Below are 71,129 nucleotides of genomic sequence, written 5' to 3' on the forward strand. Positions count from 1 at the left end.
GGAAGTCTGTTTAATGCGAAAACAAGGTGATATCTAATTAGCACACAGGTAAGGAATTAAGAAAATCTTTATTTTAGGGTGAAGATGTTTCTCACAAAATCGTTGCCCCAATGCATCATTGAAATTCAAGCTGGAAAGATGATTTTAATATATCACTTGTACATTTTGTATTGCTCTTCTGGTGACAATGTAGTTTGTTTTTGTCAATTACCATTTTAATAATAGGGTAAAGAAAATGAAGTGGATTTTTGAAAGAAAACAATACTGTCAATATACTATTAAAACAAATTAAAATGGTAAAAGTTATTGTACTTTAAGTAAAAATAAAAGAGCCAAAATATCAATCCCAGTTTTGGATTACTTTAATTAACAAAAAAAAAATGCATATAGCAGAGGATAGTTTCAATCTGCCTACCTCTGGGTTATGGGCCCAGCATGCTTCCATTGCAGTACTCTGCTGCACATGTAAGTGCAAGAGATCCTGAAGCACTCACTCATCATGGGAAAGTACCAATGTGTTTCTTCGTTGGTTGATGGAAGAAACATCTTACAAAAACTCTCCAGATTATTGACTTTTTAAAGTTTTTCTAGGAAACGTTTTAGATGAATGCTTATTAGCCCTTGTCGGTATATGCTTTTGCAATGTGTCTCTGTGGCGCAATTAGTTAGTGTGTACGGCTATTAACCAAAAGGTTGGTGGTTCAATCCCACCCAGGTACGTAATTGACCTTGTTATCAGATTTTGGTGATCTTTAAGTAGACAAGTCAAAATTTCAAACCCCCTGTTATGGTGTAGGGTACCTGGCCTTCTCTGATGTAATCAGAGTTAGATTTGATTCAGTGATTTTATAAAAACAGCTAGGAAGCACAATTTAGCAGTGGGTTGCAGAGAAAAAGAAATATGCTGGCAGAAAAATCCAATTGAGTGATTAAACAGCTCTTCATTTTCTGGCTTTATTTTTATGCTAACAAATTTGTTCTCTGAAAAGTGTCCACAAAGCAAAGTCTCTGATTAACACCTTTGTAGGGATGGTTTTTCACCTATTACTAAATTAAACTTGCTTCATTGGAAAGGCAGCAAGATGCATCCTCATTTCAATGTCTACTGAAATAATACAGGTTGACACCAGGAAACATTAACGCCACTGCATCCTTGCTGCTTTCTCATGTGGAAGTCTGTTTAATGTGAAAACAAGGTGATATCTAATTAGCACACAGGTAAGGATTTAAGAAAATCTTTATTTAAGGGTGAAGATGTTTCTCACAAAATCGTTGCCCCAATGCATCATTGAAATTCAAGCTGGAAAGATGATTTTAATATATCACTTGTACATTTTGTATTGCTCTTCTGGTGACAATGTAGTTTGTTTTTGTCAATTACCATTTTAATAATAGGGTAAAGAAAATGAAGTGGATTTTTGAAAGAAAACAATACTGTCAATATACTATTAAAACAAATTAAAATGGTAAAAGTTATTGTACTTTAAGTAAAAATAAAAGAGCCAAAATATCAATCCCAGTTTTGGATTACTTTAATTAACAAAAAAAAATGCATATAGCAGAGGATAGTTTCAATCTGCCTACCTTTGGGTTATGGGTCCAGCATGCTTCCATTGCAGTACTCTGCTGCACATGTAAGTGCAAGAGATCCTGAAGCACTCACTCATCATGGGAAAGTACCAATGTGTTTATTCGTTGGTTGATGGAAGAAACATCTTACAAAAACTCTCCAGATTATTGATTTTTTAATGTTTTTCTAGGAAATGTTCTAGATGTATGCTTATTAGCCTTTGTCAGTATGTACTTTTTGCAAAGTGTCTCTGTGGCGCAATCGGTTAGTGTGTTCGGCTATTAACCAAAAGGTTGGTGGTTCAATCCCACCCAGGGACGTAATTGACCTTGTGATCAGATTTTGGTGATATTTAAGTAGACAAGTCAAAATTTCAAACCCCCTCTTATTGTGTAGGGTACCTGGCCTTCTCTGATGTAATCAGAGTTAGATTTGATTCAGTGATTTTATAAAAAACAGCTAGGAAGCACAATTTAGTAGTGGGTTGCAGAGAAAAAAAATATGCTGGCAGAAAAATCCAATTGACTGATTAAACAGCTCTTCATTTTCTGGATTTATTTTTATGCTAACAAATTTGTTCTCTGAAAAGTGTCCACAAAGCCAAGTCTCTGATTAACACCTTTGTAAGGATGGTTTTTCACCTATTACTAAATTAAACTTGCATCATTGGAAAGGCAGCAAGATGCATCCTCATTTCAATGTCTACTGAAATAATACAAGTTGACACCAGGAAACATTAACGCCACTGCATCCTTGCTGCTTTCTCATGTGGAAGTCTGTTTAATGTGAAAACAAGGTGATATCTAATTAGCACACAGGTAAGGAATTAAGAAAATCTTTATTTAAGGGTGAAGATGTTTCTCACAAAATTGTTGACCCAATGCATCATTGAAATTCAAGCTGGAAAGATGAATTTAATATATCATTTGTACATTTTGTATTGCTCTTCTGGTGACAATGTAGTTTGTTTTTGTCAATTACCATTTTAATAATAGGGTAAAGAAAATGAAGTGGATTTTTGAAAGAAAACAATACTGTCAATATACTATTAAAACAAATTAAAATGGTAAAAGTTATTGTACTTTAAGTAAAAATAAAAGAGACAAAATATCAATCCCAGTTTTGGATTACTTTAATTAACAAACTAAAAAATGCATATAGCAGAGGATAGTTTCAATCTGCCTACCTCTGGGTTATGGGCCCAGCATGCTTCCATTGCTGTACTCTGCTGCACATGTAAGTGCAAGAGATCCTGAAGCACTCACTCATCATGGGAAAGTACCAATGTGTTTCTTCGTTGGTTGATAGAAGAAACATCTTACAAAAACTCTCCAGATTATTGACTTTATTAATTTTTTCTAGGAAACGTTTTAGATGAATGCTTATTAGCCTTTGTCAGTATGTACTTTTGCAAAGTGTCTCTGTGGCGCAATCAGTTAGTATGTACGGCTATTAACCAAAAGGTTGGTGGTTCAATCCCACCCAGGGACCTAATTGACCTTGTTATCAGATTTTGGTGATCTTTAAGTAGACAAGTCAAAATTTCAAACCCCCTGTTATGGTGTAGGGTACCTGGCCTTCTCTGATGTAATCAGAGTTAGATTTGATTCAGTGATTTTATAAAAACAGCTAGGAAGCACAATTTAGCAGTGGGTTGCAGAGAAAAAAAATATGCTGGCAGAAAAATCCAATTGAGTGATTAAACAGCTCTTTATTTTCTGGCTTTATTTTTATGCTAACAAATTTGTTCTCTGAAAGGTGTCCACAAAGCCAAGTCTCTGATTAACACCTTTGTAAGGATGTTTTTTCACCTATTACTAAATTAAACTTGCTTCATTGGAAAGGCAGCAAGATGCATCCTCATTTCAATGTCTACTGAAATAATACAAGTTGACACCAGGAAACATTAACGCCACTGCATCCTTGCTGCTTTCTCATGTGGAAGTCTGTTTAATGCGAAAACAAGGTGATATCTAATTAGCACACAGGTAAGGAATTAAGAAAATCTTTATTTTAGGGTGAAGATGTTTCTCACAAAATCGTTGCCCCAATGCATCATTGAAATTCAAGCTGGAAAGATGATTTTAATATATCACTTGTACATTTTGTATTGCTCTTCTGGTGACAATGTAGTTTGTTTTTGTCAATTACCATTTTAATAATAGGGTAAAGAAAATGAAGTGGATTTTTGAAAGAAAACAATACTGTCAATATACTATTAAAACAAATTAAAATGGTAAAAGTTATTGTACTTTAAGTAAAAATAAAAGAGCCAAAATATCAATCCCAGTTTTGGATTACTTTAATTAACAAAAAAAAAATGCATATAGCAGAGGATAGTTTCAATCTGCCTACCTCTGGGTTATGGGCCCAGCATGCTTCCATTGCAGTACTCTGCTGCACATGTAAGTGCAAGAGATCCTGAAGCACTCACTCATCATGGGAAAGTACCAATGTGTTTCTTCGTTGGTTGATGGAAGAAACATCTTACAAAAACTCTCCAGATTATTGACTTTTTAAAGTTTTTCTAGGAAACGTTTTAGATGAATGCTTATTAGCCCTTGTCGGTATATACTTTTGCAATGTGTCTCTGTGGCGCAATTAGTTAGTGTGTACGGCTATTAACCAAAAGGTTGGTGGTTCAATCCCACCCAGGTACGTAATTGACTTTGTTATCAGATTTTGGTGATCTTTAAGTAGACAAGTCAAAATTTCAAACCCCCTGTTATGGTGTAGGGTACCTGGCCTTCTCTGATGTAATCAGAGTTAGATTTGATTCAGTGATTTTATAAAAACAGCTAGGAAGCACAATTTAGCAGTGGGTTGCAGAGAAAAAGAAATATGCTGGCAGAAAAATCCAATTGAGTGATTAAACAGCTCTTCATTTTCTGGCTTTATTTTTATGCTAACAAATTTGTTCTCTGAAAAGTGTCCACAAAGCAAAGTCTCTGATTAACACCTTTGTAGGGATGGTTTTTCACCTATTACTAAATTAAACTTGCTTCATTGGAAAGGCAGCAAGATGCATCCTCATTTCAATGTCTACTGAAATAATACAGGTTGACACCAGGAAACATTAACGCCACTGCATCCTTGCTGCTTTCTCATGTGGAAGTCTGTTTAATGTGAAAACAAGGTGATATCTAATTAGCACACAGGTAAGGATTTAAGAAAATCTTTATTTAAGGGTGAAGATGTTTCTCACAAAATCGTTGCCCCAATGCATCATTGAAATTCAAGCTGGAAAGATGATTTTAATATATCACTTGTACATTTTGTATTGCTCTTCTGGTGACAATGTAGTTTGTTTTTGTCAATTACCATTTTAATAATAGGGTAAAGAAAATGAAGTGGATTTTTGAAAGAAAACAATACTGTCAATATACTATTAAAACAAATTAAAATGGTAAAAGTTATTGTACTTTAAGTAAAAATAAAAGAGCCAAAATATCAATCCCAGTTTTGGATTACTTTAATTAACAAAAAAAAAATGCATATAGCAGAGGATAGTTTCAATCTGCCTACCTTTGGGTTATGGGTCCAGCATGCTTCCATTGCAGTACTCTGCTGCACATGTAAGTGCAAGAGATCCTGAAGCACTCACTCATCATGGGAAAGTACCAATGTGTTTATTCGTTGGTTGATGGAAGAAACATCTTACAAAAACTCTCCAGATTATTGATTTTTTAATGTTTTTCTTGGAAATGTTCTAGATGTATGCTTATTAGCCTTTGTCAGTATGTACTTTTTGCAAAGTGTCTCTGTGGCGCAATCGGTTAGTGTGTTCGGCTATTAACCAAAAGGTTGGTGGTTCAATCCCACCCAGGGACGTAATTGACCTTGTGATCAGATTTTGGTGATATTTAAGTAGACAAGTCAAAATTTCAAACCCCCTCTTATTGTGTAGGGTACCTGGCATTCTCTGATGTAATCAGAGTTAGATTTGATTCAGTGATTTTATAAAAAACAGCTAGGAAGCACAATTTAGCAGTGGGTTGCAGAGAAAAAAAATATGCTGGCAGAAAAATCCAATGGAGTGATTAAACAGCTCTTCATTTTCTGGCTTTATTTTTATGCTAACAAATTTGTTCTCTGAAAAGTGTCCACAAAGCCAAGTCTCTGATTAACACCTTTGTAAGGATGGTTTTTCACCTATTACTAAATTAAACTTGCTTCATTGGAAAGGCAGCAAGATGCATCCTCATTTCAATGTCTACTGAAATAATACAAGTTGACACCAGGAAACATTAACGCCACTGCATCCTTGCTGCTTTCTCATGTGGAAGTCTGTTTAATATGAAAACAAGGTGATATCTAATTAGCACACAGGTAAGGAATTAAGAAAATCTTTATTTAAGGGTGAAGATGTTTCTCACAAAATCGTTGCCCCAATGCATCATTGAAATTCAAGCTGGAAATATGATTTTAATATATCACTTGTACATTTTGTATTGCTCTTCTGGTGACAATGTAGCTTGTTTTTGTCAATTACCATTTTAATAATAGGGTAAAGAAAATGAAGTGGATTTTTGAAAGAAAACAATACTGTCAATATACTATTAAAACAAATTAAAATGGTAAAAGTTATTGTACTTTAAGTAAAAATAAAAGAGCCAAAATATCAATCCCAGTTTTGGATTACTTTAATTAACAAAAAAAAAATGCATATAGCAGAGGATAGTTTCAATCTGCCTACCTCTGGGTTATGGGCCCAGCATGCTTCCATTGCAGTACTCTGCTGCACATGTAAGTGCAAGAGATCCTGAAGCACTCACTCATCATGGGAAAGTACCAATGTGTTTCTTCGTTGGTTGATGGAAGAAACATCTTACAAAAACTCTCCAGATTATTGACTTTTTAAAGTTTTTCTAGGAAACGTTTTAGATGAATGCTTATTAGCCCTTGTCGGTATATACTTTTGCAATGTGTCTCTGTGGCGCAATTAGTTAGTGTGTACGGCTATTAACCAAAAGGTTGGTGGTTCAATCCCACCCAGGTACGTAATTGACTTTGTTATCAGATTTTGGTGATCTTTAAGTAGACAAGTCAAAATTTCAAACCCCCTGTTATGGTGTAGGGTACCTGGCCTTCTCTGATGTAATCAGAGTTAGATTTGATTCAGTGATTTTATAAAAACAGCTAGGAAGCACAATTTAGCAGTGGGTTGCAGAGAAAAAGAAATATGCTGGCAGAAAAATCCAATTGAGTGATTAAACAGCTCTTCATTTTCTGGCTTTATTTTTATGCTAACAAATTTGTTCTCTGAAAAGTGTCCACAAAGCAAAGTCTCTGATTAACACCTTTGTAGGGATGGTTTTTCACCTATTACTAAATTAAACTTGCTTCATTGGAAAGGCAGCAAGATGCATCCTCATTTCAATGTCTACTGAAATAATACAGGTTGACACCAGGAAACATTAACGCCACTGCATCCTTGCTGCTTTCTCATGTGGAAGTCTGTTTAATGTGAAAACAAGGTGATATCTAATTAGCACACAGGTAAGGATTTAAGAAAATCTTTATTTAAGGGTGAAGATGTTTCTCACAAAATCGTTGCCCCAATGCATCATTGAAATTCAAGCTGGAAAGATGATTTTAATATATCACTTGTACATTTTGTATTGCTCTTCTGGTGACAATGTAGTTTGTTTTTGTCAATTACCATTTTAATAATAGGGTAAAGAAAATGAAGTGGATTTTTGAAAGAAAACAATACTGTCAATATACTATTAAAACAAATTAAAATGGTAAAAGTTATTGTACTTTAAGTAAAAATAAAAGAGCCAAAATATCAATCCCAGTTTTGGATTACTTTAATTAACAAAAAAAAAATGCATATAGCAGAGGATAGTTTCAATCTGCCTACCTTTGGGTTATGGGTCCAGCATGCTTCCATTGCAGTACTCTGCTGCACATGTAAGTGCAAGAGATCCTGAAGCACTCACTCATCATGGGAAAGTACCAATGTGTTTATTCGTTGGTTGATGGAAGAAACATCTTACAAAAACTCTCCAGATTATTGATTTTTTAATGTTTTTCTTGGAAATGTTCTAGATGTATGCTTATTAGCCTTTGTCAGTATGTACTTTTTGCAAAGTGTCTCTGTGGCGCAATCGGTTAGTGTGTTCGGCTATTAACCAAAAGGTTGGTGGTTCAATCCCACCCAGGGACGTAATTGACCTTGTGATCAGATTTTGGTGATATTTAAGTAGACAAGTCAAAATTTCAAACCCCCTCTTATTGTGTAGGGTACCTGGCATTCTCTGATGTAATCAAAGTTAGATTTGATTCAGTGATTTTATAAAAAACAGCTAGGAAGCACAATTTAGTAGTGGGTTGCAGAGAAAAAAAATATGCTGGCAGAAAAATCCAATTGAGTGATTAAACAGCTCTTCATTTTCTGGATTTATTTTTATGCTAACAAATTTGTTCTCTGAAAAGTGTCCACAAAGCCAAGTCTCTGATTAACACCTTTGTAAGGATGGTTTTTCACCTATTACTAAATTAAACTTGCACCATTGGAAAGGCAGCAAGATGCATCCTCATTTCAATGTCTACTGAAATAATACAAGTTGACACCAGGAAACATTAACGCCACTGCATCCTTGCTGCTTTCTCATGTGGAAGTCTGTTTAATGTGAAAACAAGGTGATATCTAATTAGCACACAGGTAAGGAATTAAGAAAATCTTTATTTAAGGGTGAAGATGTTTCTCACAAAATTGTTGACCCAATGCATCATTGAAATTCAAGCTGGAAAGATGAATTTAATATATCATTTGTACATTTTGTATTGCTCTTCTGGTGACAATGTAGTTTGTTTTTGTCAATTACCATTTTAATAATAGGGTAAAGAAAATGAAGTGGATTTTTGAAAGAAAACAATACTGTCAATATACTATTAAAACAAATTAAAATGGTAAAAGTTATTGTACTTTAAGTAAAAATAAAAGAGACAAAATATCAATCCCAGTTTTGGATTACTTTAATTAACAAACAAAAAAATGCATATAGCAGAGGATAGTTTCAATCTGCCTACCTCTGGGTTATGGGCCCAGCATGCTTCCATTGCTGTACTCTGCTGCACATGTAAGTGCAAGAGATCCTGAAGCACTCACTCATCATGGGAAAGTACCAATGTGTTTCTTCGTTGGTTGATAGAAGAAACATCTTACAAAAACTCTCCAGATTATTGACTTTATTAATTTTTTCTAGGAAACGTTTTAGATGAATGCTTATTAGCCTTTGTCAGTATGTACTTTTGCAAAGTGTCTCTGTGGCGCAATCAGTTAGTATGTACGGCTATTAACCAAAAGGTTGGTGGTTCAATCCCACCCAGGGACCTAATTGACCTTGTTATCAGATTTTGGTGATCTTTAAGTAGACAAGTCAAAATTTCAAACCCCCTGTTATGGTGTAGGGTACCTGGCCTTCTCTGATGTAATCAGAGTTAGATTTGATTCAGTGATTTTATAAAAACAGCTAGGAAGCACAATTTAGCAGTGGGTTGCAGAGAAAAAAAATATGCTGGCAGAAAAATCCAATTGAGTGATTAAACAGCTCTTTATTTTCTGGCTTTATTTTTATGCTAACAAATTTGTTCTCTGAAAGGTGTCCACAAAGCCAAGTCTCTGATTAACACCTTTGTAAGGATGGTTTTTCACCTATTACTAAATTAAACTTGCTTCATTGGAAAGGCAGCAAGATGCATCCTCATTTCAATGTCTACTGAAATAATACAAGTTGACACCAGGAAACATTAACGCCACTGCATCCTTGCTGCTTTCTCATGTGGAAGTCTGTTTAATGCGAAAACAAGGTGATATCTAATTAGCACACAGGTAAGGAATTAAGAAAATCTTTATTTTAGGGTGAAGATGTTTCTCACAAAATCGTTGCCCCAATGCATCATTGAAATTCAAGCTGGAAAGATGATTTTAATATATCACTTGTACATTTTGTATTGCTCTTCTGGTGACAATGTAGTTTGTTTTTGTCAATTACCATTTTAATAATAGGGTAAAGAAAATGAAGTGGATTTTTGAAAGAAAACAATACTGTCAATATACTATTAAAACAAATTAAAATGGTAAAAGTTATTGTACTTTAAGTAAAAATAAAAGAGCCAAAATATCAATCCCAGTTTTGGATTACTTTAATTAACAAAAAAAAAAATGCATATAGCAGAGGATAGTTTCAATCTGCCTACCTCTGGGTTATGGGCCCAGCATGCTTCCATTGCAGTACTCTGCTGCACATGTAAGTGCAAGAGATCCTGAAGCACTCACTCATCATGGGAAAGTACCAATGTGTTTCTTCGTTGGTTGATGGAAGAAACATCTTACAAAAACTCTCCAGATTATTGACTTTTTAAAGTTTTTCTAGGAAACGTTTTAGATGAATGCTTTTTAGCCCTTGTCGGTATATACTTTTGCAATGTGTCTCTGTGGCGCAATTAGTTAGTGTGTACGGCTATTAACCAAAAGGTTGGTGGTTCAATCCCACCCAGGTACGTAATTGACCTTGTTATCAGATTTTGGTGATCTTTAAGTAGACAAGTCAAAATTTCAAACCCCCTGTTATGGTGTAGGGTACCTGGCCTTCTCTGATGTAATCAGAGTTAGATTTGATTCAGTGATTTTATAAAAACAGCTAGGAAGCACAATTTAGCAGTGGGTTGCAGAGAAAAAGAAATATGCTGGCAGAAAAATCCAATTGAGTGATTAAACAGCTCTTCATTTTCTGGCTTTATTTTTATGCTAACAAATTTGTTCTCTGAAAAGTGTCCACAAAGCAAAGTCTCTGATTAACACCTTTGTAGGGATGGTTTTTCACCTATTACTAAATTAAACTTGCTTCATTGGAAAGGCAGCAAGATGCATCCTCATTTCAATGTCTACTGAAATAATACAGGTTGACACCAGGAAACATTAACGCCACTGCATCCTTGCTGCTTTCTCATGTGGAAGTCTGTTTAATGTGAAAACAAGGTGATATCTAATTAGCACACAGGTAAGGATTTAAGAAAATCTTTATTTAAGGGTGAAGATGTTTCTCACAAAATCGTTGCCCCAATGCATCATTGAAATTCAAGCTGGAAAGATGATTTTAATATATCACTTGTACATTTTGTATTGCTCTTCTGGTGACAATGTAGTTTGTTTTTGTCAATTACCATTTTAATAATAGGGTAAAGAAAATGAAGTGGATTTTTGAAAGAAAACAATACTGTCAATATACTATTAAAACAAATTAAAATGGTAAAAGTTATTGTACTTTAAGTAAAAATAAAAGAGCCAAAATATCAATCCCAGTTTTGGATTACTTTAATTAACAAAAAAAAATGCATATAGCAGAGGATAGTTTCAATCTGCCTACCTTTGGGTTATGGGTCCAGCATGCTTCCATTGCAGTACTCTGCTGCACATGTAAGTGCAAGAGATCCTGAAGCACTCACTCATCATGGGAAAGTACCAATGTGTTTATTCGTTGGTTGATGGAAGAAACATCTTACAAAAACTCTCCAGATTATTGATTTTTTAATGTTTTTCTAGGAAATGTTCTAGATGTATGCTTATTAGCCTTTGTCAGCATGTACTTTTTGCAAAGTGTCTCTGTGGCGCAATCGGTTAGTGTGTTCGGCTATTACCCAAAAGGTTGGTGGTTCAATCCCACCCAGGGACGTAATTGACCTTGTGATCAGATTTTGGTGATATTTAAGTAGACTAGTCAAAATTTCAAACCCCCTCTTATTGTGTAGGGTACCTGGCCTTCTCTGATGTAATCAGAGTTAGATTTGATTCAGTGATTTTATAAAAAACAGCTAGGAAGCACAATTTAGTAGTGGGTTGCAGAGAAAAAAAATATGCTGGCAGAAAAATCCAATTGAGTGATTAAACAGCTCTTCATTTTCTGGATTTATTTTTATGCTAACAAATTTGTTCTCTGAAAAGTGTCCACAAAGCCAAGTCTCTGATTAACACCTTTGTAAGGATGGTTTTTCACCTATTACTAAATTAAACTTGCACCATTGGAAAGGCAGCAAGATGCATCCTCATTTCAATGTCTACTGAAATAATACAAGTTGACACCAGGAAACATTAACGCCACTGCATCCTTGCTGCTTTCTCATGTGGAAGTCTGTTTAATGTGAAAACAAGGTGATATCTAATTAGCACACAGGTAAGGAATTAAGAAAATCTTTATTTAAGGGTGAAGATGTTTCTCACAAAATTGTTGACCCAATGCATCATTGAAATTCAAGCTGGAAAGATGAATTTAATATATCATTTGTACATTTTGTATTGCTCTTCTGGTGACAATGTAGTTTGTTTTTGTCAATTACCATTTTAATAATAGGGTAAAGAAAATGAAGTGGATTTTTGAAAGAAAACAATACTGTCAATATACTATTAAAACAAATTAAAATGGTAAAAGTTATTGTACTTTAAGTAAAAATAAAAGAGACAAAATATCAATCCCAGTTTTGGATTACTTTAATTAACAAACAAAAAAATGCATATAGCAGAGGATAGTTTCAATCTGCCTACCTCTGGGTTATGGGCCCAGCATGCTTCCATTGCTGTACTCTGCTGCACATGTAAGTGCAAGAGATCCTGAAGCACTCACTCATCATGGGAAAGTACCAATGTGTTTCTTCGTTGGTTGATAGAAGAAACATCTTACAAAAACTCTCCAGATTATTGACTTTATTAATTTTTTCTAGGAAACGTTTTAGATGAATGCTTATTAGCCTTTGTCAGTATGTACTTTTGCAAAGTGTCTCTGTGGCGCAATCAGTTAGTATGTACGGCTATTAACCAAAAGGTTGGTGGTTCAATCCCACCCAGGGACCTAATTGACCTTGTTATCAGATTTTGGTGATCTTTAAGTAGACAAGTCAAAATTTCAAACCCCCTGTTATGGTGTAGGGTACCTGGCCTTCTCTGATGTAATCAGAGTTAGATTTGATTCAGTGATTTTATAAAAACAGCTAGGAAGCACAATTTAGCAGTGGGTTGCAGAGAAAAAAAATATGCTGGCAGAAAAATCCAATTGAGTGATTAAACAGAAAAACTTTAAAAAGTCAATAATCTGGAGAGTTTTTGTAAGATGTTTCTTCCATCAACCAACGAAGAAACACATTGGTACTTTCCCATGATGAGTGAGTGCTTCAGGATCTCTTGAACTTACATGTGCAGCAGAGTACTGCAATGGAAGCATGCTGGGCTCATAACCGAGAGGTAGGCAGATTGAAACTATCCTCTGCTATATGCATTTTTTTTTTGTTAATTAAAGTAATCCAAAACTGGGATTGATATTTTGTCTCTTTTATTTTTACTTAAAGTACAATAACTTTTACCATTTTAATTTGTTTTAATAGTATATTGACAGTATTGTTTTCTTTCAAAAATCCACTTCATTTTCTTTACCCTATTATTAAAATGGTAATTGACAAAAACAAACTACATTGTCACCAGAAGAGCAATACAAAATGTACAAGTGATATATTAAAATCATCTTTCCAGCTTGAATTTCAATGATGCATTGGGGCAACGATTTTGTGAGAAACATCTTCACCCTTAAATAAAGATTTTCTTAATTCCTTACCTGTGTGCTAATTAGATATCACCTTGTTTTCACATTAAACAGACTTCCACATGAGAAAGCAGCAAGGATGCAGTGGCGTTAATGTTTCCTGGTGTCAACCTGTATTATTTCAGTAGACATTGAAATGAGGATGCATCTTGCTGCCTTTCCAATGAAGCAAGTTTAATTTAGTAATAGGTGAAAAACCATCCTTACAAAGGTGTTAATCAGAGACTTGGCTTTGTGGACACTTTTCAGAGAACAAATTTGTTAGCATAAAAATAAAGCCAGAAAATAAAGAGCTGTTTAATCACTCAATTGGATTTTTCTGCCAGCATATTTTTTTTCTCTGCAACCCACTGCTAAATTGTGCTTCCTAGCTGTTTTTATAAAATCACTGAATCAAATCTAACTCTGATTACATCAGAGAAGGCCAGGTACCCTACACCATAACAGGGGGTTTGAAATTTTGACTTGTCTACTTAAAGATCACCAAAATCTGATAACAAGGTCAATTAGGTCCCTGGGTGCGATTGAACCACCAACCTTTTGGTTAATAGCCGTACATACTAACTGATTGCGCCACAGAGACACTTTGCAAAAGTCCATACTGACAAAGGCTAATAAGCATTCATCTAAAACGTTTCCTAGAAAAACTTTAAAAAGTCAATAATCTGGAGAGTTTTTGTAAGATGTTTCTTCCATTAACCAACGAAGAAACACATTGGTACTTTCCCATGATGAGTGAGTGCTTCAGGATCTCTTGAACTTACATGTGCAGCAGAGTACTGCAATGGAAGCATGCTGGGCCCATAACCCAGAGGTAGGCAGATTGAAACTATCCTCTGCTATATGCATTTTTTTTGTTAATTAAAGTAATCCAAAACTGGGATTGATATTTTGTCTCTTTTATTTTTACTTAAAGTACAATAACTTTTACCATTTTAATTTGTTTTAATAGTATATTGACAGTATTGTTTTCTTTCAAAAATCCACTTCATTTTCTTTACCCTATTATTAAAATGGTAATTGACAAAAACAAACTACATTGTCACCAGAAGAGCAATACAAAATGTACAAGTGATATATTAAAATCATCTTTCCAGCTTGAATTTCAATGATGCATTGGGTCAACAATTTTGTGAGAAACATCTTCTCCCTTAAATAAAGATTTTCTTAATTCCTTACCTGTGTGCTAATTAGATATCACCTTGTTTTCACATTAAACAGACTTCCACATGAGAAAGCAGCAAGGATGCAGTGGCGTTAATGTTTCCTGGTGTCAACTTGTATTATTTCAGTACACATTGAAATGAGGATGCATCTTGCTGCCTTTCCAATGAAGCAAGTTTAATTTAGTAATAGGTGAAAAACCATCCTTACAAAGGTGTTAATCAGAGACTTGGCTTTGTGGACACTTTTCAGAGAACAAATTTGTTAGCATAAAAATAAAGCCAGAAAATGAAGAGCTGTTTAATCACTCAATTGGATTTTTTTGCCAGCATATTTCTTTTTCTCTGCAACCCACTGCTAAATTGTGCTTCCTAGCTGTTTTTTATAAAATCACTGAATCAAATCTAACTCTGATTACATCAAAGAAGGCCATGTACCCTACACCATAAGAGGAGGTTTGAAATTTTGACTTGTCTACTTAAATATCACCAAAATCTGATCACAAGGTTAATTACGTCCCTGGGTGGGATTGAACCACCAACCTTTTGGTTAATAGCCAAACACACTAACCGATTGCGCCACAGAGACACTTTGCAAAAGTCCATACTGACAAAGGCTAATAAGCATTCATCTAAAACGTTTCCTAGAAAAACTTTAAAAAGTCAATAATCTGGAGAGTTTTTGTAAGATGTTTCTTCCATCAACCAACGAAGAAACACATTGGTACTTTCCCATGATGAGTGAGTGCTTCAGGATCTCTTGCACTTACATGTGCAGCAGAGTACTGCAATGGAAGCATGCTGGGCCCATAACCCAGAGGTAGGCAGATTGAAACTATCCTCTGCTATATGCATTTTTTTTGTTAATTAAAGTAATCCAAAACTGGGATTGATATTTTGTCTCTTTTATTTTTACTTAAAGTACAATAACTTTTACCATTTTAATTTGTTTTAATAGTATATTGACAGTATTGTTTTCTTTCAAAAATCCACTTCATTTTCTTTACCCTATTATTAAAATGGTAATTGACAAAAACAAACTACATTGTCACCAGAAGAGCAATACAAAATGTACAAGTGATATATTAAAATCATCTTTCCAGCTTGAATTTCAATGATGCATTGGGTCAACAATTTTGTGAGAAACATCTTCACCCTTAAATAAAGATTTTCTTAATTCCTTACCTGTGTGCTAATTAGATATCACCTTGTTTTCACATTAAACAGACTTCCACATGAGAATGCAGCAAGGATGCAGTGGCGTTAATGTTTCCTGGTGTCAACCTGTATTATTTCAGTAGACATTGAAATGAGGATACATCTTGCTGCCTTTCCAATGAAGCAAGTTTCATTTAGTAATAGGTGAAAAACCATCCCTACAAAGGTGTTAATCAGAGACTTGGCTTTGTGGACACTTTTCAGAGAACAAATTTGTTAGCATAAAAATAAAGCCAGAAAATGAAGAGCTGTTTAATCACGCAATTTGATTTTTTTGCCAGCATATTTCTTTTTCTCTGCAACCCAATGCTAAATTGTGCTTCCTAGATGTTTTTATAAAATCACTGAATCAAATCTAACTCTGATTACATCAGAGAAGGCCAGGTACCCTACACCATAACAGGGGGTATGAAATTTGACTTGTCTACTTAAAGATCACCAAAATCTGATAACAAGGTCAATTACGTCCCTGAGTGGGATTGAACCACCAACCTTTTGGTTAATAGCCGTACACACTAACTGATTGCGCCACAGAGACACTTTGCAAAAGTACATACTGACAAATGCTAATAAGCATTCATCTAAAACGTTTCCTAGAAAAACTTAAAAAAGTCAATAATCTGGAGAGTTTTTGTAAGATGTTTCTTCTATCAACCAACGAAGAAACACATTGGTACTTTCCCATGATGAGTGAGTGCTTCAGGATCTCTTGCACTTACATGTGCAGCAGAGTACAGCAATGGAAGCATGCTGGGCCCATAACCCAGAGGTAGGCAGATTGAAACTATCCTCTGCTATATGCATTTTTTTTGTTTGTTAATTAAAGTAATCCAAAACTGGGATTGATATTTTGGCTCTTTTATTTTTACTTAAAGTACAATAACTTTTACCATTTTAATTTGTTTTAATAGTATATTGACAGTATTGTTTTCTTTCAAAAATCCACTTCATTTTCTTTACCCTATTATTAAAATGGTAATTGACAAAAACAAACTACATTGTCACCAGAAGAGCAATACAAAATGTACAAGTGATATATTAAAATCATCTTTCCAGCTTGAATTTCAATGATGCATTGGGGCAACGATTTTGTGAGAAACATCTTCACCCTTAAATAAAGATTTTCTTAATTCCTTACCTGTGTGCTAATTAGATATCACCTTGTTTTCACATTAAACAGACTTCCACATGAGAAAGCAGCAAGGATGCAGTGGCGTTAATGTTTCCTGGTGTCAACCTGTATTAGTTCAGTAGACATTGAAATGAGGATGCATCTTGCTGCCTTTCCAATGAAGCAAGTTTAATTTAGTAATAGGTGAAAAACCATCCTTACAAAGGTGTTAATCAGAGACTTGGCTTTGTGGACACTTTTCAGAGAACAAATTTGTTAGCATAAAAATAAAGCCAGAAAATAAAGAGCTGTTTAATCACTCAATTGGATTTTTCTGCCAGCATATTTTTTTTCTCTGCAACCCACTGCTAAATTGTGCTTCCTAGCTGTTTTTATAAAATCACTGAATCAAATCTAACTCTGATTACATCAGAGAAGGCCAGGTACCCTACACCATAACAGGGGGTTTGAAATTTTGACTTGTCTACTTAAAGATCACCAAAATCTGATAACAAGGTCAATTAGGTCCCTGGGTGCGATTGAACCACCAACCTTTTGGTTAATAGCCGTACATACTAACTGATTGCGCCACAGAGACACTTTGCGAAAGTCTATACTGACAAAGGCTAATAAGCATTCATCTAAAACGTTTCCTAGAAAAACTTTAAAAAGTCAATAATCTGGAGAGTTTTTGTAAGATGTTTCTTCCATTAACCAACGAAGAAACACATTGGTACTTTCCCATGATGAGTGAGTGCTTCAGGATCTCTTGAACTTACATGTGCAGCAGAGTACTGCAATGGAAGCATGCTGGGCCCATAACCCAGAGGTAAGCAGATTGAAACTATCCTCTGCTATATGCATTTTTTTTGTTAATTAAAGTAATCCAAAACTGGGATTGATATTTTGTCTCTTTTATTTTTACTTAAAGTACAATAACTTTTACCATTTTAATTTGTTTTAATAGTATATTGACAGTATTGTTTTCTTTCAAAAATCCACTTCATTTTCTTTACCCTATTATTAAAATGGTAATTGACAAAAACAAACTACATTGTCACCAGAAGAGCAATACAAAATGTACAAGTGATATATTAAAATCATCTTTCCAGCTTGAATTTCAATGATGCATTGGGTCAACAATTTTGTGAGAAACATCTTCTCCCTTAAATAAAGATTTTCTTAATTCCTTACCTGTGTGCTAATTAGATATCACCTTGTTTTCACATTAAACAGACTTCCACATGAGAAAGCAGCAAGGATGCAGTGGCATTAATGTTTCCTGGTGTCAACTTGTATTATTTCAGTAGACATTGAAATGAGGATGCATCTTGCTGCCTTTCCAATGAAGCAAGTTTAATTTAGTAATAGGTGAAAAACCATCCTTACAAAGGTGTTAATCAGAGACTTGGCTTTGTGGACACTTTTCAGAGAACAAATTTGTTAGCATAAAAATAAAGCCAGAAAATAAAGAGCTGTTTAATCACTCAATTGGATTTTTCTGCCAGCATATTTTTTTTCTCTGCAACCCACTGCTAAATTGTGCTTCCTAGCTGTTTTTATAAAATCACTGAATCAAATCTAACTCTGATTAAGTAGACAAGTCAAAATTTCAAACCCCCTGTTATGGTGTAGGGTACCTGGCCTTCTCTGATGTAATCAGAGTTAGATTTGATTCAGTGATTTTATAAAAAACATCTAGGAAGCACAATTTAGCAGTGGGTTGCAGAGAAAAAGAAATATGCTGGCAAAAAAATCAAATTGCGTGATTAAACAGCTCTTCATTTTCTGGCTTTATTTTTATGCTAACAAATTTGTTCTCTGAAAAGTGTCCACAAAGCCAAGTCTCTGATTAACACCTTTGTAGGGATGGTTTTTCACCTATTACTAAATTAAACTTGCTTCATTGGAAAGGCAGCAAGATGTATCCTCATTTCAATGTCTACTGAAATAATACAGGTTGACACCAGGAAACATTAACGCCACTGCATCCTTGCTGCTTTCTCATGTGGAAGTCTGTTTAATGTGAAAACAAGGTGATATCTAATTAGCACACAGGTAAGGAATTAAGAAAATCTTTATTTAAGGGTGAAGATGTTTCTCACAAAATTGTTGACCCAATGCATCATTGAAATTCAAGCTGGAAAGATGATTTTAATATATCACTTGTACATTTTGTATTGCTCTTCTGGTGACAATGTAGTTTGTTTTTGTCAATTACCATTTTAATAATAGGGTAAAGAAAATGAAGTTGATTTTTGAAAGAAAACAATACTGTCAATATACTATTAAAACAAATTAAAATGGTAAAAGTTATTGTACTTTAAGTAAAAATAAAAGAGACAAAATATCAATCCCAGTTTTGGATTACTTTAATTAACAAAAAAAATGCATATAGCAGAGGATAGTTTCAATCTGCCTACCTCTGGGTTATGGGCCCAGCATGCTTCCATTGCAGTACTCTGCTGCACATGTAAGTGCAAGAGATCCTGAAGCACTCACTCATCATGGGAAAGTACCAATGTGTTTCTTCGTTGGTTGATGGAAGAAACATCTTACAAAAACTCTCCAGATTATTGACTTTTTAAAGTTTTTCTAGGAAACGTTTTAGATGAATGCTTATTAGCCTTTGTCAGTATGGACTTTTGCAAAGTGTCTCTGTGGCGCAATCGGTTAGTGTGTTTGGCTATTAACCAAAATGTTGGTGGTTCAATCCCACTCAGGGACGTAATTAACCTTGTGATCAGATTTTGGTGATATTTAAGGAGACAAGTCAAAATTTCAAACCTCCTCTTATGGTGTAGGGTACATGGCCTTCTCTGATGTAATCAGAGTTAGATTTGATTCAGTGATTTTATAAAAAACAGCTAGGAAGCACAATTTAGCAGTGGGTTGCAGAGAAAAAAAATATGCTGGCAGAAAAATCCAATCGAGTGATTAAACAGCTCTTCATTTTCTGGCTTTATTTTTATGCTAACAAATTTGTTCTCTGAAAAGTGTCCACAAAGCCAAGTCTCTGATTAACACCTTTGTAAGGATGGTTTTTCACCTATTACTAAATTAAACTTGCTTCATTGGAAAGGCAGCAAGATGCATCCTCATTTCAATGTCTACTGAAATAATACAAGTTGACACCAGGAAACATTAACGCCACTGCATCCTTGCTGCTTTCTCATGTGGAAGTCTGTTTAATGTGAAAACAAGGTGATATCTAATTAGCACACAGGTAAGGAATTAAGAAAATCTTTATTTAAGGGTGAAGATGTTTCTCACAAAATTGTTGACCCAATGCAACATTGAAATTCAAGCTGGAAAGATGATTTTAATATATCACTTGTACATTTTGTATTGCTCTTCTGGTGACAATGTAGTTTGTTTTTGTCAATTACCATTTTAATAATAGGGTAAAGAAAATGAAGTGGATTTTTGAAAGAAAACAATACTGTCAATATACTATTAAAACAAATTAAAATGGTAAAAGTTATTGTACTTTAAGTAAAAATAAAAGAGACAAAATATCATTCCCAGTTTTGGATTACTTTAATTAACAAAAAAAAAAATGCATATAGCAGAGGATAGTTTCAATCTGCCTACCTCTCGGTTATGGGCCCAGCATGCTTCCATTGCAGTACTCTGCTGCACATGTAAGTTCAAGCGATCCTGAAGCACTCACTCATCATGGGAAAGTACCAATGTGTTTCTTCGTTGGTTGATGGAAGAAACATCTTACAAAAACTCTCCAGATTATTGACTTTTTAAAGTTTTTCTAGGAAACGTTTTAGATGAATGCTTATTAGCCTTTGTCAGTATGGACTTTTTGCAAAGTGTCTCTGTGGCGCAATCAGTTAGTGTGTACGGCTATTAACCAAAAGGTTGGTGGTTCAATCCCACCCAGGGACCTAATTGACCTTGTTATCAGATTTTGGTGATCTTTAAGTAGACAAGTCAAAATTTCAAACCCCCTGTTATGGTGTAGGGTACCTGGCCTTCTCTGATGTAATCAGAGTTAGATTTGATTCAGTGATTTTATAAAAACAGCTAGGAAGCACAATTTAGCAGTGGGTTGCAGAGAAAAAAAATATGCTGGCAGAAAAATCCAATTGAGTGATTAAACAGCTTTTTATTTTCTGGCTTTATTTTTATGCTAACAAATTTGTTCTCTGAAAAGTGTCCACAAAGCCAAGTCTCTGATTAACACCTTTGTAAGGATGGTTTTTCACCTATTACTAAATTAAACTTGCTTCATTGGAAAGGCAGCAAGATGCATCCTCATTTCAATGTCTACTGAAATAATACAGGTTGACACCAGGAAACATTAACGCCACTGCATCCTTGCTGCTTTCTCATGTGGAAGTCTGTTTAATGTGAAAACAAGGTGATATCTAATTAGCACACAGGTAAGGAATTAAGAAAATCTTTATTTAAGGGTGAAGATGTTTCTCACAAAATCGTTGCCCCAATGCATCATTGAAATTCAAGCTGGAAAGATGATTTTAATATATCACTTGTACATTTTGTATTGCTCTTCTGGTGACAATGTAGTTTGTTTTTGTCAATTACCATTTTAATAATAGGGTAAAGAAAATTAAGTGGATTTTTGAAAGAAAACAATACTGTCAATATACTATTAAAACAAATTAAAATGGTAAAAGTTATTGTACTTTAAGTAAAAATAAAAGAGCCAAAATATCAATCCCAGTTTTGGATTACTTTAATTAACAAACAAAAAAATGCATATAGCAGAGGATAGTTTCAATCTGCCTACCTCTGGGTTATGGGCCCAGCATGCTTCCATTGCTGTACTCTGCTGCACATGTAAGTGCAAGAGATCCTGAAGCACTCACTCATCATGGGAAAGTACCAATGTGTTTCTTCGTTGGTTGATAGAAGAAACATCTTACAAAAACTCTCCAGATTATTGACTTTTTTAAGTTTTTCTAGGAAACGTTTTAGATGAATGCTTATTAGCATTTGTCAGTAAGTACTTTTTGCAAAGTGTCTCTGTGGCGCAATCAGTTAGTGTGTACGGCTATTAACCAAAAGGTTGGTGGTTCAATCCCACCCAGGGACGTAATTGACATTGTTATCAGATTTTGGTGATCTTTAAGTAGACAAGTCAAATTTCATACCCCCTGTTATGGTGTAGGGTACCTGGCCTTCTCTGATGTAATCAGAGTTAGATTTGATTCAGTGATTTTATAAAAACATCTAGGAAGCACAATTTAGCAGTGGGTTGCAGAGAAAAAAAATATGCTGGCAGAAAAATCCAATTGAGTGATTAAACAGCTCTTCATTTTCTGGCTTTATTTTTATGCTAACAAATTTGTTCTCTGAAAAGTGTCCACAAAGCCAAGTCTCTGATTAACACCTTTGTAAGGATGGTTTTTCACCTATTACTAAATTAAACTTGCTTCATTGGAAAGGCAGCAAGATGCATCCTCATTTCAATGTCTACTGAAATAATACAAGTTGACACCAGGAAACATTAACGCCACTGCATCCTTGCTGCTTTCTCATGTGGAAGTCTGTTTAATGTGAAAACAAGGTGATATCTAATTAGCACACAGGTAAGGAATTAAGAAAATCTTTATTTAAGGGTGAAGATGTTTCTCACAAAATCGTTGCCCCAATGCATCATTGAAATTCAAGCTGGAAAGATGATTTTAATATATCACTTGTACATTTTGTATTGCTCTTCTGGTGACAATGTAGTTTGTTTTTGTCAATTACCATTTTAATAATAGGGTAAAGAAAATGAAGTGGATTTTTGAAAGAAAACAATACTGTCAATATACTATTAAAACAAATTAAAATGGTAAAAGTTATTGTACTTAAAGTAAAAATAAAAGAGACAAAATATCAATCCCAGTTTTGGATTACTTTAATTAACAAACAAAAAAATGCATATAGCAGAGGATAGTTTCAATCTGCCTACCTCTGGGTTATGGGCCCAGCATGCTTCCATTGCAGTACTCTGCTGCACATGTAAGTGCAAGAGATCCTGAAGCACTCACTCATCATGGGAAAGTACCAATGTGTTTCTTCGTTGGTTGATGGAAGAAACATCTTACAAAAACTCTCCAGATTATTGACTTTTTAAAGTTTTTCTAGGAAACGTTTTAGATGAATGCTTATTAGCCTTTGTCAGTATGGACTTTTGCAAAGTGTTTCTGTGGCGCAATCAGTTAGTATGTATGGCTATTAACCATAAGGTTGGTGGTTCAATCCCACCGAGGGACCTAATTGACCTTGTTATCAGATTTTGGTGATCTTTAAGTAGACAAGTCAAAATTTCAAACCCCCTGTTATGGTGTAGGGTACCTGGCCTTCTCTGATGTAATCAGAGTTAGATTTGATTCAGTGATTTTATAAAAACAGCTAGGAAGCACAATTTAGCAGTGGGTTGCAGAGAAAAAAAATATGCTGGCAGAAAAATCCAATTGAGTGATTAAACAGCTCTTCATTTTCTGGCTTTATTTTTATGCTAACAAATTTGTTCTCTGAAAAGTGTCCACAAAGCCAAGTCTCTGATTAACACCTTTGTAAGGATGGTTTTTCACCTATTACTAAATTAAACTTGCTTCATTGGAAAGGCAGCAAGATGCATCCTCATTTCAATGTCTACTGAAATAATACAAGTTGACACCAGGAAACATTAACGCCACTGCATCCTTGCTGCTTTCTCATGTGGAAGTCTGTTTAATATGAAAACAAGGTGATATCTAATTAGCACACAGGTAAGGAATTAAGAAAATCTTTATTTAAGGGTGAAGATGTTTCTCACAAAATCGTTGCCCCAATGCATCATTGAAATTCAAGCTGGAAATATGATTTTAATATATCACTTGTACATTTTGTATTGCTCTTCTGGTGACAATGTAGTTTGTTTTTGTCAATTACCATTTTAATAATAGGGTAAAGAAAATGAAGTGGATTTTTGAAAGAAAACAATACTGTCAATATACTATTAAAACAAATTAAAATGGTAAAAGTTATTGTACTTTAAGTAAAAATAAAAGAGACAAAATATCAATCCCAGTTTTGGATTACTTTAATTAACAAAAAAAATGCATATAGCAGAGGATAGTTTCAATCTGCCTACCTCTGGGTTATGGGCCCAGCATGCTTCCATTGCAGTACTCTGCTGCACATGTAAGTGCAAGAGATCCTGAAGCACTCACTCATCATGGGAAAGTACCAATGTGTTTCTTCGTTGGTTGATGGAAGAAACATCTTACAAAAACTCTCCAGATTATTGACTTTTTAAAGTTTTTCTAGGAAACGTTTTAGATGAATGCTTATTAGCCTTTGTCAGTATGGAATTTTGCAAAGTGTCTCTGTGGCGCAATCAGTTAGTATGTACGGCTATTAACCATAAGGTTGGTGGTTCAATCCCATCCAGGGACCTAATTGACCTTGTTATCAGATTTTGGTGATCTTTAAGTAGACAAGTCAAAATTTCAAACCCCCTGTTATGGTGTAGGGTACCTGGCCTTCTCTGATGTAATCAGAGTTAGATTTGATTCAGTGATTTTATAAAAAACATCTAGGAAGCACAATTTAGCAGTGGGTTGCAGAGAAAAAGAAATATGCTGGCAAAAAAATCAAATTGCGTGATTAAACAGCTCTTCATTTTCTGGCTTTATTTTTATGCTAACAAATTTGTTCTCTGAAAAGTGTCCACAAAGCCAAGTCTCTGATTAACACCTTTGTAGGGATGGTTTTTCACCTATTACTAAATTAAACTTGCTTCATTGGAAAGGCAGCAAGATGTATCCTCATTTCAATGTCTACTGAAATAATACAGGTTGACACCAGGAAACATTAACGCCACTGCATCCTTGCTGCTTTCTCATGTGGAAGTCTGTTTAATGTGAAAACAAGGTGATATCTAATTAGCACACAGGTAAGGAATTAAGAAAATCTTTATTTAAGGGTGAAGATGTTTCTCACAAAATTGTTGACCCAATGCATCATTGAAATTCAAGCTGGAAAGATGATTTTAATATATCACTTGTACATTTTGTATTGCTCTTCTGGTGACAATGTAGTTTGTTTTTGTCAATTACCATTTTAATAATAGGGTAAAGAAAATGAAGTTGATTTTTGAAAGAAAACAATACTGTCAATATACTATTAAAACAAATTAAAATGGTAAAAGTTATTGTACTTTAAGTAAAAATAAAAGAGACAAAATATCAATCCCAGTTTTGGATTACTTTAATTAACAAAAAAAATGCATATAGCAGAGGATAGTTTCAATCTGCCTACCTCTGGGTTATGGGCCCAGCATGCTTCCATTGCAGTACTCTGCTGCACATGTAAGTGCAAGAGATCCTGAAGCACTCACTCATCATGGGAAAGTACCAATGTGTTTCTTCGTTGGTTGATGGAAGAAACATCTTACAAAAACTCTCCAGATTATTGACTTTTTAAAGTTTTTCTAGGAAACGTTTTAGATGAATGCTTATTAGCCTTTGTCAGTATGGACTTTTGCAAAGTGTCTCTGTGGCGCAATCGGTTAGTGTGTTTGGCTATTAACCAAAATGTTGGTGGTTCAATCCCACCCAGGGACGTAATTAACCTTGTGATCAGATTTTGGTGATATTTAAGGAGACAAGTCAAAATTTCAAACCTCCTCTTATGGTGTAGGGTACATGGCCTTCTCTGATGTAATCAGAGTTAGATTTGATTCAGTGATTTTATAAAAAACAGCTAGGAAGCACAATTTAGCAGTGGGTTGCAGAGAAAAAAAATATGCTGGCAGAAAAATCCAATCGAGTGATTAAACAGCTCTTCATTTTCTGGCTTTATTTTTATGCTAACAAATTTGTTCTCTGAAAAGTGTCCACAAAGCCAAGTCTCTGATTAACACCTTTGTAAGGATGGTTTTTCACCTATTACTAAATTAAACTTGCTTCATTGGAAAGGCAGCAAGATGCATCCTCATTTCAATGTCTACTGAAATAATACAAGTTGACACCAGGAAACATTAACGCCACTGCATCCTTGCTGCTTTCTCATGTGGAAGTCTGTTTAATGTGAAAACAAGGTGATATCTAATTAGCACACAGGTAAGGAATTAAGAAAATCTTTATTTAAGGGTGAAGATGTTTCTCACAAAATTGTTGACCCAATGCAACATTGAAATTCAAGCTGGAAAGATGATTTTAATATATCACTTGTACATTTTGTATTGCTCTTCTGGTGACAATGTAGTTTGTTTTTGTCAATTACCATTTTAATAATAGGGTAAAGAAAATGAAGTGGATTTTTGAAAGAAAACAATACTGTCAATACACTATTAAAACAAATTAAAATGGTAAAAGTTATTGTACTTTAAGTAAAAATAAAAGAGACAAAATATCAATCCCAGTTTTTGATTACTTTAATTAACAAAAAAAAAAATGCATATAGCAGAGGATAGTTTCAATCTGCCTATCTCTCGGTTATGAGCCCAGCATGCTTCCATTGCAGTACTCTGCTGCACATGTAAGTTCAAGAGATCCTGAAGCACTCACTCATCATGGGAAAGTACCAATGTGTTTCTTCGTTGGTTGATGGAAGAAACATCTTACAAAAACTCTCCAGATTATTGACTTTTTAAAGTTTTTCTAGGAAACGTTTTAGATGAATGCTTATTAGCCTTTGTCAGTATGGACTTTTTGCAAAGTGTCTCTGTGGCGCAATCAGTTAGTGTGTACGGCTATTAACCAAAAGGTTGGTGGTTCAATCCCACCTAGGGACCTAATTGACCTTGTTATCAGATTTTGGTGATCTTTAAGTAGACAAGTCATAATTTCAAACCCCCTGTTATGGTGTAGGGTACCTGGCCTTCTCTGATGTAATCAGAGTTAGATTTGATTCAGTGATTTTATAAAAACAGCTAGGAAGCACAATTTAGCAGTGGGTTGCAGAGAAAAAAAATATGCTGGCAGAAAAATCCAATTGAGTGATTAAACAGCTTTTTATTTTCTGGCTTTATTTTTATGCTAACAAATTTGTTCTCTGAAAAGTGTCCACAAAGCCAAGTCTCTGATTAACACCTTTGTAAGGATGGTTTTTCACCTATTACTAAATTAAACTTGCTTCATTGGAAAGGCAGCAAGATGCATCCTCATTTCAATGTCTACTGAAATAATACAGGTTGACACCAGGAAACATTAACGCCACTGCATCCTTGCTGCTTTCTCATGTGGAAGTCTGTTTAATGTGAAAACAAGGTGATATCTAATTAGCACACAGGTAAGGAATTAAGAAAATCTTTATTTAAGGGTGAAGATGTTTCTCACAAAATCGTTGCCCCAATGCATCATTGAAATTCAAGCTGGAAAGATGATTTTAATATATCACTTGTACATTTTGTATTGCTCTTCTGGTGACAATGTAGTTTGTTTTTGTCAATTACCATTTTAATAATAGGGTAAAGAAAATTAAGTGGATTTTTGAAAGAAAACAATACTGTCAATATACTATTAAAACAAATTAAAATGGTAAAAGTTATTGTACTTTAAGTAAAAATAAAAGAGCCAAAATATCAATCCCAGTTTTGGATTACTTTAATTAACAAACAAAAAAATGCATATAGCAGAGGATAGTTTCAATCTGCCTACCTCTGGGTTATGGGCCCAGCATGCTTCCATTGCTGTACTCTGCTGCACATGTAAGTGCAAGAGATCCTGAAGCACTCACTCATCATGGGAAAGTACCAATGTGTTTCTTCGTTGGTTGATAGAAGAAACATCTTACAAAAACTCTCCAGATTATTGACTTTTTTAAGTTTTTCTAGGAAACGTTTTAGATGAATGCTTATTAGCATTTGTCAGTAAGTACTTTTTGCAAAGTGTCTCTGTGGCGCAATCAGTTAGTGTGTACGGCTATTAACCAAAAGGTTGGTGGTTCAATCCCACCCAGGGACGTAATTGACCTTGTTATCAGATTTTGGTGATCTTTAAGTAGACAAGTCAAATTTCATACCCCCTGTTATGGTGTAGGGTACCTGGCCTTCTCTGATGTAATCAGAGTTAGATTTGATTCAGTGATTTTATAAAAAACATCTAGGAAGCACAATTTAGCAGTGGGTTGCAGAGAAAAAGAAATATGCTGGCAAAAAAATCAAATTGCGTGATTAAACAGCTCTTCATTTTCTGGCTTTATTTTTATGCTAACAAATTTGTTCTCTGAAAAGTGTCCACAAAGCCAAGTCTCTGATTAACACCTTTGTAGGGATGGTTTTTCACCTATTACTAAATTAAACTTGCTTCATTGGAAAGGCAGCAAGATGTATCCTCATTTCAATGTCTACTGAAATAATACAGGTTGACACCAGGAAACATTAACGCCACTGCATCCTTGCTGCTTTCTCATGTGGAAGTCTGTTTAATGTGAAAACAAGGTGATATCTAATTAGCACACAGGTAAGGAATTAAGAAAATCTTTATTTAAGGGTGAAGATGTTTCTCACAAAATTGTTGACCCAATGCATCATTGAAATTCAAGCTGGAAAGATGATTTTAATATATCACTTGTACATTTTGTATTGCTCTTCTGGTGACAATGTAGTTTGTTTTTGTCAATTACCATTTTAATAATAGGGTAAAGAAAATGAAGTTGATTTTTGAAAGAAAACAATACTGTCAATATACTATTAAAACAAATTAAAATGGTAAAAGTTATTGTACTTTAAGTAAAAATAAAAGAGACAAAATATCAATCCCAGTTTTGGATTACTTTAACAAAAAAAATGCATATAGCAGAGGATAGTTTCAATCTGCCTACCTCTGGGTTATGGGCCCAGCATGCTTCCATTGCAGTACTCTGCTGCACATGTAAGTGCAAGAGATCCTGAAGCACTCACTCATCATGGGAAAGTACCAATGTGTTTCTTCGTTGGTTGATGGAAGAAACATCTTACAAAAACTCTCCAGATTATTGACTTTTTAAAGTTTTTCTAGGAAACGTTTTAGATGAATGCTTATTAGCCTTTGTCAGTATGGACTTTTGCAAAGTGTCTCTGTGGCGCAATCGGTTAGTGTGTTTGGCTATTAACCAAAATGTTGGTGGTTCAATCCCACCCAGGGACGTAATTAACCTTGTGATCAGATTTTGGTGATATTTAAGGAGACAAGTCAAAATTTCAAACCTCCTCTTATGGTGTAGGGTACATGGCCTTCTCTGATGTAATCAGAGTTAGATTTGATTCAGTGATTTTATAAAAAACAGCTAGGAAGCACAATTTAGCAGTGGGTTGCAGAGAAAAAAAATATGCTGGCAGAAAAATCCAATCGAGTGATTAAACAGCTCTTCATTTTCTGGCTTTATTTTTATGCTAACAAATTTGTTCTCTGAAAAGTGTCCACAAAGCCAAGTCTCTGATTAACACCTTTGTAAGGATGGTTTTTCACCTATTACTAAATTAAACTTGCTTCATTGGAAAGGCAGCAAGATGCATCCTCATTTCAATGTCTACTGAAATAATACAAGTTGACACCAGGAAACATTAACGCCACTGCATCCTTGCTGCTTTCTCATGTGGAAGTCTGTTTAATGTGAAAACAAGGTGATATCTAATTAGCACACAGGTAAGGAATTAAGAAAATCTTTATTTAAGGGTGAAGATGTTTCTCACAAAAATGTTGACCCAATGCAACATTGAAATTCAAGCTGGAAAGATGATTTTAATATATCACTTGTACATTTTGTATTGCTCTTCTGGTGACAATGTAGTTTGTTTTTGTCAATTACCATTTTAATAATAGGGTAAAGAAAATGAAGTGGATTTTTGAAAGAAAACAATACTGTCAATATACTATTAAAACAAATTAAAATGGTAAAAGTTATTGTACTTTAAGTAAAAATAAAAGAGACAAAATATCAATCCCAGTTTTGGATTACTTTAATTAACAAAAAAAATGCATATAGCAGAGGATAGTTTCAATCTGCCTACCTCTGGGTTATGGGCCCAGCATGCTTCCATTGCAGTACTCTGCTGCACATGTAAGTGCAAGAGATCCTGAAGCACTCACTCATCATGGGAAAGTACCAATGTGTTTCTTCGTTGGTTGATGGAAGAAACATCTTACAAAAACTCTCCAGATTATTGACTTTTTAAAGTTTTTCTAGGAAACGTTTTAGATGAATGCTTATTAGCCTTTGTCAGTATGGACTTTTGCAAAGTGTCTCTGTGGCGCAATCGGTTAGTGTGTTTGGCTATTAACCAAAATGTTGGTGGTTCAATCCCACCCAGGGACGTAATTAACCTTGTGATCAGATTTTGGTGATATTTAAGGAGACAAGTCAAAATTTCAAACCTCCTCTTATGGTGTAGGGTACATGGCCTTCTCTGATGTAATCAGAGTTAGATTTGATTCAGTGATTTTATAAAAAACAGCTAGGAAGCACAATTTAGCAGTGGGTTGCAGAGAAAAAAAATATGCTGGCAGAAAAATCCAATCGAGTGATTAAACAGCTCTTCATTTTCTGGCTTTATTTTTATGCTAACAAATTTGTTCTCTGAAAAGTGTCCACAAAGCCAAGTCTCTGATTAACACCTTTGTAAGGATGGTTTTTCACCTATTACTAAATTAAACTTGCTTCATTGGAAAGGCAGCAAGATGCATCCTCATTTCAATGTCTACTGAAATAATACAAGTTGACACCAGGAAACATTAACGCCACTGCATCCTTGCTGCTTTCTCATGTGGAAGTCTGTTTAATGTGAAAACAAGGTGATATCTAATTAGCACACAGGTAAGGAATTAAGAAAATCTTTATTTAAGGGTGAAGATGTTTCTCACAAAAATGTTGACCCAATGCAACATTGAAATTCAAGCTGGAAAGATGATTTTAATATATCACTTGTACATTTTGTATTGCTCTTCTGGTGACAATGTAGTTTGTTTTTGTCAATTACCATTTTAATAATAGGGTAAAGAAAATGAAGTGGATTTTTGAAAGAAAACAATACTGTCAATATACTATTAAAACAAATTAAAATGGTAAAAGTTATTGTACTTTAAGTAAAAATAAAAGAGACAAAATATCAATCCCAGTTTTGGATTACTTTAATTAACAAAAAAAAAATGCATATAGCAGAGGATAGTTTCAATCTGCCTACCTCTCGGTTATGAGCCCAGCATGCTTCCATTGCAGTACTCTGCTGCACATGTAAGTTCAAGAGATCCTGAAGCACTCACTCATCATGGGAAAGTACCAATGTGTTTCTTCGTTGGTTGATGGAAGAAACATCTTACAAAAACTCTCCAGATTATTGACTTTTTAAAGTTTTTCTAGGAAACGTTTTAGATGAATGCTTATTAGCCTTTGTCAGTATGGACTTTTTGCAAAGTGTCTCTGTGGCGCAATCAGTTAGTGTGTACGGCTATTAACCAAAAGGTTGGTGGTTCAATCCCACCCAGGGACCTAATTGACCTTGTTATCAGATTTTGGTGATCTTTAAGTAGACAAGTCAAAATTTCAAACCCCCTGTTATGGTGTAGGGTACCTGGCCTTCTCTGATGTAATCAGAGTTAGATTTGATTCAGTGATTTTATAAAAACAGCTAGGAAGCACAATTTAGCAGTGGGTTGCAGAGAAAAAAAATATGCTGGCAGAAAAATCCAATTGAGTGATTAAACAGCTCTTTATTTTCTGGCTTTATCTTTATGCTAACAAATTTGTTCTCTGAAAAGTGTCCACAAAGCCAAGTCTCTGATTAACACCTTTGTAAGGATGGTTTTTCACCTATTACTAAATTAAACTTGCTTCATTGGAAAGGCAGCAAGATGCATCCTCATTTCAATGTCTACTGAAATAATACAGGTTGACACCAGGTAACATTAGCGCCACTGCATCCTTGCTGCTTTCTCATGTGGAAGTCTGTTTAATGTGAAAACAAGGTGATATCTAATTAGCACACAGGTAAGGAATTAAGAAAATCTTTATTTAAGGGTGAAGATGTTTCTCACAAAATCGTTGCCCCAATGCATCATTGAAATTCAAGCTGGAAAGATGATTTTAATATATCACTTGTACATTTTGTATTGCTCTTCTGGTGACAATGTAGTTTGTTTTTGTCAATTACCATTTTAATAATAGGGTAAAGAAAATTAAGTGGATTTTTGAAAGAAAACAATACTGTCAATATACTATTAAAACAAATTAAAATGGTAAAAGTTATTGTACTTTAAGTAAAAATAAAAGAGCCAAAATATCAATCCCAGTTTTGGATTACTTTAATTAACAAACAAAAAAATGCATATAGCAGAGGATAGTTTCAATCTGCCTACCTCTGGGTTATGGGCCCAGCATGCTTCCATTGCTGTACTCTGCTGCACATGTAAGTGCAAGAGATCCTGAAGCACTCACTCATCATGGGAAAGTACCAATGTGTTTCTTCGTTGGTTGATAGAAGAAACATCTTACAAAAACTCTCCAGATTATTGACTTTTTAAAGTTTTTCTAGGAAACGTTTTAGATGAATGCTTATTAGCATTTGTCAGTATGTAGTTTTGCAAAGTGTCTCTGTGGCGCAATCAGTTAGTGTGTACGGCTATTAACCAAAAGGTTGGTGGTTCAATCCCACCCAGGGACGTAATTGACCTTGTTATCAGATTTTGGTGATCTTTAAGTAGACAAGTCAAATTTCATACCCCCTGTTATGGTGTAGGGTACCTGGCCTTCTCTGATGTAATCAGAGTTAGATTTGATTCAGTGATTTTATAAAAACATCTAGGAAGCACAATTTAGCAGTGGGTTGCAGAGAAAAAGAAATATGCTGGCAAAAAAATCAAATTGCGTGATTAAACAGCTCTTCATTTTCTGGCTTTATTTTTATGCTAACAAATTTGTTCTCTGAAAAGTGTCCACAAAGCCAAGTCTCTGATTAACACCTTTGTAGGGATGGTTTTTCACCTATTACTAAATTAAACTTGCTTCATTGGAAAGGCAGCAAGATGTATCCTCATTTCAATGTCTACTGAAATAATACAGGTTGACACCAGGAAACATTAACGCCACTGCATCCTTGCTGCTTTCTCATGTGGAAGTCTGTTTAATGTGAAAACAAGGTGATATCTAATTAGCACACAGGTAAGGAATTAAGAAAATCTTTATTTAAGGGTGAAGATGTTTCTCACAAAATTGTTGACCCAATGCATCATTGAAATTCAAGCTGGAAAGATGATTTTAATATATCACTTGTACATTTTGTATTGCTCTTCTGGTGACAATGTAGTTTGTTTTTGTCAATTACCATTTTAATAATAGGGTAAAGAAAATGAAGTGGATTTTTGAAAGAAAACAATACTGTCAATATACTATTAAAACAAATTAAAATGGTAAAAGTTATTGTACTTTAAGTAAAAATAAAAGAGCCAAAATATCAATCCCAGTTTTGGATTACTTTAATTAACAAAAAAAAATGCATATAGCAGAGGATAGTTTCAATCTGCCTACCTCTGGGTTATGGGCCCAGCATGCTTCCATTGCAGTACTCTGCTGCACATGTAAGTTCAAGAGATCCTGAAGCACTCACTCATCATGGGAAAGTACCAATGTGTTTCTTCGTTGGTTGATGGAAGAAACATCTTACAAAAACTCTCCAGATTATTGACTTTTTAAAGTTTTTCTAGGAAACGTTTTAGATGAATGCTTATTAGCCTTTGTCAGTATGGACTTTTGCAAAGTGTCTCTGTGGCGCAATCAGTTAGTATGTGCGGCTATTAACCAAAAGGTTGGTGGTTCAATCCCACCCAGGGACCTAATTGACCTTGTTATCAGATTTTGGTGATCTTTAAGTAGACAAGTCAAAATTTCAAACCCCCTGTTATGGTGTAGGGTACCTGGCCTTCTCTGATGTAATCAGAGTTAGATTTGATTCAGTGATTTTATAAAAACAGCTAGCTGAATTTTCCAATGCGTAGCTCTTTGCAAAAGAGAGATATTGGCAAGGAAAAGCTGTCTTGTACCTTTGCATTTTTCTCCCAAACGAAGGACACTAGAAAGAAAATTTTAGAGCCTCCTGTTAGGCCATCATCTACACGACATAGTCCTGAATTTTCCAATGCGCAGCTCTTTGCAAAAGAGAGATATTGGCAAGGAAAAGCTGTCTTGTACCTTTGCATTTTTCTCCCAAACGAAGGACACTAGAAAGAAAATTTTAAAGCCTCCTGTTAGGCCATCATCTACACGACATAGTCCTGAATTTTCCAATGCGCAGCTCTTTGCAAAAAAGAGAGATATTGGCAAGGAAAAGCTGTATTGTACCTTTGCATTTTTCTCCCAAACGAAGGTCACTAGAAAGAAAATTTTAAAGCCTCCTGTTAGGCCATCATCTACACGACATAGCCCTGAATTTTCCAATGCGCAGCTCTTTGCAAAAGAGAGATATTGGCAAGGAAAAGCTGTCTTGTACCTTTGCATTTTTCTCCCAAACGAAGGACACTAGAAAGAAAATTTTAAAGCCTCCTGTTAGGCCATCATCTACACGACATAGCCCTGAATTTTCCAATGCGTAGCTCTTTGCAAAAGAGAGATATTGGCAAGGAAAAGCTGTCTTGTACCTTTGCATTTTTCTCCCAAACGAAGGACACTAGAAAGATAATTTTAAAGCCTCCTGTTAGGCCATCATCTACACGACATAGCCCTGAATTTTCCAATGCGCAGCTCTTTGCAAAAGAGAGATACTGGCAAGGAAAAGCTGTCTTGTACCTTTGCATTTTTCTCCCAAACTAAGGACACTAGAAAGAAAATTTTAAAGCCTCCTGTTAGGCCATCATCTACACGACATAGCCCTGAATTTTCCAATGCGCAGCTCTTTGCAAAAGAGAGATATTGGCAAGGAAAAGCTGTCTTGTACCTTTGCATGTTTCTCCCAAACGAAGGTCACTAAAAAGAAAATTTTAAAGCCTCCTGTTAGGCCATCATCTACACGACATAGCCCTGAATTTTCCAAAGCGTAGCTCTTTGCAAAAGAGAGATATTGGCAAGGAAAAGCTGTCTTGTACCTTTGCATTTTTCTTCCAAACGAAGGACACTAGAAAGATAATTTTAAAGCCTCCTGTTAGGCCATCATCTACACGACATAGCCCTGAATTTTCCAATGCGTAGCTCTTTGCAAAAGAGAGATATTGGCAAGGAAAAGCTGTCTTGTACCTTTGCATTTTTCTTCCAAACGAAGGACACTAGAAAGATAATTTTAAAGCCTCCTGTTAGGCCATCATCTACACGACATAGCCCTTAATTTTCCAATGTGTAGCTCTTTGCAAAAGAGAGATATTGGCAAGGAAAAACTGTCTTGTACCTTTGCATTTTTCTCCCAAACGAAAGACACTAGAAAGAAAATTGTAAAGCCTCCTGTTAGGCCATCATCTACACGACATAGCCCTGAATTTTCCAATGCGCAGCTCTTTGCAAAAGAGAGATATTGGCAAGGAAAAGCTGTCTTGTACCTTTGCATTTTTCTCCCAAACGAAGGACACTAGAAAGAAAATTTTAAAGCATCCTGTTAGGTCATCATCTACACGACATAGTCCTGAATTTTCCAATGCGCAGCTCTTTGCAAAAGAGAGATATTGGCAAGGAAAAGCTGTCTTGTACCTTTGCATTTTTCTCCCAAACGAAGGTCACTAGAAAGAAAATTTTAAAGCCTCCTGTTAGGCCATCATCTACACGACATAGCCCTGAATGTTCCAATGCGTAGCTCTTTGCAAAAGAGAGATATTGGCAAGGAAAAGCTGTCTTGTACCTTTGCATTTTTCTCCCAAACGAAGGACACTAGAAAGAAAATTTTAAAGCCACCTGTTAGGCCATCATCTACACGACATAGACCTGAATTTTCCAATGCGTAGCTCTTTGCAAAAGAGAGATATTGGCAAGGAAAAGCTGTCTTGTACCTTTGCATTTTTCTCCCAAACGAAGGACACTAGAATGAAAATTTTAAAGGCTCCTGTTAGTTCTTCATCTACACGGTATAGCCCTGAATTTTCCAATGCGTAGCTCTTTGCAAAAGAGAGATATTGGCAAGGAAAAGCTGTCTTGTACCTTTGCATTTTTCTCCCAAACGAAGGACACTAGAATGAAAATTTTAAAACCTCCTGTTAGTGCTTCATCTACACGGTATAGCCCTGAATTTTCCAATGCGTAGCTCTAAAAATCCAATTGAGTGATTAAACAGCTCTTCATTTCTGGCTTTATTTTTATGCTAACAAATTTGTTCTCTGAAAAGTGTCCACAAAGCCAAGTCTCTGATTAACACCTTTGTAGGGATGGTTTTTCACCTATTACTAAATTAAACTTGCTTCATTGGAAAGGCAGCAAGATGCATCCTCATTTCAATGTCTACTGAAATAATGCAAGTTGACACCAGGAAACATTAATGCCACTGCATCCTTGCTGCTTTCTCATGTGGAAGTCTGTTTAATGTGAAAACAAGGTGATATCTAATTAGCACACAGGTAAGGAATTAAGAAAATCTTTATTTAAGGGTGAAGATGTTTCTCACAAAATCGTTGCCCCAATGCATCATTGAAATTCAAGCTGGAAATATGATTTTAATATATCACTTGTACATTTTGTATTGCTCTTCTGGTGACAATGTAGTTTGTTTTTGTCAATTACCATTTTAATAATAGGGTAAAGAAAATAATTGAGGTGCAATTTAGTAATAGGTGAAAAACCATCCTTAAAAAGGTGTTAATCAGAGACTTGGCTTTGTGGACACTTTTCAGAGAACAAATTTGTTAGCATAAAAATAAAGCCAGAAAATGAAGAGCTGTTTAATCACTCAATTGGATTTTTCTGCCAGCATATTTTTTTTCTCTGCAACCCACTGCTAAATTGTGCTTCCTAGCTGTTTTTATAAAATCACTGAATCAAATCTAACTCTGATTACATCAGAGAAGGCCAGGTACCCTACACCATAACAGGGGGTTTGAAATTTTGACTTGTCTACTTAAAGATCACCAAAATCTGATAACAAGGTCAATTACGTCCCTGGGTGGGATTAAACCACCAACCTTTTGGTTAATAGCCGTACATACTAACTGATTGCGCCACAGAGACACTTTGCAAAAGTACATACTGACAAATGCTAATAAGCATTCATCTAAAACGTTTCCTAGAAAAACTTAAAAAAGTCAATAATCTGGAGAGTTTTTGTAAGATGTTTCTTCCATCAACCAACGAAGAAACACATTGGTACATTCCCATGATGAGTGAGTGCTTCAGGATCTCTTGCACTTACATGTGCAGCAGAGCACTGCAATGGAAGCATGCTGGGCCCATAACCCAGAGGTAGGCAGATTGAAACTATCCTCTGCTATATGCATTTTTTTTTGTTAATTAAAGTAATCCAAAACTGGGATTGATATTTTGTCTCTTTTATTTTTACTTAAAGTACAATAACTTTTACCATTTTAATTTGTTTGAATAGTATATTGACAGTATTGTTTTCTTTCAAAAATCCACTTCATTTTCTTTACCCTATTATTAAAATGGTAATTGACAAAAACAAACTACATTGTCACCAGAAGAGCAATACAAAATGTACAAGTGATATATTAAAATCATCTTTCCAGCTTGAATTTCAATGATGCATTGGGGCAACAATTTTGTGAGAAACATCTTCACCCTTAAATAAAGATTTTCGTAATTCCTTACCTGTGTGCTAATTAGATATCACCTTGTTTTCACATTAAACAGACTTCCACATGAGAAAGCAGCAAGGATGCAGTGGCGTTAATGTTTCCTGGTGTCAACCTGTATTATTTCAGTAGACATTGAAATGAGGATGCATCTTGCTGCCTTTCCAATGAAGCAAGTTTACTTTAGTAATAGGTGAAAAACCATCCCTACAAAGGTGTTAATCAGAGACTTGGCTTTGTGGACACTTTTCAGAGAACAAATTTGTTAGCATAAAAATAAAGCCAGAAAATGAAGAGCTGTTTAATCACGCAATTTGATTTTTTTGCCAGCATATTTCTTTTTCTCTGCAACCCACTGCTAAATTGTGCTTCCTAGCTGTTTTTATAAAATCACTGAATCAAATCTAACTCTGATTACATCAGAGAAGGCCAGGTACCCTACACCATAACAGGGGGTATGAAATTTGACTTGTCTACTTAAAGATCACCAAAATCTGAATACAAGGTCAATTACGTCCCTGGGTGGGATTGAACCACCAACCTTTTGGTTAATAGCCGTACACACTAACTGATTGCGCCACAGAGACACTTTCCAAAAGCACATACTGACAAATGCTAATAAGCATTCATCTAAAACGTTTCCTAGAAAAACTTAAAAAAGTCAATAATCTGGAGAGTTTTTGTAAGATGTTTCTTCTATCAACCAACGAAGAAACACATTGGTACTTTCCCATGATGAGTGAGTGCTTCAGGATCTCTTGCACTTATATGTGCAGCAGAGTACAGCAATGGAAGCATGCTGGGCCCATAACCCAGAGGTAGGCAGATTGAAACTATCCTCTGCTATATGCATTTTTTTGTTTGTTAATTAAAGTAATCCAAAACTGGGATTGATATTTTGGCTCTTTTATTTTTACTTAAAGTACAATAACTTTTACCATTTTAATTTGTTTTAATAGTATATTGACAGTATTGTTTTCTTTCAAAAATCCACTTAATTTTCTTTACCCTATTATTAAAATGGTAATTGACAAAAACAAACTACATTGTCACCAGAAGAGCAATACAAAATGTACAAGTGATATATTAAAATCATATTTCCAGCTTGAATTTCAATGATGCATTGGGGCAACGATTTTGTGAGAAACATCTTCACCCTTAAATAAAGATTTTCTTAATTCCTTACCTGTGTGCTAATTAGATATCACCTTGTTTTCACATTAAACAGACTTCCACATGAGAAAGCAGCAAGGATGCAGTGGCGTTAATGTTTCCTGGTGTCAACCTGTATTATTTCAGTAGACATTGAAATGAGGATGCATCTTGCTGCCTTTCCAATGAAGCAAGTTTAATTTAGTAATAGGTGAAAAACCATCCCTACAAAGGTGTTAATCAGAGACTTGGCTTTGTGGACACTTTTCAGAGAACAAATTTGTTAGCATAAAAATAAAGCCAGAAAATGAAGAGCTGTTTAATCACGCAATTTGATTTTTTTGCCAGCATATTTCTTTTTCTCTGCAACCCACTGCTAAATTGTGCTTCCTAGCTGTTTTTATAAAATCACTGAATCAAATCTAACTCTGATTACATCAGAGAAGGCCAGGTACCCTACACCATAACAGGGGGTATGAAATTTGACTTGTCTACTTAAAGATCACCAAAATCTGAATACAAGGTCAATTACGTCCCTGGGTGGGATTGAACCACCAACCTTTTGGTTAATAGCCGTACACACTAACTGATTGCGCCACAGAGACACTTTCCAAAAGTACATACTGACAAATACTAATAAGCATTCATCTAAAACGTTTCCTAGAAAAACTTAAAAAAGTCAATAATCTGGAGAGTTTTTGTAAGATGTTTCTTCTATCAACCAACGAAGAAACACATTGGTACTTTCCAATGATGAGTGAGTGCTTCAGGATCTCTTGCACTTATATGTGCAGCAGAGTACAGCAATGGAAGCATGCTGGGCCCATAACCCAGAGGTAGGCAGATTGAAACTATCCTCTGCTATATGCATTTTTTTGTTTGTTAATTAAAGTAATCCAAAACTGGGATTGATATTTTGGCTCTTTTATTTTTACTTAAAGTACAATAACTTTTACCATTTTAATTTGTTTTAATAGTATATTGACAGTATTGTTTTCTTTCAAAAATCCACTTAATTTTCTTTACCCTATTATTAAAATGGTAATTGACAAAAACAAACTACATTGTCACCAGAAGAGCAATACAAAATGTACAAGTGATATATTAAAATCATCTTTCCAGCTTGAATTTCAATGATGCATTGGGGCAACGATTTTGTGAGAAACATCTTCACCCTTAAATAAAGATTTTCTTAATTCCTTACCTGTGTGCTAATTAGATATCACCTTGTTTTCACATTAAACAGACTTCCACATGAGAAAGCAGCAAGGATGCAGTGGCGTTAATGTTTCCTGGTGTCAACCTGTATTATTTCAGTAGACATTGAAATGAGGATGCATCTTGCTGCCTTTCCAATGAAGCAAGTTTAATTTAGTAATAGGTGAAAAACCATCCTTACAAAGGTGTTAATCAGAGACTTGGCTTTGTGGACACTTTTCAGAGAACAAATTTGTTAGCATAAAAATAAAGCCAGAAAATAAAGAGCTGTTTAATCACTCAATTGGATTTTTCTGCCAGCATATTTCTTTTCTCTGCAACCCACTGCTAAATTGTGCTTCCTAGCTGTTTTTATAAAATCACTGAATCAAATCTAACTCTGATTACATCAGAGAAGGCCAGGTACCCTACACCATAACAGGGGGTTTGAAATTTTGACTTGTCTACTTAAAGATCACCAAAATCTGATAACAAGGTCAATTAGGTCTCTGGGTGGGATTGAACCACCAACCTTTTGGTTAGTAGCCATACATACTAACTGATTGCGCCACAGAGACACTTTCTGAAAGTACATACTGACAAATGCTAATAAGCATTCATCTAAAACGTTTCCTAGAAAAACTTAAAAAAGTCAATAATCTAGAGAGTTTTTGTAAGATGTTTCTTCTATCAACCAACGAAGAAACACATTGGTACTTTCCCATGATGAGTGAGTGCTTCAGGATCTCTTGCACTTATATGTGCAGCAGAGTACAGCAATGGAAGCATGCTGGGCCCATAACCCAGAGGTAGGCAGATTGAAACTATCCTCTGCTATATGCATTTTTTTGTTTGTTAATTAAAGTAATCCAAAACTGGGATTGATATTTTGGCTCTTTTATTTTTACTTAAAGTACAATAACTTTTACCATTTTAATTTGTTTTAATAGTATATTGACAGTATTGTTTTCTTTCAAAAATCCACTTAATTTTCTTTACCCTATTATTAAAATGGTAATTGACAAAAACAAACTACATTGTCACCAGAAGAGCAATACAAAATGTACAAGTGATATATTAAAATCATATTTCCAGCTTGAATTTCAATGATGCATTGGGGCAACGATTTTGTGAGAAACATCTTCACCCTTAAATAAAGATTTTCTTAATTCCTTACCTGTGTGCTAATTAGATATCACCTTGTTTTCACATTAAACAGACTTCCACATGAGAAAGCAGCAAGGATGCAGTGGCGTTAATGTTTCCTGGTGTCAACCTGTATTATTTCAGTAGACATTGAAATGAGGATGCATCTTGCTGCCTTTCCAATGAAGCAAGTTTAATTTAGTAATAGGTGAAAAACCATCCCTACAAAGGTGTTAATCAGAGACTTGGCTTTGTGGACACTTTTCAGAGAACAAATTTGTTAGCATAAAAATAAAGCCAGAAAATGAAGAGCTGTTTAATCACGCAATTTGATTTTTTTGCCAGCATATTTCTTTTTCTCTGCAACCCACTGCTAAATTGTGCTTCCTAGCTGTTTTTATAAAATCACTGAATCAAATCTAACTCTGATTACATCAGAGAAGGCCAGGTACCCTACACCATAACAGGGGTATGAAATTTGACTTGTCTACTTAAAGATCACCAAAATCTGAATACAAGGTCAATTACGTCCCTGGGTGGGATTGAACCACCAACCTTTTGGTTAATAGCCGTACACACTAACTGATTGCGCCACAGAGACACTTTCCAAAAGTACATACTGACAAATACTAATAAGCATTCATCTAAAACGTTTCCTAGAAAAACTTAAAAAAGTCAATAATCTGGAGAGTTTTTGTAAGATGTTTCTTCTATCAACCAACGAAGAAACACATTGGTACTTTCCAATGATGAGTGAGTGCTTCAGGATCTCTTGCACTTATATGTGCAGCAGAGTACAGCAATGGAAGCATGCTGGGCCCATAACCCAGAGGTAGGCAGATTGAAACTATCCTCTGCTATATGCATTTTTTTGTTTGTTAATTAAAGTAATCCAAAACTGGGATTGATATTTTGGCTCTTTTATTTTTACTTAAAGTACAATAACTTTTACCATTTTAATTTGTTTTAATAGTATATTGACAGTATTGTTTTCTTTCAAAAATCCACTTAATTTTCTTTACCCTATTATTAAAATGGTAATTGACAAAAACAAACTACATTGTCACCAGAAGAGCAATACAAAATGTACAAGTGATATATTAAAATCATCTTTCCAGCTTGAATTTCAATGATGCATTGGGGCAACGATTTTGTGAGAAACATCTTCACCCTTAAATAAAGATTTTCTTAATTCCTTACCTGTGTGCTAATTAGATATCACCTTGTTTTCACATTAAACAGACTTCCACATGAGAAAGCAGCAAGGATGCAGTGGCGTTAATGTTTCCTGGTGTCAACCTGTATTATTTCAGTAGACATTGAAATGAGGATGCATCTTGCTGCCTTTCCAATGAAGCAAGTTTAATTTAGTAATAGGTGAAAAACCATCCTTACAAAGGTGTTAATCAGAGACTTGGCTTTGTGGACACTTTTCAGAGAACAAATTTGTTAGCATAAAAATAAAGCCAGAAAATAAAGAGCTGTTTAATCACTCAATTGGATTTTTCTGCCAGCATATTTTTTTTCTCTGCAACCCACTGCTAAATTGTGCTTCCTAGCTGTTTTTATAAAATCACTGAATCAAATCTAACTCTGATTACATCAGAGAAGGCCAGGTACCCTACACCATAACAGGGGGTTTGAAATTTTGACTTGTCTACTTAAAGATCACCAAAATCTGATAACAAGGTCAATTAGGTCTCTGGGTGGGATTGAACCACCAACCTTTTGGTTAGTAGCCGTACATACTAACTGATTGCGCCACAGAGACACTTTCTGAAAGTACATACTGACAAATGCTAATAAGCATTCATCTAAAACGTTTCCTAGAAAAACTTAAAAAAGTCAATAATCTAGAGAGTTTTTGTAAGATGTTTCTTCTATCAACCAACGAAGAAACACATTGGTACTTTCCCATGATGAGTGAGTGCTTCAGGATCTCTTGCACTTATATGTGCAGCAGAGTACAGCAAAGGAAGCATGCTGGGCCCATAACCCAGAGGTAGGCAGATTGAAACTATCCTCTGCTATATGCATTTTTTTGTTTGTTAATTAAAGTAATCCAAAACTGGGATTGATATTTTGGCTCTTTTATTTTTACTTAAAGTACAATAACTTTTACCATTTTAATTTGTTTTAATAGTATATTGACAGTATTGTTTTCTTTCAAAAATCCACTTAATTTTCTTTACCCTATTATTAAAATGGTAATTGACAAAAACAAACTACATTGTCACCAGAAGAGCAATACAAAATGTACAAGTGATATATTAAAATCATATTTCCAGCTTGAATTTCAATGATGCATTGGGGCAACGATTTTGTGAGAAACATCTTCACCCTTAAATAAAGATTTTCTTAATTCCTTACCTGTGTGCTAATTAGATATCACCTTGTTTTCATATTAAACAGACTTCCACATGAGAAAGCAGCAAGGATGCAGTGGCGTTAATGTTTCCTGGTGTCAACTTGTATTATTTCAGTAGACATTGAAATGAGGATGCATCTTGCTGCCTTTCCAATGAAGCAAGTTTAATTTAGTAATAGGTGAAAAACCATCCTTACAAAGGTGTTAATCAGAGACTTGGCTTTGTGGACACTTTTCAGAGAACAAATTTGTTAGCATAAAAATAAAGCCAGAAAATGAAGAGCTGTTTAATCACTCAATTGGATTTTTCTGCCAGCATATTTTTTTTCTCTGCAACCCACTGCTAAATTGTGCTTCCTAGCTGTTTTTTATAAAATCACTGAATCAAATCTAACTCTGATTACATCAGAGAAGGCCAGGTACCCTACACCATAAGAGGGGGCTTGAAATTTTGACTTGTCTACTTAAATATCACCAAAATCTGATCACAAGGTCAATTACGTCCCTGGGTAGGATTTAACCACCAACCTTTTGGTTAATAGCCGTACACACTAACCAATTGCGCCACAGAGACACTTTGCAAAAAGTACATACTGACAAAGGCTAATAAGCATTCATCTAGAACGTTTCCTAGAAAAACTTTAAAAAGTCAATAATCTGGAGAGTTTTTGTAAGATGTTTCTTCCATCAACCAACGAAGAAACACATTGGTACTTTCCCATGATGAGTGAGTGCTTCAGGATCTCTTGCACTTACATGTGCAGCAGAGTACAGCAACGGAAGCATGCTGGGCCCATAACCCAGAGGTAGGCAGATTGAAACTATCCTCTGCTATATGCAATTTTTTTTGTTAATTAAAGTAATTCAAAACTGGGATTGATATTTTGGCTCTTTTATTTTTACTTAAAGTACAATAACTTTTACCATTTTAATTTGTTTTAATAGTATATTGACAGTATTGTTTTCTTTCAAAAATCCACTTAATTTTCTTTACCCTATTATTAAAATGGTAATTGACAAAAACAAACTACATTGTCACCAGAAGAGCAATACAAAATGTACAAGTGATATATTAAAATCATCTTTCCAGCTTGAATTTCAATGATGCATTGGGGCAACGATTTTGTGAGAAACATCTTCACCCTTAAATAAAGATTTTCTTAATTCCTTACCTGTGTGCTAATTAGATATCACCTTGTTTTCGCATTAAACAGACTTCAACATGAGAAAGCAGCAAGGATGCAGTGGCGTTAATGTTTCCTGGTGTCAACCTGTATTATTTCAGTAGACATTGAAATGAGGATGCATCTTGCTGCCTTTCCAATGAAACAAGTTTAATTTAGTAATAGGTGAAAAACCATCCTTACAAAGGTGTTAATCAGAGACTTGGCTTTGTGGACACTTTTCAGAGAACAAATTTGTTAGCATAAAAATAAAGCCAGAAAATGAAGAGCTGTTTAATCACTCAATTGGATTTTTCTGCCAGCATATTTTTTTTCTCTGCAACCCACTGCTAAATTGTGCTTCCTAGCTGTTTTTATAAAATCACTGAATCAAATCTAACTCTGATTACATCAGGGAAGGCCAGGTACCCACACCATAACAGGGGGTTTGAAATTTTGACTTGTCGACTTAAATATCACCAAAATCTGATCACAAGGTCAATTACGTCCCTGGGTGGGATTGAACCACCAACCTTTTGGTTAATAGCCGAACACACTAACCGATTGCGCCACAGAGACACTTTGCAAAAAGTACATACTGACAAAGGCTAATAAGCATTCATCTAGAACTTTTCCTAGAAATCTTTAAAAAGTCAATAATCTGGAGAGTTTTTGTAAAATGTTTCTTCCATCAACCAACGAAGAAACACATTGGTACTTTCCCATGATGAGTGAGTGCTTCAGGATCTCTTGCACTTACATGTGCAGCAGAGTACAGCAACGGAAGCATGCTGGGCCCATAACCCAGAGGTAGGCAGATTGAAACTATCCTCTGCTATATGCAATTTTTTTTTGTTAATTAAAGTAATTCAAAACTGGGATTGATATTTTGGCTCTTTTATTTTTACTTAAAGTACAATAACTTTTACCATTTTAATTTGTTTTAATAGTATATTGACAGTATTGTTTTCTTTCAAAAATCCACTTAATTTTCTTTACCCTATTATTAAAATGGTAATTGACAAAAACAAACTACATTGTCACCAGAAGAGCAATACAAAATGTACAAGTGATATATTAAAATCATCTTTCCAGCTTGAATTTCAATGATGCATTGGGGCAACGATTTTGTGAGAAACATCTTCACCCTTAAATAAAGATTTTCTTAATTCCTTACCTGTGTGCTAATTAGATATCACCTTGTTTTCGCATTAAACAGACTTCAACATGAGAAAGCAGCAAGGATGCAGTGGCGTTAATGTTTCCTGGTGTCAACCTGTATTATTTCAGTAGACATTGAAATGAGGATGCATCTTGCTGCCTTTCCAATGAAACAAGTTTAATTTAGTAATAGGTGAAAAACCATCCTTACAAAGGTGTTAATCAGAGACTTGGCTTTGTGGACACTTTTCAGAGAACAAATTTGTTAGCATAAAAATAAAGCCAGAAAATGAAGAGCTGTTTAATCACTCAATTGGATTTTTCTGCCAGCATATTTTTTTTCTCTGCAACCCACTGCTAAATTGTGCTTCCTAGCTGTTTTTATAAAATCACTGAATCAAATCTAACTCTGATTACATCAGGGAAGGCCAGGTACCCACACCATAACAGGGGGTTTGAAATTTTGACTTGTCGACTTAAATATCACCAAAATCTGATCACAAGGTCAATTACGTCCCTGGGTGGGATTGAACCACCAACCTTTTGGTTAATAGCCAAACACACTAACCGATTGCGCCACAGAGACACTTTGCAAAAAGTACATACTGACAAAGGCTAATAAGCATTCATCTAGAACGTTTCCTAGAAAAACTTAAAAAAGTCAATAATCTGGAGAGTTTTTGTAAAATGTTTCTTCCATCAACCAACGAAGAAACACATTGGTACTTTCCCATGATGAGTGAGTGCTTCAGGATCTCTTGCACTTACATGTGCAGCAGAGTACTGCAATGGAAGCATGCTGGGCCGATAACCCAGAGGTAGGCAGATAGAAACTATCCTCTGCTATATGCATTTTTTTTTAATTAAAGTAATCCAAAATTGGGATTGATATTTTAGCTCTTTTATTTTTACTTAAAGTACAATAACTTTTACCATTTTAATTTGTTTAATAGTATATTGACAGTATTGTTTTCTTTCAAAAATCCACTTAATTTTCTTTACCCTATTATTAAAATGGTAATTGACAAAAACAAACTACATTGTCACCAGAAGAGCAATACAAAATGTACAAGTGATATATTAAAATCATCTTTCCAGGTTGAATTTCAATGATGCATTGGGGCAACGATTTTGTGAGAAACATCTTCACCCTTAAATAAAGATTTTCTTAATTCCTTACCTGTGTGCTAATTAGATATCACCTTGTTTTCACATTAAACAGACTTCCACATGAGAAAGCAGCAAGGATGCAGTGGCGTTAATGTTTCCTGGTGTCAACCTGTATTATTTCAGTAGACATTGAAATGAGGATGCATCTTGCTGCCTTTCCAATGAAGCAAGTTTAATTTAGTAATAGGTGAAAAACCATCCTTACAAAGGTGTTAATCAGAGACTTGGCTTTGTGGACACTTTTCAGAGAACAAATTTGTTAGCATAAAAATAAAGCCAGAAAATGAAGAGCTGTTTAATCACTCAATTGGATTTTTCTGCCAGCATATTTTTTTTCTCTGCAACCCACTGCTAAATTGTGCTTCCTAGCTGTTTTTATAAAATCACGGAATCAGATCTAACTCTGATTACATCAGGGAAGGCCAGCTACCCACACCATAACAGGGGGTTTGAAATTTTGACTTGTCGACTTAAATATCACCAAAATCTGATCACAAGGTCAATTACGTCCCTGGGTGGGATTGAACTACCAACCTTTTGGTTAATAGCCGAACACACTAACCGATTGCGCCACAGATACACTTTGCAAAAAGTACGTACTGACAAAGGCTAATAAGCATTCATCTAGAACGTTTCCTAGAAAAACTTTAAAAAGTCAATAATCTGGAGAGTTTTTGTAAGATGTTTCTTCCATCAACCAACGAAGAAACACATTGGTACTTTCCCATGATGAGTGAGTGCTTCAGGATCTCTTGCACTTACATGTGCAGCAGAGTACTGCAATGGAAGCATGCTGGGCCCATAACCCAGAGGTAGGTAGATTGAAACTATCCTTTGCTATATGCATTTTTTTTGTTAATTAAAGTAATCCAAAACTGGGATTGATATTTTTGCTCTTTTATTTTTACTTAAAGTACAATAACTTTTACAATTTTAATTTGTTTTAATAGTATATTGACAGTATTGTTTTATTTCAAAAATCCACTTAATTTTCTTTACCCTATTATTAAAATGGTAATTGACAAAAACAAACTACATTGTCACCAGAAGAGCAATACAAAATGTACAAGTGATATATTAAAATCATCTTTCCAGGTTGAATTTCAATGATGCATTGGGGCAACGATTTTGTGAGAAACATCTTCACCCTTAAATAAAGATTTTCTTAATTCCTTACCTGTGTGCTAATTAGATATCACCTTGTTTTCACATTAAACAGACTTCCACATGAGAAAGCAGCAAGGATGCAGTGGCGTTAATGTTTCCTGGTGTCAACCTGTATTATTTCAGTAGACATTGAAATGAGGATGCATCTTGCTGCCTTTCCAATGAAGCAAGTTTAATTTAGTAATAGGTGAAAAACCATCCTTACAAAGGTGTTAATCAGAGACTTGGCTTTGTGGACACTTTTCAGAGAACAAATTTGTTAGCATAAAAATAAAGCCAGAAAATGAAGAGCTGTTTAATCACTCAATTGGATTTTTCTGCCAGCATATTTTTTTTCTCTGCAACCCACTGCTAAATTGTGCTTCCTAGCTGTTTTTATAAAATCACTGAATCAAATCTAACTCTGATTACATCAGGGAAGGCCAGGTACCCACACCATAACAGGGGGTTTGAAATTTTGACTTGTCGACTTAAATATCACCAAAATCTGATCACAAGGTCAATTACGTCCCTTGGTGGGATTGAAACACCAACCTTTTGGTTAATAGCCGAACACACTAACCGATTGCGCCACAGAGACACTTTGCAAAAAGTACATACTGACAAAGGCTAATAAGCATTCATCTAGAACGTTTCCTAGAAAAACTTAAAAAAGTCAATAATCTGGAGAGTTTTTGTAAGATGTTTCTTTCATCAACCAACGAAGAAACACATTGGTACTTTCCCATGATGAGTGAGTGCTTCAGGATCTCTTGCACTTACATGTGCAGCAGAGTACTGCAATGGAAGCATGCTGGGCCGATAACCCAGAGGTAGGCAGATTGAAACTATCCTCTGCTATATGCATTTTTTTTTAATTAAAGTAATCCAAAATTGGGATTGATATTTTAGCTCTTTTATTTTTACTTAAAGTACAATAACTTTTACCATTTTAATTTGTTTAATAGTATATTGACAGTATTGTTTTCTTTCAAAAATCCACTTAATTTTCTTTACCCTATTATTAAAATGGTAATTGACAAAAACAAACTACATTGTCACCAGAAGAGCAATACAAAATGTACAAGTGATATATTAAAATCATCTTTCCAGCTTGAATTTCTATGATGCATTGGGGCAACGATTTTGTGAGAAACATCTTCACCCTTAAATAAAGATTTTCTTAATTCCTTACCTGTGTGCTAATTAGATATCACCTTGTTTTCACATTAAACAGACTTCCACATGAGAAAGCAGCAAGGATGCAGTGGCGTTAATGTTTCCTGGTGTCAACCTGTATTATTTCAGTAGATATTGAAATGACGATGCATCTTGCTGCCTTTCCAATGAAGCAAGTTTAATTTAGTAATAGGTGAAAAACCATCCCTACAAAGGTGTTAATCAGATACTTGGCTTTGTGGACACTTTTCAGAGAACAAATTTGTTAGCTTAAAAATAAAGCCAGAAAATGAAGAGCTGTTTAATCACTCAATTGGATTTTTTTGCCAGCATATTTCTTTTTCTCTGCAACCCACTGCTAAATTGTGCTTCCTAGCTGTTTTTTTTTTATAAAATCACTTAATCAAATCTAACTCTGATTACATCAGAGAAGGCCAGGTACCCTACACCATAAGAGGGGGTTTGAAATTTTGACTTGTCTACTTAAAGATCACCAAAATCTGATAACAAGGTAAATTACGTCCCTGGGTGGGATTGAACCACCAACCTTTTGGTTAATAACCAAACACGCTAACTGATTGCGCCACAGAGACACTTTGCAAACGTATGTTCTGACAAACGCTAATAAGCATTCATCTAGAACGTTTCCTAGAAAAACTTTAAAAGTCAATAATCTGGAGAGTTTTTGTAAGATGTTTCTTCCATCAATCAACGAAGAAACACATTGGTACTTTCCCATGATGAGTGAGTGCTTCAGGATTTCTTGCACTTACATGTGCAGCAGAGTACTGCAATGAAAGCATTCTGGGCCCATAACCCAGAGGTAGGCAGATTGAAACTATCCTCTGCTATATGCATACTATATTATTGCATACTATGCAATAATGTTTCAATTTGCATTACCCAGCAGAATTAGCTTTGCATATATAGATATAGTGCAGCAGAATATATTGGTGGTTGTAGTCAATTGTAATTACCTGTAGGTGACAAGAAGAGAAGAAACGTAAATTCACAATCGACATCAGCTGAAGATAAATTGATACTGATTGAACGCTGCTGTTATGTGTCAATTTTATCACGCTTTGATAAAAATGCACGCTTAGATCAATAAATGCACAGCCAAATGGCTTTGCACAGCCTACACCATTGGACTTAAGTAGAAGACTATTACAAGTGAAACCAATAATTGAAATCTGTAACCACCCCCCACCCCCTCAAATGCCAGGCAATAAATTACCTTAAAAACAACAACCAGGCATTCCACAAAGATTAAACTGGGTCTATATCATTCAAAACTTTAAAAAAGTACTTCAAAATCACATACTATGCAATAATGTTTCAATTTGCATTACCCAGCAGAATTAGCATTGCATATATAGATATAGTGCAGCAGAATATAATGGTGGTTGTAGTCAATTGTAATTACTCAGCAGAATTAGCTTTGCATATATAGATATAGTGCAGCAGAATATATTGGTGGTTGTAGTCAATTGTAATTACCCAGCAGAATTAGCTTGCATATATAGATATAGTGCAGCAGAATATATTGGTGGTTGTATTCAATTGTAATTACCCAGCAGAATTAGCTTTGCATATATATAGTGCAGCAGAATATATTGGTGGTTGTAGTCAATTGTAATTACCCAGCAGCAGCTCTACTGCACTCAACATCACCAGTGCTCACAATATATATAATGCTATATACTATGCCATAGTGGTGCTTACTATATAACACCTCCTACTGCGTTCCCCCTGGCAATGAGCATGACACCCAGAGAGTGAAACCCCTGGCAATGAGCATGACACCCAGCACGTGAAACTCTTGGCATTGAGCAGTTTTTGTAAAAGTAATTAGAAGCTTTACTGTAGGGCATAGTGTATCACAGATATTGTGGTGAGTGACATAATATGTTCCAAAGGGCATTAATGTGTGGGGCTTAACATGGTGGAAATGACTGTACTTTTTTCCCTGTGGTGGCCGAGGTCTGTTGGTGCAGGGTCAAGAACTGGGGTGTAAGGTAGTCTTTGCCTGAAAGGCTACGCCCATTTTATGGAGACCATACCCATTTTTGCGAGGTCACGCCCCCCCATCCCGTCCGGAGCGCTCATGCAAATATAGTTTTTTTTATATATATATATGGGGGAGGGGCACAATTTTTAATGCCAATGGTGGCGGGGGGCACGCATTTTTAAATCTCGCATTTGAAGCCAAATTGTTTAGAAACACCCCTGCAAGAAAATATCTGCAAATCCAATGTTACCATAAGTGTGGCATATACCTGCGCTTGCTCGCGGGGTGAGAACATCTCCCTAATTTAATTCAGCGATATGAATAGAGGTTGTGCAGCAGCCACAGAAAGGGTTAATCTCTGCAGCTTGTCACTAAATTACATTGTGGCAATTTTAGCTGGGAGCTGCAATAATTACTCTAATACATAACACAACCAACACTTCTATATTCACACAATATACTGCATGGTGAATATAGAAGTGGTGCTTGCTAAACAGCACCTCCTACTGCATTCCACATCACCGCTGGTCACACTCATATCAGGCCCATAATGCTGTATACTATGCCATAGTGGTGCTTACTATATAACACCAGGTGCTGTGCAGTGGTCAAAACACACTAACTGGTCCCATGCTGTTGTTGAACTAAAGGCCTATACACACGATGAGATTCGGTCTATGCTAATAGGTTTAAAAAGGTTACATAAAAGCTACTTTGGGGTATATGCAATTCACGGCGAATCGCGGCAAATTATGGCCGTTTTTAAATTCGACACAATTCGACATGTGAATTCCGGCAGGTGGCTGCCGGAATTCACCATATTCAATGAAAAACGGATTCGACAGTCCCGCGGGCGAAAAACGGACAATTTGACGTATTTTGCCGCGAATTAAAAAAACGGGAAAAAACGGAAAAAACACGGAAAAAAAAATGGCGTGGGGTCCCCCCTCCAAAGCATAACCAGCCTCGGGCTCTTCGAGCTGGTCCTGGTTCCAAAAATGCGGGGGGAAAATTGGGCAGGGATCCCCCGTATTTTTAAAACCAGCACCGGGCTCTGCGCCTGGTGCTGGTGCAAAAAATACGGGGGACAAAAAGAGTAGGGGTCCCCCGTATTTTTTACACCAGCATCGGGCTCCACTAGCTGGACAGATAATGCCACAGCCGGGGGTCACTTTTATGCAGTGCCCTGCGGCCGTGGCATTAAATATCCAACTAGTCACCCCTGGCCGGGGTACCCTGGGGGAGTGGGGACCCCTTCAATCAAGGGGTCCCCAGCCACCCAAGGGCAAGGGGTGAAGCCCGAGGCTGTCCCCCCCATCCAATGGCTGCGGATGGGAGGCTGATAGCCTAGAGTAAAATGACAAGAATATTGTTTTTTCCAGAAGAACTACAAGTCCCAGCAAGCCTCCCCCGCATACTGGTACTTGGAGAACCACAAGTACCAGCATGCGGGAGAAAAACGGGCCCGCTGGTACCTGTAGTTCTACTGGGGAAAAAATACCCAAATAAAAACAGGACACAGACACCGTGACAGTAAAACTTTATTACACACTGCCGACACATTCATACTTACCTATGTTGACACGCCGACTGCCACGGTCTCCGACGATCCGAGGGTACCTGTGAAAAAAATTATACTCACCTTCCAGCGTCCAGAGGTACATCCACGTCCAGAGATACATCCACGTACTTGGCAAAAAAAGAAAACGGACACACGGACCACCGGACTGAAAGGGGTCCCATGCTGACACATGAGACCCCTTACCCCGAATGCCGGGACACCACGTGACTCCTGTCACTGAAGTCCCTTCAGCCAATCAGGAAGCGCTACTTCCGTGGCGCTCACCTGATTGGCTGTGCGCTGTCTGTGCTGTGACAGCGCATCGCACAGCTCCGTCCATTATATTCAATGGTGGGAACTTAGCGGCTAGCGGTGAGGTCACCCGCCGGTCAGCGGCTGACCGCGGGTAACCCCACCGCTGACGGCAAAGTTCCCACCATTGAAACTAATGGACCGAGCTGTGCGATGCGCTGTCACAGCACAGACAGCGCACAGCCAATCAGGTGAGCGCCACGGAAGTAGGCGGCGGCTTAGCGTGTGTAACTCTGCTAAATTCGCCTTGCGACCGATCAACTCGGAATGAGGGCCTATATTTCTTTATATAATGGACACCTCAGTTTCTATTCATTCATGTCCTGCCCCCTACTCTGTCAGACCCCTTCCCCTCTACTTTTCTGACCCCAAACGCCACTCATTCTTGTTGAGTGCTGGTGGGCCCATTCAGAATTTTGCTATGGGGACCACAAAGGTCTAGTTACGTCACTGGGCAGGGTTATAGAGGAGGCGGTGCAAGGCATCCTGGGAACAGTCAAAGCTTTAGCCTGTTGGTGCCTTGGATCAAGATCCAACTCTACACCCCTATGTTAGTGTAGTGCCTTTTGGGGTTAAGGTTTTACAGAAAGTTACAGGTTTTTTTAATTTAGTAAAATATGCCCCATTTTAAAGATAGGGCATTTAAATTTGTTGCACCTGTGCAGTACATAGCAGCCTGCAGGGCATGTACAGTGGCTTCATTTGGGTGCACATACATTGCCGGCTCCTGGTCGCAAACTGAAATTATTGTGTGTAAGTGTAATTAGCGGTGTTTATGTCATACAGGGGGGTGGGGGAGGTTTGTGGTTGGTGGGGGGCACGCTGTGTGATTATTATCCTGCATCTATACATACATGCGCTGACACCTGGACATACACTGATGTACCCACACCTAATATCCATACATACACACCCTGACACCTGGACATACACTAACATTCCCACACCTGCATCTATACATACACACGCTGACACCTGGACATACACCAACATACAAGCACCTGCATCTATATATACACGCGCTGACAAATGGACATACACCGACGTACCCACACTTGCATCTATACATACATGCACTGACATCTGGACATACAAGCACCTGCATCTATACATACACGCGCTGACATCTGAACCTACACTGACGTTCCCACACCTGCATCTATACATACACATTCTGACACCTGGACATACACAGACGTACCCTCACCTGTATCTATACATACACGCGTTGACACCTGGACGCACACCGACGTACACACACCTACATCTATATATGCATGGATGCAAATGTGGGTACGTTGTAGCATACCGCTGTGTTTCACCAACCATCACAGCGCTCTCCCCCTGTTTTCTTTCATTACTCACGTGAGTTACATATGAACTTTAACTGCAGTAAATAAGAGGCGTTGGTTACAACTGTTGCTGTTCATCCACAAGAAGGAATTTAATGTATCAATTACAATTGGAAAGTAACGATTTAATTACAACAGCTGTATCCAGGAGGATTTTTTGGACACTTTAATAGACATTCCGTTGTCATCAAGGGCAATATGAAATAGATACTGATTACATTTAGATATGGATAGTGGTGCCTATATATGTTGACTCCATTGTATTTTGTTGAATGTGGGTTTCTTCTGTCTATATATATTTTTTTTAAAATAAAGAGCTTGTATATTCTATTTTTTGCGCTCCCTTGATAACAAGTGTGATTATCTTTAAAATTTGGTTTATTATTGGTAGAACAGTACTAACTATGGGAGCAGCATTTTATAATATATGGTAAAAATTAATAGATGTATAAAGATTAAATAAGCAACAAATTGGTGAAATAGATAAGTTTTGATAGGAGCGCTGGGTTCTATATATATATATATATTGACATTTGGTTATATATATGTATAGACTTTATAAATTCTTGACAGAGATGTGCCTGAGCAGCAGCCCTCCCCAGCCCTATCTCAAATCATACTTATTTTGCATAGGAGATACCATGGTCATGAAGATTGTTCTCCCAGGGTGAGGTTCATTCATTGCATTCTGGGTATGCTGATCCCTGTGATTTCCCCAAATGTGGGAAACTGGACTGCATTATTTGTGGTAGTGAGGTACTGTGTTTGTGCTTTCCTCTGGTCAGCTCTGGTAAAAGTCAGATTTCTTTATCTCAGATCTTCCTCTAGCCTTGTTCTTCTTTCGAGAGTTCCCTTGTGCTGCCTCAGTTGGATCTCCTTCACTTGACAGGGGGGTGCCCGAGCAGCGACCCTCCCCAGCTCTAGCCCAACTCCTACTTACCTGCCAGGTGAGATACTATGATCATGAAGGTGCTTCTCCCAGGGCAAGGCTCACCCATTGCACTCTGGGTGTGCTGCTCCTGCGGTTTCCCCAAATGTTGGACACTTGACTGCATAATTTGTGTTTCCCCTGGTCGGCTCTCGTATAATATAGATCTCTTTGTCTCAGGTCTCTCTCCAGCCTAGTTTGCTGTCTGTTTCCACTTCTCTTTTCTTGAGCCACTCCCTTCTATGCCCTTGCTCACTATCCTGACTTCTCCAGTCTGCTTACTTTGTGCCTTCCAACGCACAATACAAACTACAGGTAGTGCTGCAGGGCCCACGCCCTTTTACTTGCCTTACAGAGCAGCTCTGGAGCTGTTACAGTGCCCAGCTGCTGCAAGAAATCAGCTTGAATGCTTCAGGGGCTGGGGCATAGCCAACATGAGCCCCACACCGAAGGAGGGTGGAGGTGTTTAATGTGAACTAGGGGTCATCCAAGCGCCGCAAAAGGCCGCCATGCCCTGCACGCCCCTTTTCTCTTTTCATATGCAGACGAGGGTTGACGCCAACTTTGACCCACTGCTTGGATGACATCACCATATGCAAATCCATCTGCTGCAGGCCTTCCCCCAGGAATGCTTGCACTAGTTGTTGCATTTGGTTTGTTGTTTGGGGGTGCTTCAGTATTAGGCAGCCTTCTGCCCTCCCATGTTCATCTGAAAATATGTGTTCTCCCTGCAGTTGTTGTCCCCAGATGAGAGTTTCCTTATGCTGCCTCAGTCGTTAACCGTGGCTGGATCTTATTGGCACTCGCGGTCGGGATATTCCTCCCTGCCGTGGGGTAGAGACCTCCTTTTGCTCGGTCTCAAATTGCTTTTTCCCCTTCACCGCTGTCTTTACATCAGACGTCCGCCGTGATGTAGCTCGTTCATGAATGGGCTTATATCTCAGCAATCAGAGTGTCTGGTAGTCACCTTCCTTACGCGTTTCTCCGCTGTTATCCAAGAGCGGTTTCGTCAGAGGATACATCAGCAGCCTAGCAGGCTCTTTTTAAAATGCACCGGACCAATAGCATTACTAATTAGTTGATTGGATATATACATGTACTAATTGGATGCATACATGTAATGACTCACATATGGAACAACTTTCTAATTGCAATTGCACATATAAAGGCATTTCATAATATAAAAATAAGCAACATGGTGATTAAAAATAATAATAAAATAAGCAACAAGGTGGTTTAAAAAATAACAGAAAATATATAATCTATATACAGATTAACCTCTAATCTTTCAATCAATACCTCATCTCTATAATCACATACACATAATTCAGAGACCCAGCACTAAGGATCCCCATTTACTTATATAAAACCTTTTAGGGTAACATAAATCCAACACACTACTAAAGCAGCTCTTGTGGCGCAGGGGAAACATCACCTGCACTCTATGCAGCGAGTCCCATGTTCGAATCCAACCCGCTCAGCTTAACATCCATATTATTTATTTACTTTTAATGGGATCATTCTATCAATTCATTTTTACCTTTAATTTTTGTTAATATTATTTCTATATTTCATTATTTTAACCCCTGGAATAATTACATTGCTGCTTAAACAACAAAAAGAATTGAAGAAAGAATAATTATTAAACAGACAATTTAAGGATTCGAAGATTTAAAGATTTAAAGATGTAAAAATTTAAAACAGGGAGGGGGGGGGGGGGAGGGAGGGGGGCCTTTTGGGAGAAGGAGGGAAAAAAAATAAAAAAATAAAAAATATATATATATATAGAACCAAGAGAAAGTGTAAAAAGAGGATGGAGGAAGAAATCTGATGTTCATCATTACTAGTGGATTTTACTAAAGAACTTTAAAGGAACACACACAACAGGATTATACAGTTTCATACTAAGAGGAATGCTGTTCCCAAAATAGCTACTTCTAATAATTTTGTTTATTTATTAAACATACAATAAATGGATATTCAATAAATAATATATTAGGTAAATCAATAGATAAAATCTTCAGAGACTGCCAATGTTGTTCAGTTCGATGCTCTCAATCAGACCATCAGGTGTAGGGGTACCCAAAGAAAAAATCCAAAATGCCTCCCTTGTCAAGTAAAGGAGATTCAACTGAGGCAGCACAAGGGAACTCTCATCTGGGGACAACAACTGCAGGGAGAACACATATTTTCAGATGAACATGGGAGGGCAGAAGGCTGCCTAATACTGAAGCACCCCCAAACAACAAACCAAATGCAACAACTAGTACAAGCATTCCTTGGGGAAGGTCTGCAGAAGATGGAATTGCATACGGTGATGTCATCCAAGCAGTGGGCCAAAGTTGGCTGGAACCCTTATCTGCATATGAAAAGAGAAAAGGGGTATGCAGGGCATGGCGGCCTTTTGCTGCGCTTGGATGACCCCTAGTTCGCATTAAACACCCCCACCCTCCTTCGGTGTGGGGCTCATGTTGGCCATGCCCCAGCCCCTGAAGCATTCAAGCTGATTTCTTGCAGCAGCTGGGCACTGTAACAGCTCCAGAGCTGCTCTGTAAGGCAACTAAAAGGGTGTGGGCCCTGCAGCACTACCTGTAGTTCGCATTGTGCGTTGGAAGGCACAAAGTAAGCAGACGGGAGAAGTCAGGGTAGTGCGCAAGGGCATAGAAGGGAGCGGCTCAAGAAAAGAGAAGTGGAAACAGTCAGCAAACTAGGCAGGAGAGAGACCTGAGACAAAGAGATCTGAATTATATGAGAGCCGACCAGGGGAAACACAAATTATGCAGTCAAGTTTCCCACATTTGGGGAATTCAAAGGGGCAGCACACCCAGAGTGCAATGGGTGAGCCTTGCCCTGGGAGAAGCACCTACATGATCATAGTATCTCACCTGGCAGGTAAGTAGGAGTTGGGCTAGAGCTGGGGAGGGTCGCTGCTCGGGCACCCCCCTGTCAAGTGAAGGAGATCCAACTGAGGCAGCACAAGGGAACTCTCGAAAGAAGAACAAGGCTAGAGGAAGATCTGAGACAAAGAAATCTGACTTTTACCAGAGCTGACCAGAGGAAAGCACAAACACAGTCCCCCACTACCACAAATAATGCAGTCGAGTTTCCCACATTTGGGGAAATCACAGGGGTCAGCATACCCAGAATGCAATGAATGAACCTCACCCTGGGAGAACAATCTTCATGACCATGGTATCTCCTATGCAAAATAAGTATGATTTGGGATAGGGCTGGGGAGGGCCGCTGCTCAGGCATATCTCTGTCAAGTAAAGGAGATTCAACTGAGGCAGCACAAGGGAACTCTCATCTGGGGACAACAACTGCAGGGAGAATACATATTTTCAAATGAACATGGGAGGGCAGAAGGCTGCCTAATACTGAAGCACCCCCAAACAACAAACCAAATGCAACAACTAGTACAAGCATTCCTGGGGGAAGGTCTGCAGAAGACGGATTTGCATACAGTGATGTCATCCAAGCAGTGGGCCAAAGTTGGCTGGAACCCTCATCTGCATATGAAAAGAGAAAAGGGGTATGCAGGGCATGGCGGCCTTTTGCGGCGCTTGGATGACCCTTAGTTCGCATTAAACACCCCCACCCTCCTTCGGTGTGGGGCTCATGTTGGCAATGCCCCAGCATTCAAGCTGATTTCTTGCAGCAGCTTGGCACTGTAACAGCTCCAGAGCTGCTCTGTAAGGCAAGTAACAGGTTGTGGGCCATGCAGCACTACCTGTAGTTTGCATTGTGCATTGGAAGGCACAAAGTAAGCAGACAGGAGAAGTCAGGATAGTGCACAAGGGTATAGAAGGGAGGGGCTCAAAAAAAAAGAAGTGGAAACAGACAGCAAACTAGGCTGGAGAGAGACCTTAGACAAAGAGATCTGAATTATATGAAAGCCGACCAGTGGAAACACAAATTATGCAGTCAAGTTTCCCACATTTGGGGAAATCACAGGGGCAGCACACCCAGAGTGCAATGGGTGAGCCTTGCCCTGGGAGAAGCACCTTCATGATCATAGTATCTCACCTGGCAGGTAAGTAGGAGTTGGGCTAGAGCTGGGGAGGGTCGCTGCTCGGGCACCCCCCTGTCAAGTGAAGGAGATCCAACTGAGGCAGCACAAGGGAACTCTCGAAAGAAGAACAAGGCTAGAGGAAGATCTGAGACAAAGAAATCTGACTTTTACCAGAGCTGACCAGAGGAAAGCACAAACACAGTCCCCCACTACCACAAATAATGCAGTCGAGTTTCCCACATTTGGGGAAATCACAGGGGTCAGCATACCCAGAATGCAATGAATGAACCTCACCCTGGGAGAACAATTTTCATGACCATGGTATCTCCTATGCAAAATAAGTATGATTTGGGATAGGGCTGGGGAGGGCCGCTGCTCAGGCACATCTCTGTCAAGTAAAGGAGATTCAACTGAGGCAACACAAGGGAACTCTCATCTGGGGACAACAACTGCAGGGAGAACACATATTTTCAAATGAACATGGGAGGGCAGAAGGCTGCCTAATACTGAAGCACCCCCAAACAACAAACCAAATGCAACAACTAGTACAAGCATTCCTGGGGGAAGGTCTGCAGAAGACGGATTTGCATACAGTGATGTCATCCAAGCAGTGGGCCAAAGTTGGCTGGAACCCTCATCTGCATATGAAAAGAGAAAAGGGGTATGCAGGGCATGGCGGCCTTTTGCGGCGCTTGGATGACCCTTAGTTCGCATTAAACACCCCCACCCTCCTTCGGTGTGGGGCTCATGTTGGCAATGCCCCAGCCCCTGAAGCATTCAAGCTGATTTCTTGCAGCATCTGGGCACTGTAACAGCTCCATAGCTGCTCTGTAAGGCAAGTTAAAGGGTGTGGGTCCTGCAGCACTACCTGTAGTTCGCATTGTGCATTGGAAGGCACAAAGTAAGCAGACGGGAGAAGTCAGGATAGTGCGCAAGGGCATAGAAGGGAGCGGCTCAAGAAAAGAGAAGTGGAAACAGACAGCAAACTAGGCTGGAGAGAGACCTGAGACAAAGAGATCTGAATTATACGAGAGCCGACCAGGGGAAACACAAATTATGCAGTCAAGTGTCCCACATTTGGGGAAATCGCAGGAGCAGCACACCCAGAGTGCAATGGGTGAGCCTTGCCCTGGGAGAAGCACCTTCATGATCATAGTATCTCACCTGGCAGGTAAGTAGGAGTTGGGCTATAGCTGGGGAGGGTCGCTGCTCAAGCACCCCTCTGTCAAGTGAAGGAGATCCAACTGAGGCAGCACAAGGGAACTCTCAAAAGAAGAATAAGGCTAGAGGAAGAAATGAGACAAAGAAATCTGACTTTTACCAGAGCTGACCAGAGGAAAGCACAAACACAGTCCCCCACTACTACAAATAATGCAGTCAAGTTTCCCACATTTGGGGAAATCACAGGGGTCAGCATACCCAGAATGCAATGAATGACCCTCACCCTGGGGGAACAATCTTCTTGACCATGGTATCTCCTATACAAAATAAGTATGATTTGAGATAGGGCTAGGGAGGTCCGCTGCTCAGGCACATCTCTGTCAAGTAAAGGAGATTCAACTGAGGCAGCACAAGGGAACTCTCATCTGGGGACAACAACTGCAGGGAGAACACATATTTTCAGATGAACATGGGAGGGCAGAAGGCTGCCTAATACTGAAGCACCCCCAAACAACAAACCAAATGCAACAACTAGTGCAAGCATTCCTGGGGGAAGGCCTGCAGCAGATTGATTTGCATATGGTAATGCCATCCAAGCAGTGGGTCAAAGTTGGCTTCAACCCTCGTCTGCATATGAAAAGAGAAAAGGTGCGTGCAGGGCATGGCGGCCTTTTGCGGCGCTTGGATGACCCCTAGTTCGCATTAAACACCTCCACCCTCCTTCGGTGTGGGGCTCATGTTGGCTATGCCCCAGCCCCTGAAGCATTCAAGCTGATTTCTTGCAGCAGCTGGGCACTGTAACATCCCCAGAGCTGCTCTGTAAGGCAAGTAAAAGGGTGTGGGCCCTGCAGCACTACCTGTAGTTTGCATTGTGCATTGGAAAGCACAAAGTAAGCAGACGGGAGAAGTCAGGATAGTGCGCAAGGGCATAGAAGGGAGCGGCTCAAGAAAAGAGAAGTGGAAACAGACAGCAAACTAGGCTGGAGAGAGACCTGAGACAAAGAGATCTGAATTATACGAGAGCCGACCAGGGGAAACACAAATTATGCAGTCAAGTTTCCCACATTTGGGGAAATCGCAGGAGCAGCACACCCAGAGTGCAATGGGTGAGCCTTGCACTGGGAGTAGCAACTTCCTGATCATAGTATCTCACCTGGCAGGTAAGTAGGAGTTGGGCTAGAGCTGGGGAGGGTCGCTGCTCGGGCACCCCCCAGTCAAGTGAAGGAGATCCAACTGAGGCAGCACAAGGGAACTCTCGAAAGAAGAACAAGGCTAGAGGAAGATCTGAGACAAAGAAATCTGACTTTTACCAGAGCTGACCAGAGGAAAGCACAAACACAGTCCCCCACTATCACAAATAATGCAGTCGAGTTTCCCACATTTGGGGAAATCACAGGGGTCAGCATACCCAGAATGCAATGAATGAACCTCACCCTGGGAGAACAATCTTCATGACCATGGTATCTCCTATGCAAAATAAGTATGATTTGGGATAGGGCTGGGGAGGGCCGCTGCTCAGGCATATATCTGTCAAGTAAAGAAGATTCAACTGAGGCAGCACAAGGGAACTCTCATCTGGGGACAACAACTGCAGGGAGAACACATATTTTCAAATGAACATGGGAGGGCAGAAGGCTGCCTAATACTGAAGCACCCCCAAACAACAAACCAAATGCAACAACTAGTACAAGCATTCCTGGGGGAAGGTCTGCAGAAGACGGATTTGCATACAGTGATGTCATCCAAGCAGTGGGCCAAAGTTGGCTGGAACCCTCATCTGCATATGAAAAGAGAAAAGGGGTATGCAGGGCATGGCGGCCTTTTGCTGCGCTTGGATGACCCTTAGTTCGCATTAAACACCCCCACCCTCCTTCGGTGTGGGGCTCATGTTGGCAATGCCCCAGCCCCTGAAGCATTCCAGCTGATTTCTTGCAGCAGCTGGGCACTGTAACAGCTCCAGAGCTGCTCTGTAAGGCAACTAAAAGGGTGTGGGCCCTGCAGCACTACCTGTAGTTCGCATTGTGCGTTGGAAGGCACAAAGTAAGCAGACGGGAGAAGTCAGGATAGTGCGCAAGGGCATAGAAGGGAGCGGCTCAAGAAAAGAGAAGTGGAAACAGACAGCAAACTAGGCTGGAGAGAGACCTGAGACAAAGAGATCTGAATTATACGAGAGCCGACCAGAGGAAACACAAATTATGCAGTCAAGTGTCCCACATTTGGGGAAATCGCAGGAGCAGCACACCCAGAGTGCAATGGGTGAGCCTTGCCCTGGGAGAAGCACCTTCCTGATCATAGTATCTCACCTGGCAGGTAAGTAGGAGTTGGGCTAGAGCTGGGGAGGGTCGCTGCTCGGGCACCCCCCTGTCAAGTGAAGGAGATCCAACTGAGGCAGCACAAGGGAACTCTCGAAAGAAGAACAAGGCTAGAGGAAGATCTGAGACAAAGAAATCTGACTTTTACCAGAGCTGACCAGAGGAAAGCACAAACACAGTCCCCCACTACCACAAATAATGCAGTCGAGTTTCCCACATTTGGGGAAATCACAGGGGTCAGCATACCCAGAATGCAATGAATGAACCTCACCCTGGGAGAACAATCTTCATGACCATGGTAACTCCTATGCAAAATAAGTATGATTTGGGATAGGGCTGGGGAGGGCCGCTGCTCAGGCATATCTCTGTCAAGTAAAGGAGATTCAACTGAGGCAGCACAAGGGAACTCTCATCTGGGGACAACAACTGCAGGGAGAACACATATTTTCAAATGAACATGGGAGGGCAGAAGGCTGCCTAATACTGAAGCACCCCCAAACAACAAACCAAATGCAACAACTAGTACAAGCATTCCTGGGGGAAGGTCTGCAGAAGACGGATTTGCATACAGTGATGTCATCCAAGCAGTGGGCCAAAGTTGGCTGGAACCCTCATCTGCATATGAAAAGAGAAAAGGGGTATGCAGGGCATGGCGGCCTTTTGTGGCGCTTGGATGACCCTTAGTTCGCATTAAACACCCCCACCCTCCTTCGGTGTGGGGCTCATGTTGGCAATGCCCCAGCCCCTGAAGCATTCAAGCTGATTTCTTGCAGCAGCTGGGCACTGTAACAGCTCCAGAGCTGCTCTGTAAGGCAAGTAAAAGGGTGTGGGTCCTGCAGCACTACCTGTAGTTCGCATTGTGCATTGGAAGGCACAAAGTAAGCAGACGGGAGAAGTCAGGATAGTGCGCAAGGGCATAGAAGGGAGCGGCTCAAGAAAAGAGAAGTGGAAACAGACAGCAAACTAGGCTGGAGAGAGACCTGAGACAAAGAGATCTGAATTATACGAGAGCCGACCAGGGGAAACACAAATTATGCAGTCAAGTGTCCCACATTTGGGGAAATCGCAGGAGCAGCACACCCAGAGTGCAATGGGTGAGCCTTGCCCTGGGAGAAGCAGCTTCATGATCATAGTATCTAACCTGGCAGGTAAGTAGGAGTTGGGCTATAGCTGGGGAGGGTCGCTGCTCAAGCACCCTTCTGTCAAGTGAAGGAGATCCAACTGAGGCAGCACAAGGGAACTCTCGAAAGAAGAACAAGGCTAGAGGAAGATCTGAGACAAAGAAATCTGACTTTTACCAGAGCTGACCAGAGGAAAGCACAAACACAGTCCCCCACTACCACAAATAATGCAGTCGAGTTTCCCACATTTGGGGAAATCACAGGGGTCAGCATACCCAGAATGCAATGAATGACCCTCACCCTGGGAGAACAATCTTCTTGACCATGGTATCTCCTATGCAAAATAAGTATGATTTGAGATAGGGCTGGGGAGGGCCGCTGCTCAGGCACATCTCTGTCAAGTAAAGGAGATTCAACTGAGGCAGCACAAGGGAACTCTCATCTGGGGACAACAACTGCAGGGAGAACACATATTTTCAGATGAACATGGGAGGGCAGAAGGCTGCCTAATACTGAAGCACCCCCAAACAACAAACCAAATGCAACAACTAGTGCAAGCATTCCTGGGGGAAGGCCTACAGCAGATGGATTTGCATATGGTGATGTCATCCAAGCAGTGGGCCAAAGTTGGCTGGAACCCTCATCTGCATATGAAAAGAGAAAAGGGGTATGCAGGGCATGGCGGCCTTTTGCAGCGCTTGGATGACCCTTAGTTCGCATTAAACACCCCCACCCTCCTTCGGTGTGGGGCTCATGTTGGCAATGCCCCAGCCCCTGAAGCATTCAAGCTGATTTCTCTGCAGCAGCTGGGCACTGTAACAGCTCCAGAGCTGCTCTGTGAGGCAGTTAAAAGGGTGAGGGCCCTGCAGCACTACCTGAAGTTTGCATTGTGTGTTGGAAGGCACAAAGTAAGCAGACGGGAGAAGTTAGGATAGTGCGCAAGGGCATAGAAGGGAGCGGCTCAAGAAAAGAGAAGTGGAAACAGACAGCAAACTAGGCTGGAGAGAGACCTGAGACAAAGAGATCTGAATTATACGAGAGCCGACCAGGGGAAACACAAATTATGCAGTCAAGTTTCCAACATTTGGGGAAATCACAGGGGCAGCACACCCAGAGTGCAATGGGTGAGCCTTGCCCTGGGAGAAGCACCTACATGATCATAGTATCTCACCTGGCAGGTAAGTAGGAGTTGGGCTAGAGCTGGGGAGGGTCGCTGCTCGGGTACCCCCCTGTCAAGTGAAGGAGATCCAACTGAGGCAGCACAAGGGAACTCTCGAAAGAGGAACAAGGCTAGAGGAAGATCTGAGACAAAGAAATCTGATTTTTACCAGAGTTGACCAGAAGAAAGCACAAACACTGTCCCCCACTACCACAAATAATGCAATTGAGTTTCCCACATTTGGGGAAATCACAGGGGTCAGCATACCCAGAATGCAATGAATGAACCTCACCCTGGGAGAACAATCTTCATGACCATGGTATCTCCTATGCAAAATAAGTATGATTTGGGATAGGGCTGGGGAGGGCCGCTGCTCAGGCACATCTCTGTCAAGTAAAGGAGATTCAACTGAGGCAGCACAAGGGAGGACATCTTGCCTCTGTAGAGCCAGTTTGTGCAAGGAGAGATTGATTGATTCTTTTTTGGTGGGGGCCCAAACCAACCAGTCATTTCAGTCAGTCGTGTGGCAGACCCTGTCGCTGAAATGATGGGTTCGTCAATGTTTTTCTTTTCAATCTAAGCACCAGCAGTTTTCTGTAAGCATCTGCTTCGCTATGATGATTAACACGTCACAAGGGAAAACACTCAGGGCTGGAGGCGTAGATCTTAGGACCAGCTGCTACAAGCATGGCAGAGGTGTCACTATCACTGGTGACACCCAGAGAGGCGGCGAGGGAGATTGTAATGCAGTGCGCGCAGATAAGCAGGGCAATGGTAAAAAGGAGGCATGGTCTCATAGGTAGGGGCGTGGCCTGAATCACCATTTTGTTGCTGCGGGTATCCCGGGGGTTGGGGGCTGCACCCGGGGACTAGTGTGTGAGTAGTGCTGGCTCCTGCACAGTGACAGAAACTGGGTGTTGCACGTAATGTCACAGTGAAACACCCATATTCTGTCACTGAAGAAGAGCCGGCACTTTGGTGTCACCCCCCTTGGCGGGTGACACTCGGGTGTGTGCCGCAACCCCGTTGTGATGCCACTGACCCATGGGAAGCTTTACGTGGCTTACCCATGTGTTAGTAGCCCCAAGCATCTTTTGTGTTAGTCCCTGAAGAAAAACTTCAAATATTGTTTATAATTTTGTAATCAATGGGCCTAATTCAGTAAGGATTGCACATTCTGCTAAGTAACAGAATTTGCAATCCTTTGGTTCGCATGCTGGGGCCACCCATCACAGGGCATGGCCACCCAGTATGCCGCCTCCCTTCTTGACCACGCTGAAATTGCAGTCTCAGTGCAGTTCAGCGTGATCATAAAAAATGGTTTAGCCTCCTGTTGGTGCAGACTGTACGTGTGCGCAGGAAGCCGCCACCATTTTTGTGATCGCAGCGGCTGCATGTGATGTCATGCAGCCGCTCTGACCACGCCTCCTGTTTCTCCGTTGAAGCCCTGCCCCCGCACCGCTCCATCTCCGACTTTGAAATGGAGTGTTGCTGACCCCCCCCCCCGCACCGATTGAAAGTCAGAGGCAATCGCATTATCTGCGGGGTGCCACAGAAAATGCAGGCGCATGCGTATGCTCTTAGCAATTTTTGCAGTTGGATTGCTTATTGCAGGCGGGTGGGCTCGGAATTCTTAGCCTTTTCCTCGCACCCCCAGTTGCGGGAGAATGTGAAGGAGGAGCTGTTGACGGGTCACGTTCCGCTTGACTTGACAATTTTCTCACCAGCAGGTCTTTGAACCTCTGCAGACTTGTGTCTGCCGGAAAGAGAGATACAATGTAGGTTTTAAATCTAGGATCGAGCACGGTGGCCAAAATGTAGTGCTCTGATTTCAACAGATTGAATCCTGGTTAAGCGAATTAAGGGCTCCATCCACAAGTTCCACATGCCTAGTGGAATCGCTCTGTTTTAGCTCCTCCTTCAATGTCTCCAGCTTCTTCTGCAAAAGCCTGATGAGGGGAATGACCTGACTAGGGCTGGCAGTGTCTGAACTGACTTCACGTGTGGCAAGTTCAAAGGGTTGCAGAACCTTGCACAACGTTGAAATCATTCTCCACTGCGCTTGAGTCAGGTGCATTCCCCCTCCTTTGCCTATATCGTGGGCAGATGTATAGGCTTGAATGGCCTTTTGCTGCTCCTCCATCCTCTGAAGCATATAGAGGGTTGAATTCCACCTCGTTACCACCTCTTGCTTCAGATGATGGCAGGGCAGGTTCAGGAATGTTTGGTGGTGCTCCAGTCTTCGGCATGCGGTGGCTGAATGCAGAAAGTGGCCCGCAATTCTTCGGGCCACCGACAGCATCTCTTGCACGCCCCTGTCGTTTTTTAAATAATTCTGCACCACAAAGTTCAATGTATGTGCAAAACATGGGACGTGCTGGAATTTGCCCAGATGTAATGCACGCACAATATTGGTGGCGTTGTCCGATGTCACAAATCCCCAGGAGAGTTCAATTGGGGTAAGCCATTTTGCGATGATGTTCCTCAGTTTCCGTAAGAGGTTGTCAGCTGTGTGCCTCTTATGGAAAGCGGTGATACAAAGCGTAGCCTGCCTAGGAACGAGTTGGCAATTGCGAGATGCTGCTACTGGTGCCGCCGCTGCTGTTCTTGCTGCGGGAGGCAATACATCTACCCAGTGGGCTGTCACAGTCATATAGTCCTGAGTCTGCCCTGCTCCACTTAACCACAGACAAGTGGACATTGGGTACAACTGCATTTTTTAGGACACTGGTGACTCTTTTTCTGAGGTCTGTGTACATTTTCGGTATCGCCTGCCTAGAGAAATGGAACCTAGAGGGTATTTGGTACCGGGGACACAGTACCTCAATCAAGTCTCTAGTTGCCTCTAAATTAACGATGGATACCGGAACCACGTTTCTCACCACCCAGACCTGAGTTATCCGCTTTGCAGCAGGATGACTGCTGTGATATTTCATCTTCCTCGCAAAGGACTGTTGGACAGTCAATTGCTTACTGGAAGTAGTACAAGTGGTCTTCCGACTTCCCCTCTGGGATGACGATCGACTCCCAGCAGCAACAACAGCAGCGCCAGCAGCAGTAGGCGTTACACTCAAGGATGCATCGGAGGAATCCCAGGCAGGAGAGGACTCGTCAGACTTGCCAGTGACATGGCCTGCAGGACTATTGGCTCTCCTGTCTAAGGAGGAAATTGACACTGAGGGAGTTGGTGGTGTGGTTTGCAGGAGCTTGGTTACAAGAGGAAGGTGGTCAGTGGACTGCTTCCGCTGTCATCCAAAGTTTTTGAACTTGTCACTGACTTATGATTAATGCGCTGCAGGTGACGTATAAGGGAGGATGTTCCGAGGTGGTTAACGTCCTTATCCCTACTTATTACAGCTTGACAAAGGCAACACACGGCTTGACACCTGTTGTCCGCATTTGTGTACAGGATGCATACCTTCATGTCCCCATTTATCCACCTCATCAGGCGTACCTCAGATTTGCGGTACAGGACTGTCATTGCCAATTTCAGACGTTGCTGTTTGGTCTCTCCATGGCCCTGAGAATTTTCACCAAGGTAATGACGGAAATGATGGTGCTCCTGTGCAAGCAAGGTGTCACAATTATCCCGTACTTGGGCGATCTCATAAAAGCGAGATCAAGAGAGCAGTTGCTGAACAGCGTATCACTTTCACTGAAAGTGTTACAGCAACACGGCTGGATTCTCAATATCCCGAAGTCGCAGTTGATTCCTACTACTCGTCTGTCTTTCTTGGGCATGATTCTGGACACGGACGAGAAGAGGGTTTATCTCCTGATAGAAAAGGCCCAGGAACACATGACTCTTGTCAGGAACCTATTGAAACCAAAACAGGTGTCAGTGCATCACTGCACTCGAGTCCTGGGAAAGATGGTGGCATCATACAAGGCCATTCCATTCGGCAGGATCCATGCGAGGACTTTCCAATGGGGGGTGGGATTGTATCTGCACACACACAATTGTATTATATCAGATTTGGAACTATATACAGCTCCAAAATAACCCCTATTGCATTCAAGTATTCACAATTATTTGTGGGGGTGCTATCGACTACAGCTAAGGTTAGTCAGCAAAAAGAAAAAGAGAAAAGGACTGTATTTGTCGATGCACAGGAAGAAGGGTGACCTGATTATCACAATCTTCTGGAGAATTATTAAAATTTAACTTTTATTAGTGTCAAATTAAAATAGTGTGAGATATTATAATACTCCAGATATTATAAATACTGACAAATGGTCATGTGAACATATGAAGACCAATTGCTGACAACTATTATCAGACTGAGTAAATATTGTGAGCAATATTATATAATTGGATATAAGAACAGACACGCGGACACATATTTTAATCTTTAATCACACTTATTATTTCATTGCACTTGTGGTATATGTTGTATACGTCTTGATTTTAACCTTTATGTTTCGTCTATACTCGTAGTTTGTTGTCAGTTATCATCACACTATTTTAATTTGACACTAATAAAAGTTAAATTTTAATAATTCTCCAGAAGATTGTGATAATCAGGTCACCCTTCTTCCTGTGCATCGACAAATACAGTCCTTTTCTCTTTTTCTTTTTGCTGACTTTCCAATGGGACCTACTGGACAAGTGGTCCGGGTCACATTTACAGATGCATTGGTTGATCACCCTGTCCCCCAGGGTCAGGGTATCACTCCTGTGGTGGCTGCAGAGTGCTCACCTTCTCGAGGGACGCAGATTCAGCATTCAGGGCTGGATCCTGGTGACCACAGACGCAAGCCTCCAAGGTTGGGGAGCAGTCACACAGGGAAGAAATTTCCAAGGTATTTGGTCAAGTCAAGAGACTTGTCTTCACATCAACATCCTGGATCTAAGGGCCATATACAATGCCCTACGTCAAGCGGAGACCTTACTTTGCGACCAACCGGTTCTGATCCAGTCAGACAACGTCACCGCAGTGGCTCATGTAAACCGCCAAGGCGGCACAAGGAGCAGAGTGGCGATGGCACAAGCCACCAGAATTCTTCGCTGGGTGGAGAATCACGCAAGCGCACTGTCAGCAGTGTTCATTCCGGGAGTGGACAACTGGGAAGCAGACTTCCTCAGCAGACACGACCTACATCCGGGAGAGTGGGGACTTCATCAGGAAGTCTTTGCACAGATTACAAGTCAGTGGGAACTGCCACAGATAGACATGATGTTGTCCCGGCTCAATAAAAAGCTACAGAGGTATTGCGCAAGGTCAAGAGACCCTCAGGCAGTAGCTGTAGACGCCCTAGTGACACCGTGGGTGTTCCGGTCGGTCTATGTATTTCCTCCTCTTCCTCTCATACCCAAGGTGTTGAGGATAATAAGACAAAGAGGAGTGAGAACAATCCTCATTGTTCCAGATTGGCCACGGAGTATCCGGAGTATTGGCCATCTGGTATCCGGATCTGCAGGAAATGCTCACAGAAGATCTGTGGCCTCTCCCTCTAAGACAGGACCTGTTGCATCAGGGGCCCTGTCTGTTCCAAGACTTACCGCGGCTGCGTTTGACGGCATGGCGGTTGAATGCCGGATCCTAGCATTCCGGTTGAGGTCATCCCTACGCTGATAAAGGCTAGGAAGGATGTAACGTTAAAACATTACACCGTATATGGCGAAATTATGTTTCTTGGTGTGAGGCCAGGAATGCTCCTACGGAAGAATTCCATCTGGGCCGTTTCCTTCACTTCCTACAAACTGGAGTGAATTTGGGCCTAAAATTAGGCTCTATTAAGGTCCAGATTTCGGCCTTATCCATTTTCTTTCAAAAAGAATTGGCTTCTCTTCCAGAAGTTCAGACTTTTGTAAAAGGAGTGCTGCATATTCAGCCTCCTTTTGTGCCTCCGGTGGCACCTTGGGACCTTAACGTGGTGTTAAGTTTTCTAAAATCACACTGGTTTGAACCACTTAAAACAGTGGAGTTAAAATATCTCACATGGAAGGTGGTCATGTTATTAGCCTTGGCTTCGGCTAGGCGAGTGTCGGAATTAGCGGCTTTGTCACATAAAAGCCCATATTTGGTATTCCATGTGGATAGAGCGGAATTGCGGACCCGTCCTCAATTCCTACCAAAAGTGGTCTCATCTTTTCATATGAACCAACCTATTGTGGTGCCTGTGGCTACGCGTGACTTGGAGGATTCCGAGTTACTTGATGTGGTCAGGGCTTTGAAAATTTACATGGCCAGGACGGCTAGAGTCAGGAAAACTG

General features: G+C 38.6%; 20 non-coding genes and 2 pseudogenes across 20 annotated transcripts; 5 read left to right on the top strand and 17 right to left on the bottom strand.

The window, feature by feature from the left end:
- Positions 1–14,845: 14,845 nt before the first annotated feature.
- Positions 14,846–14,919, bottom strand: TRNAN-AUU (transfer RNA asparagine (anticodon AUU)). The gene has a single exon. It is a non-coding gene; the product is annotated as a tRNA-Asn (tRNA).
- Positions 14,920–25,161: 10,242 nt separating this feature from the next.
- On the top strand, positions 25,162–25,235 carry TRNAN-AUU (transfer RNA asparagine (anticodon AUU)). The gene has a single exon. It is a non-coding gene; the product is annotated as a tRNA-Asn (tRNA).
- A 3,433-nt stretch (positions 25,236–28,668) lies between these two features.
- Positions 28,669–28,742, top strand: TRNAN-AUU (transfer RNA asparagine (anticodon AUU)). Its single transcript has one exon. It is a non-coding gene; the product is annotated as a tRNA-Asn (tRNA).
- Positions 28,743–29,836: 1,094 nt separating this feature from the next.
- Positions 29,837–29,910, top strand: TRNAN-AUU (transfer RNA asparagine (anticodon AUU)). The gene has a single exon. It is a non-coding gene; the product is annotated as a tRNA-Asn (tRNA).
- A 16,090-nt stretch (positions 29,911–46,000) lies between these two features.
- Positions 46,001–46,074, bottom strand: TRNAN-AUU (transfer RNA asparagine (anticodon AUU)). Its single transcript has one exon. It is a non-coding gene; the product is annotated as a tRNA-Asn (tRNA).
- A 3,428-nt stretch (positions 46,075–49,502) lies between these two features.
- TRNAN-AUU (transfer RNA asparagine (anticodon AUU)) lies at positions 49,503–49,576 on the bottom strand. Its single transcript has one exon. It is a non-coding gene; the product is annotated as a tRNA-Asn (tRNA).
- A 5,259-nt stretch (positions 49,577–54,835) lies between these two features.
- LOC134991095 (U1 spliceosomal RNA) lies at positions 54,836–54,999 on the top strand. The gene has a single exon (XR_010195537.1). It is a non-coding gene; the product is annotated as a U1 spliceosomal RNA (small nuclear RNA).
- A 152-nt stretch (positions 55,000–55,151) lies between these two features.
- LOC134991103 (U1 spliceosomal RNA) lies at positions 55,152–55,293 on the top strand (annotated as a pseudogene).
- A 2,612-nt stretch (positions 55,294–57,905) lies between these two features.
- LOC134991102 (U1 spliceosomal RNA) lies at positions 57,906–58,047 on the bottom strand (annotated as a pseudogene).
- Positions 58,048–58,199: 152 nt separating this feature from the next.
- On the bottom strand, positions 58,200–58,363 carry LOC134991106 (U1 spliceosomal RNA). The gene has a single exon (XR_010195546.1). It is a non-coding gene; the product is annotated as a U1 spliceosomal RNA (small nuclear RNA).
- A 662-nt stretch (positions 58,364–59,025) lies between these two features.
- On the bottom strand, positions 59,026–59,188 carry LOC134991099 (U1 spliceosomal RNA). The gene has a single exon (XR_010195541.1). It is a non-coding gene; the product is annotated as a U1 spliceosomal RNA (small nuclear RNA).
- Positions 59,189–59,340: 152 nt separating this feature from the next.
- Positions 59,341–59,504, bottom strand: LOC134991093 (U1 spliceosomal RNA). Its single transcript, XR_010195535.1, has one exon. It is a non-coding gene; the product is annotated as a U1 spliceosomal RNA (small nuclear RNA).
- Positions 59,505–60,175: 671 nt separating this feature from the next.
- On the bottom strand, positions 60,176–60,338 carry LOC134991098 (U1 spliceosomal RNA). Its single transcript, XR_010195540.1, has one exon. It is a non-coding gene; the product is annotated as a U1 spliceosomal RNA (small nuclear RNA).
- A 152-nt stretch (positions 60,339–60,490) lies between these two features.
- LOC134991096 (U1 spliceosomal RNA) lies at positions 60,491–60,654 on the bottom strand. Its single transcript, XR_010195538.1, has one exon. It is a non-coding gene; the product is annotated as a U1 spliceosomal RNA (small nuclear RNA).
- A 671-nt stretch (positions 60,655–61,325) lies between these two features.
- On the bottom strand, positions 61,326–61,488 carry LOC134991101 (U1 spliceosomal RNA). Its single transcript, XR_010195543.1, has one exon. It is a non-coding gene; the product is annotated as a U1 spliceosomal RNA (small nuclear RNA).
- A 152-nt stretch (positions 61,489–61,640) lies between these two features.
- Positions 61,641–61,804, bottom strand: LOC134991092 (U1 spliceosomal RNA). The gene has a single exon (XR_010195534.1). It is a non-coding gene; the product is annotated as a U1 spliceosomal RNA (small nuclear RNA).
- A 671-nt stretch (positions 61,805–62,475) lies between these two features.
- On the bottom strand, positions 62,476–62,638 carry LOC134991097 (U1 spliceosomal RNA). The gene has a single exon (XR_010195539.1). It is a non-coding gene; the product is annotated as a U1 spliceosomal RNA (small nuclear RNA).
- Positions 62,639–62,790: 152 nt separating this feature from the next.
- On the bottom strand, positions 62,791–62,954 carry LOC134991094 (U1 spliceosomal RNA). Its single transcript, XR_010195536.1, has one exon. It is a non-coding gene; the product is annotated as a U1 spliceosomal RNA (small nuclear RNA).
- Positions 62,955–63,625: 671 nt separating this feature from the next.
- Positions 63,626–63,788, bottom strand: LOC134991104 (U1 spliceosomal RNA). The gene has a single exon (XR_010195544.1). It is a non-coding gene; the product is annotated as a U1 spliceosomal RNA (small nuclear RNA).
- Positions 63,789–63,940: 152 nt separating this feature from the next.
- On the bottom strand, positions 63,941–64,104 carry LOC134991107 (U1 spliceosomal RNA). Its single transcript, XR_010195547.1, has one exon. It is a non-coding gene; the product is annotated as a U1 spliceosomal RNA (small nuclear RNA).
- Positions 64,105–64,776: 672 nt separating this feature from the next.
- On the bottom strand, positions 64,777–64,939 carry LOC134991100 (U1 spliceosomal RNA). The gene has a single exon (XR_010195542.1). It is a non-coding gene; the product is annotated as a U1 spliceosomal RNA (small nuclear RNA).
- Positions 64,940–65,091: 152 nt separating this feature from the next.
- Positions 65,092–65,255, bottom strand: LOC134991105 (U1 spliceosomal RNA). Its single transcript, XR_010195545.1, has one exon. It is a non-coding gene; the product is annotated as a U1 spliceosomal RNA (small nuclear RNA).
- Between the last annotated feature and the right edge of the window lie 5,874 nt (positions 65,256–71,129).

Source organism: Pseudophryne corroboree, unplaced genomic scaffold (assembly GCF_028390025.1).
Source record: "Pseudophryne corroboree isolate aPseCor3 unplaced genomic scaffold, aPseCor3.hap2 scaffold_1200, whole genome shotgun sequence".
NCBI lineage: Eukaryota > Metazoa > Chordata > Amphibia > Anura > Myobatrachidae > Pseudophryne > Pseudophryne corroboree.